The sequence below is a fragment of the Lutjanus erythropterus genome, chromosome 12 (assembly GCF_056507025.1).
Source record: "Lutjanus erythropterus isolate fLutEry1 chromosome 12, fLutEry1.hap2, whole genome shotgun sequence".
Taxonomy (NCBI): domain Eukaryota; kingdom Metazoa; phylum Chordata; class Actinopteri; order Lutjaniformes; family Lutjanidae; genus Lutjanus; species Lutjanus erythropterus.
Window position 1 is genome coordinate 15,499,062 of NC_139328.1, and position 71,368 is coordinate 15,570,429.

At 38.0% G+C, this 71,368-nt stretch overlaps 6 protein-coding genes across 9 annotated transcripts; 2 read left to right on the top strand and 4 right to left on the bottom strand.

The window, feature by feature from the left end:
• Window positions 1-7,046: 7,046 nt before the first annotated feature.
• On the bottom strand, window positions 7,047-15,016 carry snap47 (synaptosome associated protein 47). Of its 2 annotated transcripts, none has more exons than XM_084733109.1 (5): window positions 14,552-14,998; window positions 13,914-14,429; window positions 12,524-13,032; window positions 10,939-11,063; window positions 7,047-7,406 (listed from the first exon to the last, which is right to left on the bottom strand). In XM_084733109.1, exons 2-5 carry the CDS (start codon window positions 14,408-14,410, stop codon window positions 7,260-7,262), a joined length of 1,278 nt encoding a protein of 425 aa, XP_084589235.1. In that variant the 5' UTR covers window positions 14,411-14,429; window positions 14,552-14,998; the 3' UTR covers window positions 7,047-7,259. The 2 variants fall into 2 exon arrangements, with proteins under 2 accessions (XP_084589235.1, XP_084589236.1); XM_084733110.1 differs by lacking the exon at window positions 7,047-7,406 and adding an exon at window positions 7,857-8,363 and having other exon boundaries at window positions 14,552-15,016.
• Window positions 15,017-15,173: 157 nt separating this feature from the next.
• On the top strand, window positions 15,174-19,065 carry jmjd4 (jumonji domain containing 4). Its single transcript, XM_084733108.1, has 6 exons — window positions 15,174-15,815; window positions 16,833-16,998; window positions 17,094-17,219; window positions 17,347-17,614; window positions 17,698-17,844; window positions 18,521-19,065. The coding sequence occupies exons 1-6, from the start codon at window positions 15,563-15,565 to the stop codon at window positions 18,854-18,856; spliced, it is 1,296 nt and encodes a 431-aa protein (XP_084589234.1). The 5' UTR covers window positions 15,174-15,562; the 3' UTR covers window positions 18,857-19,065.
• A 4-nt stretch (window positions 19,066-19,069) lies between these two features.
• iba57 (iron-sulfur cluster assembly factor IBA57) lies at window positions 19,070-23,257 on the bottom strand. The gene is made up of 3 exons (XM_084733113.1): window positions 22,760-23,257; window positions 20,538-20,887; window positions 19,070-19,780 (listed from the first exon to the last, which is right to left on the bottom strand). The coding sequence occupies exons 1-3, from the start codon at window positions 23,128-23,130 to the stop codon at window positions 19,398-19,400; spliced, it is 1,104 nt and encodes a 367-aa protein (XP_084589239.1). The 5' UTR covers window positions 23,131-23,257; the 3' UTR covers window positions 19,070-19,397.
• A 2,977-nt stretch (window positions 23,258-26,234) lies between these two features.
• gjc2 (gap junction protein gamma 2) lies at window positions 26,235-43,100 on the bottom strand. 2 transcript variants are annotated; one of them, XM_084733111.1, is made up of 3 exons: window positions 42,131-43,099; window positions 31,266-31,395; window positions 26,235-28,562 (listed from the first exon to the last, which is right to left on the bottom strand). In XM_084733111.1, the coding sequence occupies exon 3, from the start codon at window positions 28,531-28,533 to the stop codon at window positions 27,277-27,279; it is 1,257 nt and encodes a 418-aa protein (XP_084589237.1). In that variant the 5' UTR covers window positions 28,534-28,562; window positions 31,266-31,395; window positions 42,131-43,099; the 3' UTR covers window positions 26,235-27,276. The 2 variants fall into 2 exon arrangements, with proteins under 2 accessions (XP_084589237.1, XP_084589238.1); XM_084733112.1 differs by lacking the exon at window positions 31,266-31,395 and having other exon boundaries at window positions 42,131-43,100.
• Window positions 43,101-55,276: 12,176 nt separating this feature from the next.
• On the bottom strand, window positions 55,277-57,446 carry LOC146317772 (5-beta-cholestane-3-alpha,7-alpha-diol 12-alpha-hydroxylase-like). The gene has a single exon (XM_084732954.1). It carries the CDS (start codon window positions 57,403-57,405, stop codon window positions 55,870-55,872), a length of 1,536 nt encoding a protein of 511 aa, XP_084589080.1. The 5' UTR covers window positions 57,406-57,446; the 3' UTR covers window positions 55,277-55,869.
• Window positions 57,447-66,637: 9,191 nt separating this feature from the next.
• higd1a (HIG1 hypoxia inducible domain family, member 1A) lies at window positions 66,638-69,835 on the top strand. 2 transcript variants are annotated; one of them, XM_084732935.1, is made up of 4 exons: window positions 66,638-66,787; window positions 67,310-67,384; window positions 68,273-68,407; window positions 68,670-69,835. In XM_084732935.1, the coding sequence occupies exons 2-4, from the start codon at window positions 67,315-67,317 to the stop codon at window positions 68,744-68,746; spliced, it is 282 nt and encodes a 93-aa protein (XP_084589061.1). In that variant the 5' UTR covers window positions 66,638-66,787; window positions 67,310-67,314; the 3' UTR covers window positions 68,747-69,835. The 2 variants fall into 2 exon arrangements, with proteins under 2 accessions (XP_084589061.1, XP_084589062.1); XM_084732936.1 differs by lacking the exon at window positions 66,638-66,787 and adding an exon at window positions 67,008-67,091.
• Window positions 69,836-71,368: the final 1,533 nt, after the last annotated feature.

Here is a 71,368-nt window from a genome sequence, read left to right on the forward strand (position 1 = left end):
ATGCATTTTAAGAAAAGGATTCCCAAAGAAAATAAACAAGACCTGGAAAGAAATTTCTGTTGTTGGTTACTGTTACTGTGCTCATGCACATGAAAAGATTAAAATGCAGAGCAGCTATTAGTTTTAAGCACCAGGATCAAATATGACCATTAAATGATTCAATGAAAGGGAGGAAATCAAGAAAAAATATTTCTGGAAAAATGTTTTGGATGTTAGCCTCTCCAAATATACATAGAGAACAGTTTTCACATGTGTACTTTATATCCAGTAGACAGTACAGTATCCCACCTGACCCCACCCACCCTAAATACAATAATACTGTCCTCACATGAAGTGCAAAGGTTATAATGCAATGAATTTTTGTAGCTGATGAATTACCTTCAACATCTCATTGCTGCCCTCTACTGAATCCAGTGAGCACACATAATAATTTTGTGAAAATGTACATTATTTATTAATTAATATTATTAATTTTATCAAAGCATGGCAAACGGGATGGTTGAGTTACACAAGTTAACCCTGTGTTTTGGTGGGTCGGGGTGATCAACGGTCTATTTGTAGTCCAGTTGAGAGAAGGAGAAAACAGTTTAAGCTCCACTTCCTATGTTACTTTATGATGTTTACAAGGCTCATTATTAGAAGTAGGTCAGCTCAATTTCTGTCAATTATTCACGTTAAAATACTGTTTGCTCCCAGCGGTCTTTCCAATGGTCAGACTGTTAAAACAAACTCCATCATTACAAATTACATCATTACAAAGGCCCATACAATACAATGTTAACACGATTAGAATATTTTTTTCTGCTGAGCCATTCCTTACACTTGCACATATCAAGTTATATAAATTAAATTATTGTTTATTATTTAGAAAAGTAACAATACTGAACAACATAGCAAGTAATACAGCATGTTCATGCTAGAAACCAAGCACTTCAGCAGAGTCCAGGTACGTTGTAATGTGGGATTTCACCTGGACTTGATTTGAGACTGATACTACTGTATAAAACCACAGCCAAGTTTGGTTTGGCCGCCTAGCTGTTAAGTCTGTCGCACAGAAATGAGAAAAGTTTGTGAAACACAAGCCAGAAAACCAAAGTGCGCCTCAAAGACCAAGGAAAACATAACAATAAGTGCAAGAGCACATGATATCATCATGCAGCTCAGCATCTGGGAAAGTACCATATTAACAGCCATGCAGAGCACATTTATGGTTTGACTAAACCAAAGAAGGATCCGAATCCAAACAATGTATGTGCGAAGAATGTCCATTTTACAAGAAATGGAGTCAAATCCACAGGTTATTTGTGTAGAATAATTTTCATCTGAAACAGAGGAGAACGCTTATAGCCAGACACGAGGAGATGATGTTGATGCTGAGTGTCATATCACTTTCTGCTGCAGACTACATATACACCCCCTGGTTGGACTCAAGCACCTTCCTTCCAGGAACGTTTTCTCCCAGTTCTAACATTAACCAACAGGCCTGATTTCCTGAAACCAGAAACTCCCTCAGCAAAAGGAAACCCAGCAACACCTGCACGAGCAAGAAGCCGGCCAGGACGTGAGTCAAAAATCAGGCCATTAGACCTAGACGTAGTCTAATAGTGCAGTGAAAGTGAAATCTCTCTAATATTTTGTTAATATATTCTACGTCTGCTGCTCAACATCAACAATTACTCATGGGTGTAGTTGATGACAGACACTGTGCATTGCTTAAATATATTAGCTAAATAAAAGCATGTGACTCGTAAAGGAGCAATATGTAAAAACTGTGCTTTCAAAAATGAGTACAACAGTCCAAACAGCAAGTTGGATCTGTAGACTGTATATTAAATAGTTTTTATTATGGAATTATATTTACTGTACGATCTATGGTTGAAGAAAGTTGTTTTCCCCAACCCCTGTTATCCTGAAAACAGAAGCCCACTGCTCTGAAAATACACAGTAGCTGCCATGAGTTCAGTGGCTGCCTGTCTTACTGCCTGCCAGACTCCATTAATATGTTGTATCAATTTAACCATCATAAACATTTACTCAGCCTACAAGACTATTAATGATTTCTTCAGACTCATAAACAGACACTAACTCCTTTGGTGAGCATTCTGCATTAATTTTAATGTGAAACCGGTAAACAAAAGCAGTAATTCCAGCCTGGTATGGAAATTTCAAGTTGTTGTCAGGAAAGTGAGTATTTCAACTTAGCATGTTTCCTTAATTTCTGATGACATGTCATGGTTGTTTCATAATTTATTGCACTAAATATACTGCAGAATTTTCCTTTAAAGAGAACTGCAGCATGATTTAAACATTGCCAAGTAAAGCAATGCTTTAATTCTACAAATATGTAACAAATAGACATTGAAAAGCAATTCCTGTGGATGATGACTCCAGTCTATTTGTACTGCAGTCACATGGCTCCATATTTTGGAGTGCAGTGCAGCCCACATGTGCCCTCGTAGCCCACAAGCTCGAGCTGCTTTTTCCCAGCCAGAGTTGATTGATTGGCCATCAATGGAGACACGCTCCTCGAATGAGAGAGCGCTCGCCGCAGAACTATCGAGTAAACAGACTTGGAAGTCAAGGCCAGCAAAATCCCTTGTGTCTCCATACCATCCGTTAGGAAGGCAAAGCCGGATCTCATGTATCTGTGGTCAGACAAGACCGCCACCACTTCCTCGTATTGCAGGGCTGCTTTCAAAACCACGCCAGTGTGTGCTCTATTTCCCTAACCTTTTTTAAGGGTTGGAATTCACATAACCATGTGGTGTGCTTCTGGAGTTTGGGACTTCCAAAATCTCACTGTTTATCACTCAAATCAACAAAAATAAACAGTCCACAGCGAAGACGTTCTCAACCATGCCGGAGGAATGTTTCATAATGTCATAACTAGGTATCCCTTCAGTGTTATCATGTGCTTGTGCTTTCAGTCTCATATTTTCATCGTGGGATTTGTTTAATAGAAGTGATAAGTTCATGCTAACTGGGAGCAGACTGTTGAGTGAGGCTGTCGGTCTCCTTTCAAACCCCTTTACGCACGGCGTCTTCCTGATTCATAATTGAGCGCTCAACCACTTGCCAAATGAAATCTGGTCCACTGTTGACATGAAGTAGTCCCCACTTTCTGTGAAAGCAGCCTGCCAACAGTCTTGGTGCCAACAGGATGTTATAATAGTAGAGCATATAAAGTGAGGCACTTCCACACAACAGCATGCACAGCGGCTGAAGCAGTAATTAACATCCGTTTCTAGTTTGTACGTGTTTTGATACTCTCTGTTGCAATTTGTCACATGGGAGACAGCTATGAGGGGCGTTGGCTGTTGACTTTTTGTTAAGAAATAAAGCCTGGTTAGAATTCAGGAGACTCTTTTCACTGCCTCTGAGTTCTTCCAAACTAACTAAACCTAATTTTCTTTCCAGTTAATAAATTACGTTGTTCCTTTAGCTTTAATGGTCATTTTATGCCAGGATACTATTCTGATTTCAGTCGATTGGTTGTTTAAAACCTCCAGCTTGCCTTTAAAAATATTTCCAAGGCATTCATCTCCAACTGGAGTTAAAAGGTGATGTTGTTTGCAAAAGCTAAAAATTCTCAACTCGTGAAATCCCCATGCTCCCTACATATAGTTGAGGATTATGGATGTATGCCTGATGACAGTTTATCTTACAAAACACAACGATTTATTGGGATTTATTGGCAGAATAATGCAGAAATGGAATATAATCTTCATAAGTATGTAATGGTGACTGCCTATTTGAAAACATAACAAGGTAACGGAGCACTTGGAGCAAACCTGAAGTTCCTTGTTACACAAGTAGAGTACTTTGTAATACATTACTCCAACACTACTGCTAGATACCACTAAATCCTACTCACTCGCCTTTAAGAAACTGAGGGTAAAAACAGCACTTATTTTACAATATCTTGTAGAGTAAAGGTTGTCGAGAGGTTGTTGTTTCTTTTAGATAATAATTATGGAATGACTTTATAAGTATGCTGCCAGTGCTTTACTCAGACTCAGACCTGCTGATGCTGTTTAGTCCACAGGTTCATATAAATATACAACAATTATGTACATTATAGAGGAAATAGTTACAAACACACATTTTTCAGATATTCTGCTGCATATCTGTCATTTTACATTGTTAATTTCAAGCTGCAATTCATTTGGAGTTCAAAGTTCTCTCTCCTTTTTAGCTCTGTTTTGGTCTCCACCGTCTCTTGAGGGAAACATCTGGCTCTTAAGCAGCTAATTGCTCAAGTATGTTCACCAGTGAACTGCCAATTTTGCCTGCTGTTTGGTGCTAAGCAGAGAGCGTCATCAGATTTTTTTTTTTTTTTACTAAAAACAGCTGCGGTTAGAGATGCTGATGAGAGCGCTGAGTGAACCCAGACAATGAGCTCAAAGACACTAAAATGACACATTTACACATGCAGATTTATCATTTTAAGCATTACTAATATGAATAAATATGTAATAATGTATCTGAATAAACAAACTACTGATCTTACTAATGATAATTTCAGACTTTTATTGCATTTTATATGCTATTACAGACTTTCAATGGTGATGACTTCAAAGCTGATAAAGAGGAATTCATTACAACACTTACAATGCCAGTTGTGTGACTTAATTTATTGATTTGTTTGCTATAAGAAAGATGCAGGTTTACTTTTCCCTTAATATTCAGAGCTAACCATTCAGTCGTACCCAGTGTCAGGATACATTTGGTACCATCAGCATAAAGGACCCTCTATACAACACTGAAATAAATATTTTAAAAACAGTTTTGAAGTTAAACCAACAGATAATTGTAAATTCACCGTGATAACAGATCACAATAAAATCACTTAATTACAATACATGTGTCCGTCATTTATAGATAACACAGGTTTAGAATATTATCGAAGATTAGCGAGACACATACAGTAGATGTGGACCTCAACATGTAGTATCTACTGTGAAATATTAAAAAAGAGAGGGTGTGTCTGTCTTGTTTTCAGGAGTCCCAGAACTTAATTGCACATTTATAGTCTACTGCTATATATTTTGATGAGACATTTTCACTTGATGCAATACAAAGCAGTAATATTGAGACATGCAACATTAAGCCACAGGGAAAACGTGTCCAGAGAGGATAAGTGACACCTGAGAGAGACAAGTCATCAGGACAGAAATGGTTATAAAAAGGAAGAATGGCAGTGCATCATCAGAAACTGAGATATAACTGTGATGATACTGGGAAACTTTATCTGTCAGTCTATATTACTGGCTAACCTTTACTCCACTTATATCAACAAGATCAAATCAATGTTGTCCTACCCTTACAAATTCTATTTAAAAACATGTCTTGGAAATTATAACAATGAAAGCAACATGCAGTTTGTTTCAAGTTTGTGCAGAGAGAATAGACTAGTTAGTTTCTTTTTTGAATTTTTCTTGGAACTGTTTTAATGTCCATTTTTCCCTTCTCTGTCATCGCTGACTCCCACTGTGTCCCACGTAAAAAGCTGCTCTGATACTCATGGAGTCATCAGCTGGCATTTTCATCTGACTGTTTCACTAGGAGGCCATTACATGCAATGAGGATTCATGCTGTTCCCCCAAATCTAAATCAGTAGGACTCACCAGCACACAGACAAGGATGTGATCCCTCACTGGCTTCCCGCCACGAACACCTATGGGGTGAGTTCTTTCTCATTCGTGGCAATCAGGGGCCTGTTTTGGCAAAATGCCAACAAGTCTTGGTCAATGTTACTTTCTTTCTTTCCACAGAATCTGAACCAAGTGGTGATCGAGTATATAGAGCGTATGCACGTGATGTCACATGTGGCACCCAGTGGCAGAAAGACTGAGTGGCAGTGTTAGTGTTCAGCTTGAATGCCACGAAAACACAAAGAAAAACCACATCTAAAATGAGAAAGAACTATTGGATGAATGACTGTACAAAGAACTTTAACAACTTAACAGAGAGATCTTTTTACAAAGTGCCAAAAGCTAAGAAAGAGAGATGACAATGGATCGCTGCAATTCACTGGAATCCAGGCACTGAAACGTGGATTTTTGGTTTCCATTATGTGTCAGGTATGTTGGATTTTTGGTAAAATCACACCTTATGTGATATACTGTTGACTAATGTTACTGACAGCTTAAATATTTTGCATCTTTCATTTATATTCCATGATGCAACTCCACATCACATCATTCATCCTAAGTGCTGCTGGACATGACTCTCTAATTATGTCATAAAATAATCCATAGAATAAAAATATCTCTACAGGGCTGTACACATACAACTAGAACATCCCTTGGTGTTCTTGTCAGTTAAATTTCCCCAACAAATCCCACCTTGAAATAACGTTACAATCAAGTCATCGCTTTTGCATGCCTTCTTTGCTTTGTGTATTTCCCCAGCATCAAAATCAGGTACATATAAATGTCAGGAAATCAAATTCCTGGCCACAAGTCAACATCCATGGACCACTGTGTCTTTGGTACGTTGTAAGGATCACTGTTGAGTCCAACTACCTTAGATTTATGCAGCTAATCCACTGTTTTACTCTCAGTTTGGCATTTTCTTGAACTAAACATAGCCATGTTTCAAGATGTTTTGCCACTCAGTCTGCCTGAGGGGACTTGTTCCGGTGGGACAGTGACATCAGTGCATATACCCTCTAATTTTTTTCTATATGGCAACTCCAAAAAGTAAGAACATTAAAAAAATTTGTTTTCAAAATGTCAGTTGTGCAGCTGATAGCTTCTAAGCCAAATGCAATGCTAATAATGCTAGCCACAGCTGCAGGATGCACATCTTGAGGGCTCAAATATCTTAATAACATGTCAGTCACACATTGTTTCAAATAAAATAATGACATAAAAAAAGACTAATTTACATTTGCACAAAAGAAATAACTTATGTCACGCCAAAAGACTGCGGAAATGTATGAGCCCAGACATGAGACAGATAATTTCTCTAAAAGAAAGAACCACCTTTTAGGACATATTCATAAACATCTTCTTATTTAAAGTCATAATTGTGGGAACTTTGATGCACTTTACAGAAATAACCGATGCTTGAACCCATTTGACTTCATGATTATTCCATCAAATGCAACAAAAATCCTATGAACCATTTTGACTATGCTCAATTCCCCAGTCCTGTACTCCAGTGTTCTTACACTGTTTCAATCCCATGATGACAATGAGGAAGCTTGCAGTGAATTTCTCAGGCAGGACCTGGTGTCTGCAGGACGGTCAGAGCTACAGCAGTCTCTTCATGCGGCAGGTGTGCTTCTCTATGTGCATGGTGGCTCGGTCAGTGGAGCTGGTCAGGACATCCAGAACTTCATCCTGTCGTTCCAGCTCCGTCTCTGCCTCCAGGGCAAGATTCTTCAGCTGCATCAGCATCTGCAAACACACACACACAATCCAATACTTACACACACTCATTTGTTTAAGCAATTACGCACCAGGCCCCAGTGAACAACGAAGGAGCAAGACACAAATAAAAGAAGATTAAATACCGAAACCTACAGAAAATTGAGGAGCAGTTGTGGGGTGGAACATGTGGACCATGTGTGGAGACGTTTAAAGACGGGGTCAGGGAGTTAGAAGGCGAGTGTGATCATGAAGGAGAGAGAGAGGAGGAGGGATGAGAGAGAAATTTTCATTTAATTCAGAGTAGGGCCCCACTGATGCTGGGTTTTTGTGGCTGATGCTGATATTAGGAGTAAAAAAAAACAATATCAGGGCACTGAAACAGTATTTTAATGCGATTTTTTATTACTTTTTATTGGGATTTTTATTAAGTAATTAAGAAACTGATTTAGGAATTGTAAAAAAAGAAAGAAAAAGAATCACAATACTTAACAGACTCATTTTTCTCAAACCCCTACATCATATATGTCAATACAGATACAGACCAATATAACCGTGATAGACCAATATCGGGCTGATGATATCAGTCGACTGATACATCGGTCAGGCTCTTGGAGTTTTTGCTTCTCCCTTTGGCAACAAAGATAATCTCCTGCTGCTTAATCTATGAATCTATGCAGACGAGAAAGAAACTTTACGACCATGATTCAGTAACAGCTACTCATGTGGTTGATATTATAATGCAGAATTTCATATTGTGCAGCATATGAAGTCTTGGCTTATCTCCTGGGATCATTCATATCATATAATACTGTTTTCTGCTCTCAGTGGGTTTAAGGAATACTGTGACTGCATCTCCATAGTCCAACAACTGTGTATGGTATGGTTGATGGAACAACTTAAATATACAATGATGTGCCAAGCAAAACCTAATAAACACTCCTCCAAACCCTACCACCATGGTTTCTAAACTAATATTATGTTATGCTACACATGCACACATACACACACACGGACGTTATGTCAGTTTTCACTGGCCGGTGCACGTGGACATTGCAACTGAGAACAGAAACAGTTCCAGACAGCAGTTTGAAAAACAGATAGTATGTCAGTACACACCGTGGAACAACTGTATTCACTCACTCAGGTCTGTGACTTTACAATTTCATCTGGGAGAACATGACTGAATCACACCTTGCAGTTAACATTTTAACATTGACAGGAGTTTTGGTGTGTCATAGAAAAACACAGAACATGAATATTTTTAGCTGCTGCTTATATGATGGTTAGAGGACTTAAGTCATGTAGAAAGCCTTAAAATTAAACATTTAGGCTGGAGCTAATAGAAAAATACATGAGCTAAAATGCCTAGTGTCTTGTGCCTGAGTAGGGTAATTTCAGGACTGTGAATTAATAGAGAAACACAGTGCATAAAATCTAAAAAATACTTTATCATTGTTATGAGTTTGTACAGTTAACAAGTAGGAATTTCCAGCCTCAAACATTACTCATATGAAAATGCTTTTACAAAGGGGAATATTTGCCAAAGCATTTAGGGCAGGACATGAAACTGCGTGACCCACTGTAGATTCTAATCTGGACATGAATTACATTAAGAGTAGGGTGTGTGCAGAAGCGTAGCATTAAGTCCAAATTGGCAGCCTTTGAAGTTTGAACCATTATCAGCTGCAGACAATACGCCATTTCTAAACACAATAGACGAGCCAAATTGTATCACCGGCCCAATGTTGTTACTGCTGTGATAAATGTGTTTGAAAAATGATTATATAGACAAAAAACAACAGTCAAACACTGTACATTGTTATTAGGTACAATAATTAACTAAATATTAGGCATAAAGTGTTAACAATGCCTCGTTTGAGATAGGATTTATCCAGTGTGTAGACAAAACAATGTATCGGGAAGAAGGACTTTGTAACTGTATTTTTCTGGCAAATATGATACTCATTTTTACATTTCTAGTTAATGTGCTTGTAATGTGGGAACAAATGTCCTGTGCTGCTTTCATAACTCGCATATCAAAGTGCTGATTGCCAATTATCTTTAATAGCTAGCAACTATCTCTTATGAGAGCCAGACTGATAAATTGGTTGGGCAAATATATCAGTTTGCTTATCACAAATATGTCAGTGTCTGTGAATATGTCGAGTGATAAGCAACAGGAAATCGCAGTAGCTAAAGAACCCTTTGAGATATATAAAGATGGACAACATGACAGTTCCCCAGAAGTAAAATCAAAACATCTCAATCGCCCCCTAGTGGTTGGTTGCAGTATAGGTTACAAACCCTGCCCCCCTCCATGTTGATACTTTAAAAAGTAGGTTTCATGTCATGATTGACAGCTGAGCCCTGCTTGTGATTGAGTTGGCTGACTGTGTGGGCAGGACCTTGACACCTCAGCTCCAGCCCAGATGACCACTGAGCAGACTCCAAATGACCTCACCAGTGCAACATGGCAGTGCTTGGGGCATTTTGGCCTCATTTTTGTACAGTGGGAGAAAGTGGAGATGCATTGTCCATCTTTATTTATGTGTGTGTCAGAAAGTTTTAAGTTGTCTGGAGCATTAGAATATTTTGTTAACATGACAGTACTTGAAAGTTCATTTTTTAACTGCAATTTGTCCTGCTCTGAACATTTTTACTGATATTCTCAAAACTAGTTTGGTGGGTCTTTATTCACAATGTTTGTTTATATTATGTGTTATATATTAGTGTTAATACTGCATGTAGGTGTACAAGCATTCTGCGTGCTTAATGGCTCAATAACGCTGGTGAGATTTACTCCTTAGATATCAAACGACAAGGAATTTTTAGGTACTTGATAGTGCTGAAGCAATTCAGTCGGTGCCATAAAAACATCAAAGTTCGGCCTAGTTATAACTGGCGTTCATTCTGGCGTGTTGTAGAAGTGATTGTAATGATGGGTTGTTATTACTTTGTTAGAGGTGTTTACATTATTTTGTCTTCCCTCCCTTTATCAAAAATCTAATCTTGGCAGGTAGTAGAGCCATGGTGTCGCGTCATGAAGTCTACTATTATACATTTGTATAAAATAATACCATACGTGATGTGTGTCTATATGATGTAACAAAAAAAAGTAATTTACTGAAAAGGTTTTATGTAAAATATCATGCTCTAAGCTACCTGGAATAGTGGGTCACACACAAAAAAAAAATCTCTGAATCATAGGTTTGGATTTGCGTCACTGTGTAGGTCTTGCCACCACAGACCATGTCTGTAACATTTCTCAGTGTAGCGAGGTTCTGAATGGAAAGACGTTGTAAAGCCTGACCAAATGACAGAACAGGTTTCTTTCCCTCTCTTAAAAACCAGGATGGACTTTGGTTTGTGGTCTCACTAAATAACATTTTAAACATACAGGATGAAAAATAAAAATCATTATGATGAATTATGGCTTGGAATGGAACCGTGAAAATACATGTTACTAAAACCAAGGAGTTATTTACTGTAATATATATAAACAAATATGAAAAATACAAATGCCACAATTGTGCACGTCATATATTCCCAGAGGTCTCACCTGTTTGAGCTCCTGGGCCTCAGCCTGGCTGACAGATGGCTGGAGGACATGCACCTGCAGCTGGGACAGGTCTCCTGCTGGGACCTCCAGTGGCAGTTCTGTCTCTTGGCACCTCTGCTGCAAACCTGACTCCATGGGTGGAGATCGTGAAAAAGTGCAGAGTGCATATGTTGTTTATGAGGAAACCAGACAGTAAACTCAAAGTACAGCAACTGAGGCAATCAGGATGAAGTGACTCATCAAAACACATTTCTGTCAAGGAGAGACACCAACAACCACATTCAGAAGTCATGCGGATGAAATGTTTTTAAATATACAGAGGTGGAAACATAGAGCTGTACTGCCACTTAGTGGACAATTTTATACTAGACATGGAATAAGTGAAATAAGGAAACCTATATTTATACACGCCCCAATTCCAAAAACAAATAAAAACATAATGCACTGATTTACAAATAAATTAATTAATCGAATACAGTACAAAGACAAGCTATTTAATGTTCAAACTGATTAACTGTACTGTTTTTTGCAAATATACACTCATTCTGAATTTAATTCCTGCAACATGTTGCCAAAAGTCTGAACAGGGGCACGTTTATCTCTATGTTACGTCAACTTTTCTTTTAACAACACTCAGTAATGTTTGGGAACAGAGAAAACAAATTATTGAAGTTTTGAAAGTGAAATTCTTTCTCATTCTTGCTCAACAGTCCAGGGTCTCTGTTGTTGTGTTTTGTGCTTCATAATACACCACACATTTTTAATGGGAAACAGGTCCAGACCTCAGGCAGGACAGTCTAGTTCCTGAAATCTTTTACTCTTTACTACAAAGTCACACTGTTGTAACATGTGCAGAATGTACCTTGGTATTGTGTTGCTGCAAGGACATCCCAGAAATTTTTTTTTTTGTCTGGGTGGCAGTATATGTCGTGCCGTAATCTGAATGTGTCTTTCAGCATTGATGGGACCTTTACAGATGTGAAGGTTAGCCATGTCATGGGCACTTACACCCCCCCATACCATCACAGATGCTGACTTTTGAAGTTTGCCCTGGTAACAATCTGGATGGTCCTTTTCCTCTAGTCTGGAGGACACAACATCCATGATTTCCAAAAACATGCTGAAATGTGGACGCCGCACACTTTTCACTTTAGGTCAGTCCATCTGAGACGAGCTTGGGCCAAGAAAAGTAGGTGGCATTTTTGGATAATGTTGATATATGGCTTTCGATTTGCATGGTAGAGTCTTAGCTTGGATTTGTAGATGTAGTGACAAACCGTTTGTGTCTGTGTGTGTGAAGGTGTGTGTGTGTGTGTGTGTGTTATGTGGGTTTTTTTGTTTTTCCTTTGCTTTTGTTGGCCCTGTCCGAACTTTTTAGGACTGTGTTGCAGACATCGAAATTCAGAATGAATGTCTATTTAGAAAAGAAAAAAATATCAGTTTAAAATGTAAATGTCTTGTCTTTGTACTGTATTCAATTGAATACAAGTTGAAAAGGATTTGTAAATCATTGCATTCTGTTTTTATCTACGTTTTACACAGCATCCCAACTTTTTTGGAATTGGGTTTGTAATCCATACTTTACCTTGATTCCAGCTTGGCCCCTCTGCGTCACATGGAGATGAAGCTGGCGTTACCCTGAAAGCATTGTATTCACTAGTGAACTCCACTTTCTTTTTGTATTGCATCTCTAACACGGACATCGCCTCTGGCATCTTGGCAGACAGGAGCCTGTAGCATATATCTGGCTTCCCAATGAACCGCTGTCGAATAGTGATCTCATAAGGACTGTGCACCCTGATTTCATCGACTTCATTTCGTTCAAAGCGGTGAAGGAGCTGGCAGTTTGTGTCTCGCACCTCGAGCGAGGACACCAGCACCAACAAGCATCCGGGTTTTAAGTCCGAGTCCCCGCCTTTGGTCACTACAGCTGGGATGCTTGCAATCACCTTATTTCTACTGGGGCCTTTGTTAGCTGCAGCGGCAGCAGCAGCTGCAGCCCTCGCAGCGTCCTCGGCCTTGGCTTCCTGCTGAGCCTTCCAGGGGAGTTTACCAAAAGGCCACCAAGAGGGAGACTCCAGCTCTGACAAAAGTCTGTAACAGAGCACAAAGAGAAAGAAAGAATTCATGAGTGTATGAGTTGTTTCATTGTCATATTAGATCTGTTTTGTATTGTAGCTACTTAGTTTTAACCACGGCTCAACATGAATGTCTTTCCTCAATGTCCCACAACTGAGCACAGAGCACCTTAAACAAACTGCAAAGTGCATAATATCAGGAAACATTATAGCAGAAATATGTAGAATTCATGCAAGCAAAAATGAGTACAGTGGGCCAAATAGTGAGTTGGAGTTACACATGGTATATTAGATAAATCCTATTCAATATATGGGCTATGGTTGAAGCAAGGTGTTTCCCCTTGCCCTCTACTCTCCAGATTTGGGGAAAGCTCTGCAGGCTGCAGGACCTCTGCAGGAATGCAGGACACACGTAACATCATTAATTGATAATAACAAGCGACGATGAGTCCTACACTGTAAGTTGATCAGCTATTTATAAGTGTCACTTTTCTGTAAATATAAAGTTAAGACATTTATCTAAAAAACAAAAGCCCACAGCTCCAAAACTACACACTCTAGACTTTAGGCTGCTTATCTTACACCCTGCCAGACTCTATTAATGTAATTTAATCATTATAAACATCTAGTCCTTCTAAAAGATTATTATTGATTTCTTATACAGACACTAACTCATTCAGTGAATATTCTGCATTAATTTGAACTCCAATTAACATGAAGCAGACTTTCTGGCCTGTAACAGAAATCTCACTGCGGCTGCAGCACTGATGTCAGAGAAGTGAGAGATCAACTTTGAGTGATCAAGTTTCCTTGATCTCTGATAGCATATTATTGATGATATGATGATATGATTTATTACAGTAAATATATTACATATTTCTCATTTAAGATAATTACTTATCAGCCACGCCCAGATCGGAGTCAATCTTTTCCAGTCCCTGCATCATACTGTCAAACTGTTCTCCTTGGTGGCTGAGGACTCTGCCCGTGTCCTCCAGTCTTCTCTGTGCCCCTGCCACCAGGTTGATCAGCTCCCTGCCTTTAGAAGGTTGACATTCGGCCCCCCGGGCCTCTGAGGTCGGGGACAGGAGGCGTTCTCTCCAGAAATGCTCTAACACGTTATAAACCACCACTCTGTTGGGCTTCAGGGAGCCAAACCAGTGTTTCACGTTGCCCTCCTCAAGCACTGTCAGAGTGCTGAAGATGAAACTGGATGACTCCATCTTGATCTCCATGATCCTGGAGAGGCGGAAACTGGCAAGGCTCTCCTTGCTCTGATTAGAGATGAAGCGCACCATGGTCCTGGTGAGGGACAGGGTGCCGTTTTCCCATCGCTTCTCACTGTTGATGTAATAGGAGCCAGGCCAGCTGTGGATAGGAACGTCCCGGCTCATTTTGGATAGAGATTTTTGCCTAGAAAGACAAATAAGCTTCATTATTACACATACTACAAGCATACACTATTGTTGTGTTGATCAACAATTATAAGGCAGGACACTGCATAAATTATCTATCTGTCCAGATAGTAAACATACACTTTCGTCAGGCTGTAATAAGAGATCCAAGCAGCAGATGGGCTCAGCTGAGGCGTTCACTGGCAGCCTCAGCTGTGGAAGAGCGACCTTTCTATCTGACTGACCGCATTACGTCTGACCGTGAGTCATAATAACGGCATAAACAGTTATAAACCCTCTTAGCAGGTGTCACTTCTCCGTGTTAAAAAATATATTCGTCCCACTTCACATTAAACGACAGCATTAGCATTCTGGGGATGAACATTACGTTACCCCATACTGTTCTCAGTGTCGGTGATGTTTATTACGGAAGTGACGTCACGCAAGAGCACGGCTGTATTTACTGTCCGACTGGAAAATCTGCTGTCAGAGAACGCTATCACCGGTCATGGCTTCAAGGGAACTCCAGATCCGCGAAAGATCTCGCGAGAGTGATCATTTTAACAAAAATCACTATCTTTCCTTAGCCATAATCAAGTTTTTTTCTGTCCCGACACCTACCCAGACTTTAACTACAGCGTTGTCACGTTATGATAAAAGATAATTGATATAGGGTGCACAAGGAAGAAACAATACGAAGATATCTCGCGAGAGTTTGTCAAATAAAGAGGTCCCTTCTAGACAAGACCTCTATCACGACAAGGTTTTGAAAAAATAACTGCTAACTCGGACTGCGGTTTTTAAATTAGCTAAAATAGCGAATGGCATTAACATTAAATATTGTACACGTTAAAATAGGCAGTAGCGGCAATAAATAAAAAGCAGCGGTTTTATAGTGTATGTGCGGGGCTCAGGAACCATAACCTGCAATATTCGGGATGGAGACATGCAGCGACCGTCAAAACAGAAACAAATAACGTCATGTTTTAGCACAATGCTAGTTTTCTAGCCTAAATTTGAGAGGAAAAGTGCAAAGATGTTCGCTTTATGATGTTGAACCAGTCTACCCACTCGCTTTTCTTTACCGTTTCTTGCTGTTTTCACGGTGACAGTTAACTCGCTAACAGGCTAGCTGAGGTCTTGTTTACCATCATGGACAGGGAGGCGTACCGTAACTGCTGCAGCCTGGTCAAAATACCGAGACAGTCCTACGAACAGTTTTGGTCTTCACATTTCGTAGATTACATCGACAAGGAGCTGAGCTATTCCAAGTTTTTCAAGAAATACTTGCTTCCCAATCACCCATGCATGTTTTCAAGACGGTTCACAGAGGACTGGAAGTGTAGAAAACAGTGGGTGTCTGAGGAGGGGAAGCCTAATTTCCAGAAACTGCTGCAAGAGTTTGGTAAATAAGCTTATTATTGTATTAATAATGCGTTAACTAACTACCATACACCATTTTGCAGCTGCTGCAATGACAGGTTTTATGGTTCGACAATACATCGATATTATGTGGATGTCGTGATATAAAACTAGATATCATATTAGATTTTGGATATCGTGACATGGCTTAAGTGTTGTCTTTCCCTAGCTTTAAAGCAGTGGTGCCCAACCCTGGTCCTCAGGGACCCCTGTCCTGCATGTTGTAGATGATTCCCTGCTCCAACACACCTGATTCAAATGATCAGGTTGTTGTAAGGCTTCTGCAGAGGCTTGATGATGAGCTGATCATTTGAATCAGGTGTGTTGGAGCAGGGAAACATCTAAAACATGCAGGACAGGGGTCCCTGAGGACCAGGGTTGGGCACCACTGCTGTTATTTGGCTCTACCCACTTTGACATTATATTCACCAGAAAATGTAACAATATATCGAATAGCACAAAAAAAATGTCTCACTGCCTTACCAGACTTTGTATGGCTAATTATTTTATTACTTTATCTTACAAAAGGACTGCTGCTGCCTGCTGTCATGGCTGGCTACTTTTAGGCAGAAGCCCTTTAAATTAAAAGGAAAAAAATGCTTCCCATGTCAAGTCGTCATTCTTTTTTCAATAATAATATTACAATAAATATCATATCATACTGGTTTGGTATTGTTACATCCCAAATAACCACATTACTGAGGATAATTCATCTAAAATCTCATTGTGTTAATATTATGGAATATTAACACCAATAGCCATCCTCACAATATTGTTGCTACAGTGATGTCAAGTCATTTAGTTTAAAATATTGTTTGTATATTTGATATCGTCCACATCGCCAAGCCCTAACGATATATTATTTTAGAGAAAATCTGTATATCAAGATACATATTGTGTATCATGGGAAAGCCTAAAAATAGTGAGATATCATTTATAAGCTGTATCATGCAACCCTAACTGGTGTTATGCGCTGCAATTTAATTGTTCTTTATCACAGATGAGACTCCCGTTCCAGTTGCAAACTGCAATGCAAAGGAGTACAATGCAAACCCTAAACAAGTTATGCCTTTTAAAGAATTTATACACTACTGGAAGGAATACATCCAGAATGGCCACTCATCGCCTAAAGGATGTCTCTATCTTAAAGACTGGCACATGTCAAGGTATTAATTAATACTGATGCAGCTATGCTTTTTTCATAGATCACTGTGCAAAATGTGTAACATCCCATGATATTTTTTTTGTTACTGTTCCACAGGGACTTTCCAGAACACAATGTTTACACCACTCCAGTCTTCTTTTCTTCTGACTGGCTTAATGAATACTGGGATACACTTGAAGTGGATGACTACCGGTTTGTCTACATGGGACCCAAAGGCTCATGGTGCGAAAAACTTAACATAATGTTGGCAAAACGCAGTATAAAGCTTATTTGTTTTCATTTCTTATTCATTTTGTCAGGTAAAAAAGTTGCCACAGTATTTTTATTATCTTAATTTTCTCGTCACCAGGACCCCGTTCCATGCCGATGTGTTCCGCTCCTATAGCTGGTCTGCAAACATCTGTGGCAGGAAGAAATGGCTCCTGTATCCTCCAGGTCAGGAGGAGTTTTTGCGAGACACTCACGGCAACCTGCCTTACGATGTGACGTCAACTGAACTTCGAGACAGAGGCCTTTTTCCACACTCTGAAGAAGCCTGTCAGCCTCTTGAAATTATTCAAGAGGCAGGTGAAATAATTTTCGTGCCCAGTGGCTGGCACCATCAAGTTTATAATCTGGTAAGAACTGTAAAGGTCAGTAAAATCATCTACTAAATGAGTTTTCTATCTAATTGTGTTTCTGTCTCATCTTTGTCTTACAGGAGGACACCATCTCTATTAATCATAACTGGTTGAACGGCTGCAACATAGACATCATGTGGCAGTTCCTTCAGAATGAGCTATCATCTGTTCAAAAAGAGATAAATGAGTGGAGAAACACAATGGACTCGTGGCATCAGCACTGCCAGGTACCTAAGAGATGAGAGAATGTTCAGCCTGTGTGCTTTTAAAGGTAGAATCAGTAGGATTTATCTGAGCTGTTTATAAATGCATGAGAAAGATACCAGGACGTCAAATACAGATGTTTTCGGTTTGTAAAACCACAAAATAATCATAAAATAAGGAAATACAGGCAGATTGCAGGATCCCTGCAGGTACACACACCACACACATTCAGTAGGTGATGACTGAAACGGATTATGTTTGTATGAGTCTATACATTATTTTTTCAGGAGAATATTGCATATTATTGTAGATGGCATTGTCTTGTCATTTTATCTCACAGAACCCGGGTGTTGCTGGCTCAGCGATGCCTTGATTAGTTCATTTGTTTGTGTTATTGTGTAACTTTGGTGTTTAAAAGGTTAGTTCAGATTCACCAAAGTCACATGTTCTTTGAAGTGAAAGTAAGAGTCGGGTTATGGGAGGGAGAGCAGTATTTGGCTTATATACCAGTGGTTTTACATCGGAAAAGGTTGTCTGACGATAAAGGTAAAGCAGTGACAACAATTAGGACTAACCGCTTTCCTGGGGTAATTAAAATGCCCTATTGGGCTACTCCAGACTATCCCTTAAAGAAAGATGCTACTACAGTGAATGTTTGCAATATCGTATGTAAATTCGTTGTTGTTTGTCACTCCTTAGGTCATCATGAAGGCCTGCTCTGGTATTGACTATGGGGAATTTGCCTCATTCCTGAAAATCATCGCTGGCAACCGAATGGCTTTCCTGAATGCTTGTTCCTCTGGTGATGCTTCTGATTACCCGCGCCATCTCTCAGAGACTCTCACCACACTTGGACCTTACCACGCTGCCTTTGACCTACAAAGAGTGGCTCACATAATCGAATGCCTTCTCTGCAATGAAGACTTTAAGCGGCTTGACCATTCAACTTTGACTCTGCAGCCAGAAACCATGTTGCAGCAAATTAGGGACACCATACAATCCACAAGGGGGCAGCATCTCCTTTATCAGGAGTAAGAGGTTCAGTCGTGTCCCAGCAATGTAATCATCACCTGGAGATAGCTTGAATGCAAAGTGCCAATTTGTACGGAACAAAAACGTTGTTAAAGGTGTTAGTATGCCTTTGGTTTGAGATGCAAAGCAATCTCAAATGTTGCTTGTGAATGTTTGGAATTTGTTTTTGCACTGAAAGATAAAATGGATAAATAAATGAGAAAAATACACAAGCTGTTAGAGTTTTTGTCGTGCTATTTTGCATATTTATTCAACAACCACCTGGACCATATCACAGTTGGTATATCCTGTTGTTTAGTGCTGCAATGGATCTGTTAAATAGCATAATTCTGTGGTAAATAATACTTTATATTTGGGAAAAATCACTCTAAAAATAGCTTGTACTGCAAACAAAAATACTCACAAATATGGATTAGTGCCACACAGCTGTTAAGCAATGACAGTGTAACATACTGTACTTCAGGGCTCAGTCAATGAGAAGTCTGTCAGATGTGATGTACATCACATTTGAGGGAACCATAAAACTTCCTCCTCTTCAGTTGATTTACACGTCTTTAGGCCACCAGTCTGGCACAGAGGCCTCAACTGTCACTGCAGAGTCGTCAGAAGATTTGAGCGTCAACACCTCTTTGGCATGAGCCATGCGGATTAGACTCAGACCCAGCTCTCCATGCCCCGCTCGGTGCTTCCCAGCCGGCTTGCCCGACTGTGTCTGCAGCGCGGCTCCCTCCTCGAGGTCTTGAACTGGAGCTGACAAGCGCACTGGCATCAGGCGTTTCCGAACCACCCCAGTGTGATGAGTCCTGGCTGTGAGCTCCTGGCCGATGTAGCAGCCTTTGCTGAAGCTGATACCCTGCATGTAGACGAGATTTGACTCCAGTGGTAGCGCCACGCCAGGGGGAAGGTCCTTCACTCCCTCAGGAAGTCCTAGAAAATGATGACAGCAGAGGAACAGAGGATAAAACTTATCAGACTATCAAGAGCACATGTGCATACATTACAGTCTTTATTTCTCATCCTGTTTCTCTTTTAAAGGGACAGTTCGGAGTATTTGATGTCGGGTTGTATGAGGTATTTATCATTGATTTATTACCTACAGTAGATGCCAGTTGGCACACCACCAGTTTGGGGAAGCAGAGAGGAGAATTTGCACAAAAACTAAGCAATGAAGTAGTGGACAGGTTGGGCAGTAAAATCTATTTTAGCCACCTAAAAACGTCAGTGTAAATATACACTATATTTTGAATATTTTTACAGATTTACCTCAGGCACTCTTTTCTAGAGGGAAACTGCTATTATACAAGCCAAATATTGTTCTCCAAGGAGGATGAATTGGGTAATGGTGGTCCCCAGCAATAATTTTGAGCAAAAAATGTAAATATTACCATTGTTGCCTGTCAGTGTCAGTGTTAGTGAGCTACAGCATTGTGACAAAATTATGCCTATTATGACTGGTTTGGTCCCCTAACCTACCTATAGCCACAGGCCTCTACTTATTGGCAAAATATTTAACATATGAATTAACCAACTAGTGACAAATATTGTGAGTCACTCGAACCAGTGAGAAATATACACATTATTTTGTAATTTATTCCCATGCATGCTGTAATCTCCGTCTCTCCTTGCACTTCAAATAATCCAAATGACCCCCTTTTAATACAAACTGCATGTATTCCTGTCTTACCTATTGCATAGCGATGTCTGTGATACTCCTCTGTGTCACCTTTCTGACAAGATGCTATGATATCTGAGGGGTTCACTTGATTGTCCAACACCAATCTCCAGCCCATTTCCTGAGTTCGAGGGTCAGTCTCCCAAACCAGAGCTTTGTCTGGGGAGGAGAGCTGCGGTTTACTGGCTTCTTCACCTGCGCTCTTCTGCTTGGGAAGCACCGCCCATACAGAGAGCTCTGGACAGGGGTTTATATTGACCTTTCTGCGGAGCTTGTACACCTTCAGATGTCTCAAGATTGAGTCCTTAATTGTGGAGTCGCACTCCAGGAAAACGCCATGTCCTGGAGCAGTTTCTTTCAGACTGAAAGGAAATACATGTAAGATTAGTGTCTCATACAAATAAAATCCCCATTAAGAGTATCCTGTTTGATAATTCCAGGGGTTATTTTTGATGGTGTTACAATATATCTCTGCTTTTTAATGCATCCTGAGCAGCAGTGAGCAGCAGGGAACAAATTGGGGTTCAGTATCTTCATTGGAAACCAAAATCTGTACAAGTGTCCTTGAAATGTTCATCATGCATTTTTTTTGACAGACTGGGTACTTCATGCTCTGTGCATTGCAACCTACCCATTAAAGTAGATGTTTCACTGAATTACATTCACTTATTGTTGCTTGCTCAAGTGCTCTCAAAAACCTCACATTACTACACTGGAAATGTCTAAATATGTGATTACTTGTTTTTAGGGCTGCACATTTAATCAAAATACTACCAAAATTGCAATATGGTAACGTGCAATAACCAAATGACAGAAACTGTAATTTTTTGATGAAGGAAAAATGTTTGACAAAACAGTACAGTACTGTAGTGCTGCAGAGATGCCCTGCCCCACAACTCTTGTTTTCCAGATGAAGAAAACATGTTTGTTTGGTACAGATCCCAACAAATGTCACATCATCATGAGTAGTGTGATTTTATTTTTACCATATTGTGGCACCATAGTGACAGCCGTTTTCTGTTGAAAAGTATGTTGAGACAGAACACAGGAAGGGTAAAAGTTCAAATGATCAAAAGAGGACTTGAGTAAATGATGTGTAGCTATTAGGAAAGGGGATTTCATTGCTTAAAAATCAGTGTGGTGTTAATGGTTTTTGAAGCAACTTAGAAACATGGGGTTGTAACCGAGTACGCACGTCTCCAGAGGATTAAAAACAACTAAAGACAAAACTGGAAAATCTGTCAGCATGTAAAATTAACTTTTTTGTCCAGTGGCCAAATGGGCTAATGGGATTTGGCTGAGCTGTTTGTAAACGCACCACAGAGACAGTTGATCGTTGGGTCATAGTCCTAGGATGTGAAATACCAACAGTACTTTGTGGTATTGGTGATACAAGTCTTTGTAGAATGTATGACATTTTCTGGCTTACAGTGAGTTGTGTGTAATATACAATTAGCCTTCTAGGATAAGTCTTGCAGGAAAATGCTTATGGCCCATAGATTAACAAATACATAGGAAATAAGCACCCTTATTCCATAGATCTGTTTCAAGGACCTGATGAGACTTGTTGCCATGGATACCAACACATCATTTGGCTGAACAGAGATGACTCACAGATATATCATCACTGCTTTTATAGTTGGAAGAAGTGTCAGTATTTTCATGATTCCATATAGTTATATTTAATTAATTAGCAAGGAGACCAAGGCAATAAAACAGAAATGACCAGCCAATTATTTATTTTCTATCTCCACATAATTCTTCTTTTGGCTAGGTTTCCTATTATAATGAATTAATTTCATTTCATATTTTTATTTTTACCTTCAGGATTTCTAAACACTCTGATATATCATAATACCTTGATACCACCCAAGTCTACATGCTATCTTTAAATTTTACATAGTGTGTGTGGTGTTTTTTTGTTTTGTTTTGTTTTTGGCTGATGAGTGAGGCAAACCTACCAACCACTTGCATACTACATCTGTATTAATACAAATTTTAAACATTAGCTTGCAAGTGAAAGTGTTTTTCAATTTCTTTAACATCGCAGGTCCTTTAATTTAGCCCATCTTAAAATTACTTAGACAAGAGTCTAAACCTAGGAGTCTGTTTTTTTTATAGTCTGAACCAGACTGAACTGCCAGCTGCATTACAAGATAAGAGGCCACACCCTTACGTCAACTGAACACATGCACTGTAGTGTTATAACGGTTCATAAAGAAGTTGTAATGTACCTGTACAACATGATGTCATATAGTGTCCTTCCCTGTACATTTAACATGTGTGAGTACATGGCAGTTTGTTCAGGCTCCTCCAGCAGTCCCATGTCGTTGGTTATAATCCCCTGCAGTAACGGGCTGGTGTCCTGTCCCTGGATCTTCAGTACGGTCCTGTGAGACAGCTGATAGCACACAAACTGTCCACCGCTACCTGTCTCCTGGCTGTACCTCCTCACATGAATCCCTGCTGGAGCCGAAGTACCGGGGAGAAACGTCAGGCACAAATACCGACCGGCAGTGTATTTCCTGCCGGACACACGAAGACAACCGGCGGCCGTGAACGCACCACGGGCGAGACACAAAACCCCCATATTGTATACTGTCATATGAGCGTGTTATGTGAGCAAATCAAGTGGTCACTCTGTTATCGACAGTGCACGGCTACATAACACAGGACATCACGGTTGACTCCGGCAGCATGGACTCCATCTTGAAATCCCACAATGCATTGCTCGATAATATTGGAGCACGTGTGACGCTGCTGCCTGTTTACAGCATAACCACCTCTGTTGTCATGATAATCACCAACAAACATAAACAGGTAAGCTAAGCTAATACCAAATAATGCATGTGATTTCTCTATAAGATTTCTTAAATATGTGGTTTTATCATTTTATGTTCCTTGTAAGTTTTCTCGGTATAACAACAGTTTATATACATATACGTATAGGGATGAAAAATATGGTTTAAAAATAACATCTTGATTTTTTTTTTAAAGCTGTGCCGCTCAATACAATCTATAGATCCACATAAACATTTTCTCCAAAATAACAAATCAGAAATTCTTAAATAGTGATGATCTTAAAGATTATGCATTACTGTAGATTAAACTACCCAACAGTACATAAAGTAAATCTGGGGGATTACGGACAAAATACATGTCCACAGTCTGATAAATTCCCAAATTTACATCACTTTATTGTAAAGGAGCCTCTAGAACAGTTATGTCATACCGCAGTATTACGATATAGCAAATCTAAGATATCTAGTCTCATATCACAATATCAATATAATATCTTTATATCACTCAGCCCTAATACAGTCTTTATTTATGTCTGCAGTTTTGACAAGAAACTTTTCTTCTTACATCCTCTCAGCATTTCTTTTTCATTATAACAAGATATGTTTAAGATATGTTGAAATGTTATCAGTTTTTGACCAGTATTGGTTTTTCAATGGCCAATGCTGAGAGAGCGCAGGGCAGCTGATGGCTGATGCTGATAGCAAAATAAGGCAAAACATCTCAGGTGCTATGAATGATACATATTAAGGTCCTGTTCCATTTAGTGTTGCAGAGCCTTTCTAGTGAGCCTGCATGCAAAACGAAATGGAACACATACATTACCAGGTAAAAGATTTAAAAGAGACGAGCCTTATTCTAACAAAACTGGTGGAAAACAGATAATAAAACGCTATTGAGTGATGTGAAAGTGCATCACTCTGCATCTTCTATGATCAGGCTGCTTGGCAAAAAAACTGTTAGATATAGAAATATGGAAGTTTCCTGTAACTTTTTGAATACAGTGAGTTATGGGTATAAAGATAATTTATTGATCATCTTTCAGATTGAGTTTGTGGATTAGTTATAAGTTATCCCAATGTATTGCAGGTTATTATGAGTGACAGTCGACACCCGTTCTTACTTATCCAATAATTACTGGATGGAAAATTGGATGTTTTTCCTCTATGTTCCATTCTTTTGACATATAAACTACACCCTAAGCCTTGTTTTAATAATAAAAGTCAGTTTTTAATAAGTTTTTATTTTTATTACTGCAGCTGGTTCTGGAAAACTGGTGCTTTACCCTTTTTATGGTATTTTCCCATATTTAAGACAATAAAATGCTATGTGACTTCTTAGGTTGTAAAAAGTATATACCCCTCTCACTCTTACAGATTTACTGTCTATATATTTCACATTTCTTCATTGAGAGCACAGACTTAAAGGGACAGTTCACGTCAAAATCAAATATACATATTTTTCTACTTACCTGTAGTGCTATTTATCCATTTATATGGTTTTGGTGTGACTTGCTGATTGGAGATATCAGCTGAAGAGATGTCTGCCTTCTCTCCAATGTAATGGAACTAGCTGGACGTCGGCTTGTGGTGCTCAAAGCACGAATACATTTGAAAAACTCAACAGCAATGCCTCTTTCCAGAAGTCATGTCCTGCTGACTCAAAATGATCCACACCTTGTTGTGAGGAATTTCATGTAGGAACTTTCTTTCTACCAACCAGTCAACCATTTCACGGCACTGAAGGAAGCATGCGTCTATTTTGGGAGAACTGTCATTTTAAGACAAATTTACTGTGACTAGTAGTCAAAGGGTCTCAATATATATAAGAAAGAATTAAAATTGAATCAGTTTGTGTGATTTAGTCATTTACAATTTGCCCACTGGTAAGAAACAACATACTTAAACTTTACCTCAAGCTCCTTACTTTGAATTAGACTTCAACCTTTTGATGACACTTTCTATGACACCTGTGTCTATAACGCATTATTTATAATGAGTTATACTGTGCTTATGGCAACGTATAATTATAGTTAATAACACTTGTAAATTCTTTATAAAATAATCATATCATGTTAGAAATCATTTTATAGTGACTTATAAAGTCTAGAATAATGATAATTAATAATTGCTGGTCACTGACGGTAATTTTGTTTGGCAAAGATCATAGAGTTCTTATAATCCTCATAGATAATGCATACATTACCATTTTATAATGCATTATAATCTCTGATATAATCCATTATGACGTGATTATACATAGTAAAATAATTACTGTATAATGCATTACAGCTGTGTTTTTTGGGGAAACATTACATTAGTGAAATGTAAATATCCATCATTCAGTTGTTCATCATAATTAAACATAACTATTTTACAATGCATGACAATCACTTCTATGATGCATTATGATGTGCTTATGAATTATTCTAAGTGGTAATTGAGTGCTTCAGGTAAAGTTAAAAATTATCATTAAATTGATGCAAGAACAACACATTGTAAAATAAAGTAATTTAATGCATGATATGGTGATCATTTTATAATGCATATACTTACATTATAATAATACATTATAAAACTATAATAATGTATTATAACTATGATTATTATAATACACTATGATTCCTGCCAAAAAATGTCCATAAGTTATCAGTAATTATGAATTGTTATGATACTTGACATTGACGTTATGTGCCATGGTTGTTGTTATAAAGCAGTGAGTCTTTCTGACTATAATTATACATCATTATGAGTACAGTATAACACATCATAGTTTTTTTTTTATAGTTATTCATTATAGACGTGGTGTCATAGAAAGTGTTGCCAACTTTCTGGTTTGCCGTTTCAGAGAGATCATTGTGATTAGTGTGATGAAACAGAGGCAGATGTCTTATTATAAAACAAGAAATCAGAGGTTTCAAATAAGTTTATTTCTTCATGAATAAAATACTAGAACAGTCTTTAAAAGTTTGAGGCACTTTGAAGTATGACAACAGTGAAGGCAGGATTAAATATTATTCTGAAATCAAATCTAGAAACATACTGCTTCAATGACAGGAAAACCTAACATGCCTAAACATAAGATAAATGTGGAACCAAGGACAGGGTTTCTACTGTAGTCTATGTGTATACTGTATGTTCCCAGTTGTAAAAGCATGCATCATCTGCTTCAGATTGCAGAAAATCAGTATTTAGTTTAGAAAATAATCAGATTTTCTATGCACTTACCACTTCCCCTTCGGATGTGACGCTGAAAGTCTTTGGAAAATATAGAATAGATAGATAAAGGCTTTGCACGCAATGACTGAAGATCATCACACTGAGCAGATGTTTACCAGAAGACCCTACAGTGACACAGCCCTGTTTCATTATCTTTATCAAAATATTTCACATTTAATCTGCTTCCAGCAACACTCAACCATACTACATCCAAAATACCTCCCCAAATACTAAACATGCATCTTTCCAACAACAATCTGCGTTCTTCACAAATGAGTCATTGTGCATTTGTACAGTGTTTTTCACTGCATGTAAAAAAAATTGGATTGAGGGTACAATCACACACTTACAGAGTTAAATTTCCTCAGATTAATCCAGTTCAGCGGCAGTCAAGGGTAGATCATATAAATAGCTCGAAGCAGTCTGTTTACTTTGACATTTTAGCTGGAATTAGAGATGTTTAACTAAGTAAGCACATGTTATTTGTGTCCAAAAGCTATGGCAAGCACAAAATGACACACTACAGTAACAAAGAAGATTCATGATACTGGATTTGATCATTTTGTCATGTGAGTTTTCTTTTTTTATTTCTCAAAAACTGTGTATTGTACTCCTTCAGCTGGTGCGATTGAAATTCCTATTGTCCAAAGTCATATCTCTCACTCCTCCAGCTTTGTCACAGTGCAATCCTGGAGTCCTGAAAGTTTTTATTGTTAATTTACTAAGTTAGATTTCTAGATCCAGACAGAAGTCTTTCCGTTTTTTACAATAGTTGCAGCCTTCTCTGTGGCTGATTTTGGCCTTGCTCCTTGTTTCTCCTGGACTGTATTGACTCGGTTTTGCTCTGCCATGGTGCCCCCCGACACAGGACTACTGGTTCTGGAGGTTTGCTGGTTGTTTTTGGTTTGATATGTTTGAAAGGCCATGTCGAGCTGTTCCTGGGCTACCCGTAGGTGCCGGTGCAGGCTCGCCAAATCGGACGGGATGTTCTCATCTGGGCTTATGCACTGCTGCTCCTGGGCCACGTTGGCCACGTTCTGCTCATGGGTGATGAGGCTGTTAGGGATCCTGCTGGGTTTGTCTGTCTTCATCACAAGGTTGTAACCTGGAGGAGAGGCTGGGATGTTGCGAGAAAAGCCGTAGGCGTAGGATGTCCGTCGGCCCCGGTTCCTCTTCATTCGAAGGGTGTCCCGAAATGTGCCGATTCCCAAGTGAAGCATCTCACACACGTTTAGGACGAGACAAAGACAGCTGACCACATACATGATCAGGAGGAAGATGGTTTTCTCTGTGGGTCTAGAGATGAAACAGTCCACTCTGTGTGGACAGGGGATCCTGTTGCAAACATATGAAGGATTAACTCGAAAACCGTAGAGGAGGTACTGTCCTGCAAGGAAAGCGATTTCAAAAATAGCTCGAGACATCAGCTGAAGAACGTAGATTCTCATCAGGCCTTCTTGCATAATTTTTCTGCGGCCATCTGATTTCGGCGGGTCTTTGCCAGAGCTGCTTACAGGTTCAGGCTTGGCCTCTTGCACCTCCAGTGTATCCTCATAGATCATAGGCTCAGCATCGTCATCCTCATCCTCCTCCAGGACATCCTCCAGATGGTGGCTCTCCCTCCACCTGGAGTGAGGAGGAGGCTTTCTGCGGAGCCTGTGGTGCTTCCTGCGCTCCTCGTCCGAACTCCGGGCGATCTTGTGGATGGCGTAGCCCATGTACATGATGGAGGGAGTGGAGATCATGATGATCTGGAAGACCCAGAAGCGGACGTGCGAGAGGGGGGCGAAGGCATCGTAGCATACGTTGTCACAACCCGGCTGCTTGGTGTTGCAGATGAACTTGGTCTGTTCGTCTGAGTAGATGGACTCACCGCCAACCGCTGTGAGCACGATGCGGAAGATGATGAGCACTGTCAGCCACACTTTCCCCACAAAGGTGGAGTGGTTGTGGATCTCTTCCAGGAGACGAGTGAGGAAGCTCCAGCTCATGTTGCTCCAACAAGCTTTTCAACTAGAATCTGTAAGGAGAGAATAACAAATTGATTAAGATCCAAGTAGAGATTCGTTGCACAGAAATCGAGAATGGACATATTTGTAAAATGTTTGATTTTTTTAAATGCTGTAGGGCTACTTTAACTCCTTAGCTTTGTTTTGTCTTGAGATAAGTAATTAATGAATCCCGTATCATGAGAAAATAATCTTGAGATAACAAAATAATTGACCCATTATAATGAGAAAACTAATTTTTTTTATTGCAATATAATGAAATAATTAACCCATTAATCTATTATGAGAAAACAATCTTTTTTTAATAACAAGATTTAAACAAGATTTTTTATCTGGAGATAATTAAAAAATCATTCAACTAACTGATTATTCTACTAAACATTTCAAGAAAACTTGTGGTGTTTGCAGGAAAGCTGCAACCATTAGTCAATTCATTGGTTTGTTGATCAAAATAAAATTTCTGACTACTTTGACAATATGGTTGGTTGGTTTCAGCCATTTTTTTAAGGAAAAATGTCAAATGTGTCCTGGTTCCAACTTCTTAATATCAGGATTTACTGCTTTTCTTTATCATTTATGTGAGTAAATGAAAAGTCTTTGGATAAAAGCAATTTGAAGATGGTCACTTTGGGCTCTGGGAAATTGTGATAAGAATTCTTCACATTGTTTTGACATTTTGTAGACTAAATGATTGAATTTTAATAGTGAAAATAAGCAGCAGATTAATCAAATGAAAATGATGGTTAGTTGCAAACCTAGTTTTCAGCTGTCTCAGATTTAATTAGTAATAAATCTTACTTTGCTAATGTCTCAAACATCAGCTATATCATCTGCATAGTAGGGCTTGTTGTAATGAAGATGTTCAGTTTCGAGTGAAAGCCAAACAATGGCTCTTGTTGATTCATGTAAGTGAGCAGGGTGATGTCATTCAGCCAGCCTACATAAACAAACAGCGTGCAGTGTTTCTGATGTTACACATTGAAATACTTCATGAAATGGCAAAATAGCAACGAGAAGATTAAAACAAAAAGAGAAAACAATTCGTTAGTCAAGCGCAAATCCACCAGCAATAACAATAATCAGTTTGATTAAAGCTTTGACGCTACAAGAGGCTGAAACTGACGGAGCTCTAAATGCATGAAAAGCCCATTCTGCTCCGGTCAGAGTGCCACTTCACAAACATACTGTACTTCTTCATGCCAAAGGGCCACACACACTGAAAGATGTCACAGATGACATGAAACCTCACAGTGTCATCCTCTTCTCTCAGTCAGAGTCACTACTGATGACTCTGTGAGGTGAATGAAGCTGCGATGAGGAGACAGCGTCTGTCTCTTCATTCATGGGACCGGGCTGCTGAGTTCACGTTGACCTCATGACTGCGGCACCGTGTTCCCTGGCGTGGGATGTGCCATCTCCCCTGCCATCTGAGCGAACAGGAGAGGCTTGTTGCTCTGCCACGAGGCCTCCCCTCCAGATCCAGCACTGCTGACGCTGGGGAGGGCTGCAGCCACATGGAGACAGATGGCACCTATGGTGGGGCAGCTCACACGTCTGCCCCAGGATGACATGGCAGGAGGGCCACTACACCAAGGATTTACACCCAAGTTTACATGAATCTGTGGTGTATCAACATTAACCTTTAATTCTGTTTTACTATAATGTATTCAGTAAACTATCTGCCAGCTGATGATGTGTGTTTTACAGCTTGTTATGTTGATTATTTGCTGCCTTGTCTGGCTTTAATTTTCAGCCATTTTAACCAGGTTTCCCCTGAAAAGACGTTTCTAATGCAAGTGGGAATTGTCTGTTAATAAATAAAGATTAGAAGACAAAGAGTGATACATTCACATTAAGAGCAGCAATGTAAATGAAACTAAAACTTGAGATCATGTTTAGGTTCACAAACTTTTGCTTCATATAGTATGTTTGTTGAGATATGCAAAACAATCTGCTCCAAGTTATAGATAATTTTCATTTATAATATCTTTAAAATATGGAAAAACAAATATTTTGTATACTTCATAGGATTGAAATGTTTTAGAGAAGTGGTTTGTCTTATAATGTTAGCCACATAGGAATTGCAGTTACAGAAAATATTCAAATCTAATGAATAAATTCACTCATGATTTTTAAACTCTCCAAAATGTAGCCACTTTTTAATTAAATATATTACAAATGGATATTCAGATTGTAAATTAGAGTAACAATATTTAGGTTTAATACAAGCATAGTTAAGAACCATGATGTATGGTTAATAAGACATGTTTTTCAGTTGTAGGACCCGTTTTTTCATCATAAATGCAGGCACAGGCCTTTTTACAGTATTAAACATGCATGTTTATTATTATTTTTATTTAAGAAGGGACGGTTCACATTAATTAACATGAGTAAATGTGCCAGATTTAGTCATGCAGGCTAATTTTCATCTGTACTCTCTGACAGGGTGATGGCATATAAAAAACATTAAAAGTAATATGTATCTTATTGTTGGATGAAAATTTACGATTTCTTTTTCAACATCGACTGATTTGCTTTTGTTTTATAGCAGAATAATATTATTTCAGACTACATGCAATGACATAAAATGATTTTTCTTCAGGGTTAATTCAGACACAGGACCTCTGTAACAAAATGTGAATTTACAATGATATGATCAGTTAGCTCTATTTTATAGTTTCTTTAGGGGAAAGTCAACAACTGAAACAACCCACCTGGAAAAGTTGCACATGCATTTCCCATCCTGAAGCTCTCCTCTGCCCTCTCTAGTTATCCCCTGCACAGTCTGATCCGTGGAATACCACTTCCATCCTAATGTCCTGGACTTTTCCGTCTGACCGACAGCTTCCAGAGTGTCAAAAACAAAAAAAAACAATGAGGGAATTTATTAGAATAGACTTCTTTCTATTTATCCTGTTTTCCCACTCTGTGAAGAAGTGAGGTCTCGCCGCTGTGAATGCCTCACATTCTGGCTTGTGTCTGGTTTCTATTACACCAGCCTTCTGCCCAAGAAGGAAGTATAAAAACAGAGAGGCAGAAAAAAAATCCTCCTCTGGCAAGTGACCCTCATCTGAGGGTTCAGACTTGAGGATATCGTAGTGCAGATTGAAATGAGCACCCAGCTGAGGGAGCGTGTTAATCGCAACGCAGTCGACCTCCCCCCAACGCTCATGTGCAACATTTGTAACACAGATGATGAGGGTCTCTCTCTCCTCTGTCTGTTTCTCTTACTTTCTCTCTCTCCCTCTCTACATCTCCATCTATCTACAGTATGTGTCTCAGCTTTTGCTGCAGGATAAAGTCTTCATGCCCTCCAACAATTTATGCAGCATGTAAAAAAGCAACAGCGTTATTTGTTTTAACTTAACTTCCTACACACAGAGAGAATGCAGAAAGTTAATTAAATGCAAAATTTGCACCAGAAAATGTGTTCTTTGTGCTTCCAGACAACATGAGTCTGACTATATTTTTAGATTTGCACATCATGAAAGGAGAAATACATAATATCAAGACTATTTTACTGTGGATTAATCCTTATACATTTTCCAATATGCAAATTCAGGATGCCCTGGTTAAAAAGTTAGTGTCTGGGTTACTGTAAAAATTTAAGTTGACTGTGTTTGAAAAGACAACTGGAGGTAGTTTTGTAATGGCACAAGATAAATAAACTTTTCTAGTCAAATAAGCTTGATATCAATTTGGTCATATTTGATAAAATCTATTTAATAAACTTAAGATATTACATTTAACCAACAACTCTTCAGTCACAACTTTTAAGTTGACTGAACCTGAGGAGACTGAGCTCTTTGCAGTACTTTCATTCAACTCCTCCTTTCAAGTTAAAAGACTTAGAGGAACTCATGTTTATAAGTTTTGAGGTGGTCTCCAGCTTCCACTGTTCTTATGGAGACACTCTGTGTCTCTGTCACTTAAAAACTATGCAACAACAGGCTGGGACATATTTATTGTCCCCACCAACCGTGGCATGAAATATCCCCCCTTGTTTGTGGACTACGTTCCAAACTTGCTCTTCAGTCGCTTCATGCCTCCTGTCCCTCCTGAACCTGATGTGTCTTCGTTGTCCCCAGACTAAGTGTCCTTGTTGGAATCTCTGCACATCACCTCGGTAATGTTGCTGTTTTCATTGGTCTCAGAGGCTGTGTCCCAGTCCAACAGGACAGCTAACTGAGGTAACTAGCAAATGGCAGCTATAACACAGTTAGAAGCAGTGCACCAGTGACAAGAGAAAAGGTCTGTGTTGCAATAGTTCCTGTGTTTGATGGCGAGATGCAGCTCCAGAATTGAGTGTAAGGTGTGTTTTTTTTTCTTTTTCTCTGCAGCTAATGAATAAATGAAAACATGGTCAACTACGACTCTTTTCACTGACTAACACTTTAGTCAGTGACAGCTCTAGACTTTTTACAGTGTAAGCAGCAGCTCACTCAGAGAAAAAGGGTGATGTACAGAGTTGTGACACGCTTCACACATTCGTAAAAATGCAAAAGGTCATTAAAAACACACCTTTTCCTCTTTCTCTGTCCCACTCATACACACACACACACGCAAACACACATGAACATCAACCTCAGTAAATGCAGATTAGCAACCTCTATATTATCTGTCAATTACATAACAGTTTACAGTGGGTGACAGTTATGAAAAAACAACTGTGGGGAGACAACGCCAGGGAGTTTGAGGACAGAAGTGTCACTGAGACATAAGCCACCTTGCCTCGGTGCAGATCCGCTAGAATGTAACCAGCAGGTACGCTCAGTCATATCAAGTGTCATAATATTTAGATCCCCCATCCAGGCAGATGGCCAGATAACAGAGCAGTGGACCGGCCGCACTCTGCACGTCTTTTCCGACCTGATGTTTATTCTTCAAGCTTTCACCTCGGCCTGCACAGCGCAGTAGCACATGATGTTACTTAAGGCACGTGACTGATTTTTTTTTCTTACTGTGTGTGGACAGAAGTTTCTCTCTCTCACACACACACACATTTGCATTAGATTTTTTTTTTCTGACACGACAAAGTACAGATGAAGAGGTGATTCATGCGGAATTAAAATCGGAAAGGAATTTGCCTGTTACTTTATTCTGTGTGCCAGAGCTTGCTGTCAAGTTTGGGAAGGGGTCTGAACTCAACGACTTTTAATAGAGGACAGACAAACGGGTTAGTGTCTGGCTCACATCAGTGAAATGTGTCTGGTCATTGTCACAGTGACCATATTATTATAATGTTAGTTTCATAAGGCCCTCAATAACCCTTAGTTATGACCTGTATACAGCTATAAAGCGAAGAATAACGTTCAACAACATCAGCGAAGCCCCATCAATCAGATCACACTTTTAACCCAGTTCCGTAAATGATGATGAAAAATTCTTCATTTCCTGCGTCTTAATATATCGTCAGAATATGAGGTTGTCTTTAGTTAGTCAGAGACCAAAGACAAGTGCAGCAAGACATGAGAGAATACAAACACATGAGCAGTCTTTTGCATTTAGATCTCAGTCTGTTGGAGCAGTTTGCGAACTAAAGAAAGCTGTGAGAGCACAGCCATCTGGGCCTGCAGGACCTGTCCTCCGCAGGCCTCGCCTTCAAGGCTCCCCTCTCCATCTGACGGAGGAGATGTGGCGTAGCGAGCACCCCTGGTGCAGCACTGAGGAGAAGGAGACGGGGGATGCTGCTGGAATGAGTGGAGCATTTGGGGCTTGGACATGTGCTATCCCTAAGGGACGGGTGAGCACGTGTTACCAAGTTGCAGCGCATTTCTCTCCATCCAAAATCTTCCCGTCATCCAAAAGACACAGATGGTCCAGTGGAGATGGTTGATAAGTGAACATTCAAACAAAAGTCACTTAGACTTTTGATGAATGTTCCTAGACAGTTGGTGGAATTTGCTGCCCATGGTTTGGATTTACAGTTAACACTCACTGAGTTTTCACTAGGCTCACAGATGAGCCATGTTTGATATTTGAGTTTAACGTTATACATGGTACTAAATGCACAATAGATTCAACAGTTTTTTATATTTTATAGATTTTTGTCATGTACATGGCCTGTGAATGGCCTTAAATAGCCCTTTTTAGGGCAGGCACAGTACAGGGTTTCATTAATTATGGAATTCTAAGGTCTGTCATTTTTGCGTTGCTGACCCGTTGCTATGAATAACAGTTGGGACCATGGAGCTTTTCAAAATGAATGAAATTATTTTGAAATCAATATTATGTGTCAAGTTGTTCATTTACATTCAGACTGTATATCAGTCTACTTCACTCATTGATTTCATCTCCTGAACCAGACTATCTGAACTAACTGACCTTTCTCTTTGATGCACAGATATCATCAGTACATTACTGTAGTTAATTTATGTTTTTTGTTTGAATTATGTTGCTTAACTTATGTTTGCATTTTCATCCTATGGTTGCTCGTGTTCTTGCTCATATGGATGACATGACACTAACCCTTTTGCACCGCAGTTATAGTGATATGAAATAGTGGGGAAAACACAGGTGTTGTCAAAGGTACTAAGTTCCCATTCCATTTAGTGTAGCCGAGCCTTTCCAGTGAGCCAACATGCAGAATAGCAACACCCTGGAATGATAAGGAAGCTTAATTAATGTCATTGGTAACACCTGTTTTTACACTACAAAATGGCTGCTCTGAAAAAAGATAAATTATATTTGCTTATAATGTTTATTAAGGTGAGGTTCCTTCTGGGTTTTTATAAATATCACCTGCACAATTTGCTTTCCTTGCTTTGTTTTATTGTGCAAATAAATTACTATGTGCCTTTCTCCAACAACCAGTCTTTAAAACAGCATTAAAATATTTGAATTGATCAAAACAAAGTGCACAAATGCACAGAGTCAAACCAATGACTATAGTTTTAAATGTGTTGTCCCTGTGTCCTCGAACAATTCAGGCTATTCTGGCTTTGGGAAACCGTGGTTCATGTTGATAAATATTGATTGGACTGCCCAGAGCCAGGAAAATGTTACAGTATTCCCCTGTAAGACACTGTTTGACATTGCTGTTGTCACAAGGACTGGCATCATGTGACAGCCAAATGAGAGTGTTTAATATTCATTAGGTTAAAGTTATATTTAGTGTTAAATGTAAAAGAGATTAGATTTTTTTTTTGGTTGTGGTAGCATCTGTGAGACACAAAGAACTTTGAGAAAATCTAACATGACAGCTGACAAACTCAACAACAAACTTTATTTACCATTAAGACAAAATTAATTTAGCTAAATTTCTGTGGCGCAGTGTTGTATAAACTCTTTCTAAAATGTACTGCAGTTTTTAGAAAATGTATAAAATAAATCAAGGAGATATTTTGGCAGAAAGATTTTTCATTCCCAGACAGTTTCACCTTTCAGAGGTCACTGCGAGTTGTGAGGGTTTGCAGCGTAGCCGAGCGCTGAAGTGATGCAACATGGAGGAGTGAACATCTCAACAACTCTCCTTGGCCGCCACCAATGTCACCACAAGAGTTTGAACCGCATGTATTTACTGAACAAAGTTGATGCGAGCAGACTGGGGGCTCTGGAGGTCTGTGTTTATGTAACAGATAAAGCTCCACCATGTGACTTGGATGTGCCCCCACCCTCAGAGAAAAGAGTGACACAAGACACCAGAGCAAAAAAACATGCAACTTGGTGCTCGGACTCTTCCTCTGCACCATCTCTCCCACTGCTATCATTACATGTCTCCTACCAGGCTGTGGGGGGGCTATCCCATAGGCAGCCTGAGAGTGGTGGCAGTCCCATCTCATTTGTTCATTTTTCTCCCAGTTTCTCAGCCGAGCCTATCCTACCCCCGGGGTGAGTGCGTCCCGTGCCAGTTTTACTAAGGCTGGACTCCACTGAAGCGACTGAGATGAAAAGCCTTGAGGTGGATGCCAACAACTTCCCTCAGCCAGGGCTCTGCGGCTCCCACATATAAGCACAGCAACTTGTGTTGAGTGTGCATTACACTGTTTTAACACAAGATAATGGAAACTTGTTCTCATTGTTAATTTACTTTATAGGGATGCACCTAAAACCAAATATGTTATTCTGGAAAGCACAAATAATGCAGTGAAAAAAAATGTAACACAGTAATTTTAAGTTTTTATTTTAATGGAAGTACTTTTTTATTCAAGTACTTAATTTAAATGCTATAATATTATTATAATATATTATAGTATTAATATATGTATAATATTATAGTACTGTGAACTGAAGTGAGATTAACAAATCAAGAAACAGGAACAATTTACAGTAACCACTGTGCACCATTGCAATTTAAGATTATTCCCTTAAACTGAAGAGTATTTTTATATTTTTGTTTAAGAAATGCAAAGAGCTCTTATTTCTGATGCAAACCAGAATCTTTAGATTTTTATAAAACACTTTTTCAGTTTCTTGTTGTTCATTGTTCACCAGTTAACAGGGAGGTGGTGAGGGGGTTCATAAATCTTAGTTTAGTTTAAAATAAAAGTAAAGGAGTAAAGGTTACATAAATAATTATATGTAAATATTAAATCAGCTTGATGCTTTGAAGACACAATTACATTGGCAATAAATATTATAAAATACAACAATTTAATGCGACTTCCTATATGAACCACACCCACTTACAGACTTTAAACTGAATACACATACAGAGACGGATAATGATATGTCTGTGCACCTCTGGTACTTTAGTTCAGTTGCTAAAAAAATTACCCATGTCACTACTGTACAAATAAATAACCACAACTCATGTTGTTAATGTCGTGGTTATGCCTGTGAGACACAGCTGAGATGCAAGCCTGCATGGAGCATGGAGCAGACAGTTGCATCGATTAAAATGGAAGTATATCTGTTGCATGAGCGTGCCAGTAAAAAAAAAAACGCTTCTGGCACACTTGTGGTCTAGACATGCACAGGATGGACGGGAATGACTGAAACATCTTTGCAGTATAGGGCTATTTGCAGAGATACAGTGATTCGCAGCTTAAAAAGAATGTGGCACAGGGCTGTAAGGGTGATGTGGGGGGTAATGTGTTAAGTTTTAGTCATGGAAAAGTGTGCAAACCCATGATTTTGTTCAACAGTTTACAGGGACCACTGTACATGACTGACTGTAGGCTGATGATTCAGTGGGGCCACATCATGTATGGCCCTTTTCAGAACTAACTTCACATACAGAGTGTCATTTTCTAATTTCATCTATCACTAGATTTTGTTTATCTTTCTGACAAGCTATAAGAAAATTGTAGCTTAACTAAAAAAAAGTTTAAAAAAAAAAAAAAAGTAAACAGTTCAGCTGAGGACACGGTTACAAACAAACATGACCCTCTATAATGTAAAACAAAGCCAGGGCCTTATAGTTGTAGTAAAGGATGTCTTCTGTGTTTTTCAAGGGATTTGGGGGTTTTAAGGAGTGAATTTATTTCTAAAATTAGTTTAAAAGAAAAAAAAAAACAACCTCACAATGAATAGTTGAAGTGATTTCCAGTAGACATATCATCTCACCTGAATTTTATCTGTCTGAGTTGACAAAAACTATATTATTAAAATATATGATGTTTGATTGGTATCATATTATCATCATAATAATATTAATAATAGTCATTAATAATGATCATTTTCATTTTAGAAACAATTATTATAAGTACTGTTCATTGTTTTTGGAAAATCTGGCGCACTTCAACTGGTTTGGTTCTTATCTTTCAGATGGGAACCTTTTAGTATAACAGTCAGTATAACACAATCATAAAAGCCAAGGAATTGTTTTAGTGAAAATTGATGAAAAAAGACAATTATTCCCAAATCCTCACTTGCTAATAATTAGATAATGGTTTTCAACATCCAAGTGACTTAACTTGCTTATGTAAAAACATAAGAGTAATGCAGATTGCATCATAGAATTTAATGTAATAATGATTGAGGAATTCATATATAAATGATCTTATGTATTGCTGTATATTTAATGTTGTTTCACTAAAGTAAATATTCATATTGAAATATTAGTAAGAGCATAAGTGTTATTCTTACAGTAACTTTTCCATAATTAACAAAGATTTCCCTGCCAAAAACCTGCAACTCACTATGTGAAGGATTTTGCATTCACAGGCCAGCTGCTGCCTGCTGTGCACAGCTAATCCACCAGAGGGCAAAAAACATCTCTTAGATTGCATATAAAAATGTACTGATCATATAGATGTAGTGGAGGACTCATAGACTCGTGCATCAGATATGATGCAAATGGTGTTACAGGGTTAAGACACATAAGAAATTAAGACACAATTATATGAATCAACAAAACAGTATTCAGTTAACATTATTTTTACACTCTCTGGCTGATTAAGTTTTTTTTCCCATCGGGGCAGTAAAATCCAACACACAACTACCCATCCAAATAAAACAAAATAACAGTACTTTGCTTGCAGAGCTGCGGGGCCTTAATCTTTGACATTATCTTGTCTTAACTGGCCATGTCATGGGCTCATCTGGGGCAGGCCCAAAGGAGCAGCAGACCTAGTCAGGGTCATTTGGACTAGCAGAGATATGTTTACTGCAGCTCCTTCCTTCTAGATGCCTTTGTGCCGCTGCCCTTCTTCAACTCAGTGAACTCCAGGCACTGGTAGCAACGCTGCAGGATCGCTGATAACAGCAATATAGCTGCTGTTTGAGGCGTACACTTATGCAACGAGAGCTCAGATCAAAACTGTACATATGCACATACTGTATGGTGCACTGGTTAACACATGTGACATTAAAAGCTTGGTGATTAAGACAGTGACATTGCTAAGCAAAGGCAGTCTGCTGAGCAAAATATTAACCATCAGTTTCATCATGATTATGTAATAATGTATGCAGGGAATATTTTCTGTATTAACTTAAGACAAAAAGAAACCATGCTAATAAATGCATATTAATCAGTATACTTGAATGTTGCTTTGAAAGCATACGTTAGTTCTCTCCTTTTGTCAGTGGATGTTTTCGTCCACTAGATGGCAGTCATGAATTCAGCTGACACAGGCTCCTGAACTCTCACAAACATTTTGGAGTCTCTGAGGTTAATGACCTGTCTGACCTAGCTGTTGTTGGCTGGGAGCAATGACCTAAATGATACTGGATAACATCAGATGACAAAAAAAAAAACAAAAAAAAAAAAAAACCTGTTCCAGATGATAATGTCCTCACAAACATCACTGAAATGTATCTGTGTACCACATTTAAACAACAAGGCAGTTCAAAGTGCCTTACATAAAATATAAAAGATATTATTAATTAATGTTTATTATTATTATTAATATATATTTAATATTAATTAATTAAGTCTTAGCAAATAGAAAAGTCTTCAGCCTTGATTTAAAAGAACTGAGAGCTGCAGCAGACCTGAATTTTTCTGTTTGTCCCAGATATGTGGTGCATAAAAAGTGAATGCTGCCTCTCCATATTTTGTTTTGACTGTGAAAGTAGACGTGTCCCAGATGACCTGAGAGGTCCGGATGATTCATAATGTAGCAGCAGATCTAAAGAGTATTTTGGCCCTAAACCATTCAGTGCTTTACTAACTAACGGCAGTATTTTAATATGAATTCTTTGGCAGAGAGGAAACCAGAGCAAAGACCCGAGAACTGAGAATCCGAGTAATATGATCACTTCTCTGATCTTAGTAAGAAGACGAGCAGCAGTGTTCTGAACCAGCTGCATCTGTATGATCAGTTTTTTGGAGAGACCTGTAAAGACACTGTTACAGTGGTCAAGTTTCTCCAAGTCCTGCTGAGACATAAGCCCTTTAATTCTTGATTTATTCTGCAGGTGGTGTAATTATCTTAATGTGACCCTTGAAATTCATGCTTGAGTCCATGACTGAAGCTGATTTCCGACTTTTAATCATTCTTCCTTGGCTCCAAAAACAATTACCTCAGTTCTGTCTTTGTTCTATTAAGGAAAATTCTGTCACATCCGATTTGTTCAGTGCAACCACTGAACACTTGCATTAGATTGTATTCCCCTGGTGACAAGGTTATATAAATTTGTGTATCGTCTGCAGTTATGGTAACATATGATGTTGTTTTCCATGATCTGAGCCAGTGGGAGCATATAGGTATTAAACAGAAGAGGCCTCAGAATGTAACCTTGCGACTATATGATTAAACATTGTCACCCTTGCTAGTCAGCACCAGAAATACTAGTCATTTAAACTATTTATCAATATTTCATTCATGCACAATACTAGTTAACTGTTGCCATCACGTTTTCCAGTTGATCTAGTAATATGTAGAGGCGCTTGCTTGTGCCAGCACGGGCTGTAACCAATCTAATCCATGACTAGTTGTACACTTCCGTCTGCACAGCAATATGATCGCTGGATGTTGTTCAGTAGAAAGAAAATAGTTTCCTTATGAAACTGCTCACAATAAAGTCTGTGAAGTATCTTGAGTAACCAGGTAATGATTTCCGTAAAGAGATGCTGCTGTTGAGTTTTTCAGATGGATTTTTTTTGACACTTTGAGCAACACAAACTGAGTGCAATCCAGTTCCATTATATTGCAAGAAGGTAGACATATTTATGGCCGATATCTCCAAAGCTCTGCAACTCATACCAAAACAATCTAAGTGGATAAACAGCACTACTGGTGAGAGGAAAAATATATGTGTGTATATATATATATATATATATATATATATGTTATATTATATTATATATATATATATTTTTTTAAATTTTTCATTGACTGGTTCCTTTAAGATGACACTGACCAAACTATTCACCCGTGCTTATATAATTTCTCGGAAGTAAATGTCCATTTAAATGAAACAACTGATAATAAAAGCATGTATACTGTGTAAGTCATCTCAATGGTCATTTGCCACATTGTACTGCGACATAGCACACAACCTTTACTACAACTACAACTAGAACTCCCGACAGTTCACATGCCGGCTACACCAAAACAGGAAGGGTTGAGCTAAAGCCCAGCTCTTCCCCTGCAATAACAAAATGCTGCAGTCTCATTGTTTCAGGCTTTGGAGACTGCTTTCCTGTCAAACTGCTCGCACTGAAATAGGTAATTTTTCTTTTTTGATTTAAATTATAATAATTGTAACTCCTACTTGTCTTTGCTTTATTTTTTCTTTACAGACAGCCCGTTTCAAATATAAGCTACAGGACGGAAACCATTAAGTCCTTTTAGTATTCGGCGTTCTGCTAGAACCTTATATACATTTAAGCCTCTACAAAATAACACAGTCTGTTGTACAAAACTACTGTATATTCACGTTGTTGAAGTGCTGTTAGAATAAATCATCCTTTGAATAACTCAAAAGACATAAACAGATCTTCGACCACTTGAACAGCAACAACAAATTACACACTTTGTGAGGGTCATACATGTCCCCGCTGTTACTTTGTTTTATTCTTTATCTAGACTAGTGGCAAAGGGAAAACAAATGGCTGGCACTTTATTCACTTTACATCATGGGGAACTGACCAGAGAAATAGAATGTATCAGGACTAAATGTCTACTTTTAAAATGAGACAGAGAAAATGCATATATTATGTTAAAGCAAAAATGTAACAGCCAATCCTTACTTTCTCTCACTTGACTCCAAGTTGAATGAGCTTCTACATATCCAGTAGAATTCAGTTGCTGGTAAAAAAGAAGAAAAAAAAAAAAAAAAAAATTAAAGCCCAATCCACAGCACCGCAGTGAAAAAAGGACAACGAAAGGCTGGGGCAGGGGCTAATCCTATTCTTTATGGTAGGTCATCCTGGGCAGGCATCCAGATGCATGGTTTCACTGCTCAGGCTCAGAAGCAGGATGAGAGAGACAATGGGTCATTTTTCTTCAAAACCCCTCACCACCAAGTACAGGCAGGACACTCAGGAGACCAGCATCCTGCCAAAGGCCCCATTGTTTCCACAACCCATCTGCCCACTTTGCCATGACCACTGATTGTTTATGTATTTAATTCAGGATGATTCCTACTACTACCCCATTCATTCACCCAGAAATGAACAGTGACGTAGCTCTGGACCTCCAAAACCCTCCATTTCCTGATTTAGCAGTGTGCCTGTTTGTGTGTGCGTGTGTCTGCATGACATCTAAGATTATTAATAAAGTTATCACCAGCTATTTTAGTCTGGTTGTTCTACATTTTGTTATCAACTTGAACCTTTCCACTGATGCATGCTTTGAAGAAGATTTGTGTGAGAATTAACATGTTTTTCTTGCCATTTTCAAAGGTTATTTTCAAGGCCAAGACTTTTCCTCAGCTGGATGCAGAGGGCTGTTTGTTGTTGTTTGTCAAGTGATGGAAATGCGGCATGACATCTCCTTTTCCTGACGTGCCATGACATGATAATCACAAAGGATCTGATATTCTTTTTTTTTTGGCGTTGTGTTCGACCTCTTGCCATCTTTTTATATCACAAATGAAACTGAAGTTGAACTTGCAGACAAAGTATCAGCTTTTACTGTATGATGATATTTGACTTAATGTATTCAAACAAGGGATGCACCCAAAACCACAACAGACAACAAAGACTGTTTCACACACAGTGTTGTAAATCTACTGGTCCCCAAGTGTGTTTCTATTTAACTACTACTACTTTTTAAAGATATAATAATATAATAATACAAAAATATGATTTTGATATGCATTTGAATGCATACTTGTCCCATTTATTACACTTCATTTGTTACATTTTTATGGGCAAGTTTTTGCGTAAGATGTCATAAATCAAACGTCTCACCAATAAATCTATTTTAAAAATACTCTTACCCATGTCAAGAAAAGACAATTGCTGTTAAAGTATTTGTATCATCACATTTCACACCCACACAGCTGCTACTTTCATTACATGTTGGGACATTCAGGCTGCAGTTGTTTAGTGTGTACAGGAAGCTGTTAAAGTCAGGAAGACTAGAAATACCTGAACAGCTAAGTACATTTACTGAACTTGCTACTTTAAAAATTAAGATTACTGTGCAAAAAGCAGACGTAAATATATGGTTTAAACTATTAGTCAGTTAATTTTTCACGAAAAGATATTTCATGGTACTAACTTTTCAAAATGTGAGGATGTGGTGCTTTTCCTTGTAATCATTTCAGTAGTTTAACTCAAATGAGGTTTGAACTGTTGTTTGGCCAAAACAAGCACTTTGAAGGTGGTATTTGTGATGACATTTCTAACTATTTTCTGAAATTTTAAAACCAAACAATTGATCGATAAGTGGTCAAAATAATCAGCAGATTAATGCATAATGAAAATGAGCATTAGTTGCAGTCACATACAAAATAGTTAAAAATGAGCTCCACCTTAACCAACTACAACAACAGTAAAATCCTGCTTTTAATGCACAAGGAATAGTAATGTAATAATGTAATACCATATTTCCTCTAACAAAAGCTCTCAGTTTAAGCTGAGACAAACAAATGGGTGGATAAAGGTCCCTGCTTATAAGCTTATATGCCAATAAGTATGCTGTGCTTTCCAACTACTTCAGTTTAATAAAGATAATAATAAATCATGTTACTTTCAACACTTTGGTGTCCTGGATTATCAGTTTGCAGTATTATCAGTGTATCAGTTTTTTATTCTTTACTCATTTGTCTTTTTTCTTTCACTGCTGATGTATGTGTGTTAATGTCTCAACCAAACTGTATTTCGTAACTCCAGATGCTACATAGACGTACACTTTCCTGCAAATATTTCACAATAAGCCTTGTAAAGAAATTATGGGATGCTGTCCACTGAAATGCTAGTAGGCTTTTAATTTAAAAAGAATACAGAAGTGTCAGATTTGTGTAAACAGCATAATACATTAACAGGAAATTAACAGGACACACGTGTGCGAACCAGAAAACAAGGAGGTTTGTAATAAAATATACAAATCAAATAGAGGGAAAATCAAAAGCATGGTCAGGCTAGGGGTGGTGGGATTGATGTGAATGGCTTCACGGAAATTGTTTCAGGATGTCAAGGGGCTACTTTTAACTACGTCTGTCAGTGCCTCTCAACAAGAGACGCTTCAGGTGTGTGAGTGACGTAAAAGTCACATAAATTTTGAGTTGACACTGAGGTCACATTCCAAAAAAAATCAGCATATGAACATATGAAAGTGGCCCTCATCTGATTTGAAAAGATCCGATTCGATGTGACTTGTGCTATTCTCGCTGTCATTACAAGAACAGATCTGGGTCACAAAGGAACAAATAAGATCAGATTCACATGTTGAGGTGGAGAGCTAGCCATTTACAGGAAATGTGTTCAGCTCTTCTCAGGAGGATAAGTGATTCCAGTCGGGATCACCATTTTTCTTTGGGAACTGACTCAGAACCGGCAAAATATGCAGAAGGGAAACACCTCCTCTCTTTAGCTGCAAATGACTGCTACTTTCACCATGACAAACATCCTAGATAACAGATTATGCCCGCTATAGCTTGTCAGTGTTAATTGTCTTTCTATTTCACAAGAAACCTGACACAGCAGTTGTGACCATGTTTGCATGATAATTCAGTTTCAGTTACATCTGGTCAATTTTCAAACGGATCAATATTTGCATTTGTTCAGATCTACTGAAATTCTGAATTAATGTGTAACTGGACAAAGTGCAGTGCCAGCTTATCTGCAGTAAAGGATAAAGTTTCACAGAGTAATGTCTGACTTACCTGGCAGAGAACCAGACTGATCAAACAGTGTGATTCACTATTAGTTTACTGCCATAAGATAAAAAATTAAGCGTTTGTACCAACGAGATGAGGAAATGTTACCAAAAACTGACTTAATAAAGTTGATGGGAAATCTTTAGAAGTATCATCACATCTCTGACAAATGATAAGAAAACAGTTAAGACTGACAATATGTTTCATGAATAAATCTAAAAATTTGTTTTCTGAAATAAAACAAAACAAAACAAAACAAAACAAAACTTTAGGGCTATGTAATTTAACATTTTGGCTTTGGGCAGTGAGTGAAAAAGAAAGACAAAGAGAAAGATGGACCCATGGAAAGGTGAGGTATATGTAAGAGCATTTTAGAGTTTAGGGAAACCTGTAATAAAATGAAGATAAGTGGGGCCTTTACCCATATACTTATCTTATCAGCATGGCACCAGCACGGGCTCTGATCATGGCAGCTGACTGACAGCTTATCAATAAACCCACATGATGAACTGTGTGTTACAGTAAGTCTACTCATCATCATGGCATGCCTGTAGGTAGGTCAAAGAACTGGTTGCACTTTATTTTACAGTATATTAAACCGCTGAGGACTATGTAATAGTCGACTTGTGGAGTTCGACTGGTGGACTGTTCACAAGAAAAGACAATACCATCCTGTCACCATCCTCTGGCCCTGGTGGCTCAAACATGTCTGGGTGTGGGAAAACTGCTAATTTTTTCAAGACCTAAGCTTTTATACTTTCAAATCATTCAATTTTAACTGTGTGGTTACACTTATTTACAATTGCTTAAGCACAATTTTGAAAACAGGGCTCATTTTGTCAAAACACTACACACAGTTCACACAGCCACTCATACAAGTAGTGTGTCAATCAATGTGTCAGTCAATTCATCCATGCATTTCCAAAGTTTGCATTTTGTACTGAAAACCAAAACAGCACGTTCTAAATTCACATTCTAAACACAGCAACAGACAAAATAGAAGGTCAGAATTACACCCAGGCTCTGACCTACGTTGTGCTGATTTTAGAGTAAAGGTGTTTTTTCACCTGTGCTCATGTCAAAATATTCAAATTATTGTTGCAACAGCGTATCTGCTGAGGTTGGGCTTCTCTGGCAAACCTTTCTCAGTTTCAGCCTAAGGTTTACAACATGATCAACCAGTGGTACACGTCTGATAAATTTGGTACAGGTAAACTCACCTGTTGACTGGAGAGTTCACAGTTAAGTAGCTAAGCGTCTGTACACCTGACAGCTTTGTTTTTTACTGAACTGTAAATTCTCCAGGCAACAGGTGAGTTTACCTGTACCAAATTTATCAAATGTGCACCACTGATTGACCATGTTGTAAATATTAGGCTGACACTGACAGAGACTGGACAGAGTTCAGCCCAACCTCAGCAAACCCGCTGTTGCAACGGGACATTTCGACATGAGCACAGATGAAAAAAAAACTTTTCTCTAAAATCAGTGCAATGTAGGTCAGATCCTGAGTGTAATTCACAATATCTTTTTTGTCTCCACAAATGTTGTTGCTGTGTTTATGTGCTATTTAGAATGTTCTGTTCTGATTTTCAGTACAAAGTGCATCCTTCTAAACTTTTTTCACTAAAATTAATCTTTGGTATCTTTTTTAGCAGTTCTGACCCCAGTTATTGTTAATGATTGATAAAAATTGAGAGGTGGGGGGCACAAACTTTTTTGGTTTCTGAAAGGGGGGCATGCCATCTCTAAAAAAACCCTAAGACTTTTCAAAAAAATAGAAAAGTCAAATGTGTTCTTGATTGAGCACAGCAGTGTGTAACTGGTTCAAACAAAGTCAGCAGGCATGTGTGTGCCATATGGTGACAAAGTTGGGTTTTTACTCATTTGCGTAATGTTCTGCTTCCTGTGTGAGTGGTTGTGTGAATTCTGTGTAGCGTTTTAACAAAATGAGCCCTGTTTTCAATATTGTGCTTAAGCAATTGTAAAAAACTGTACGTACACCTGACGACTTTGTATGATCCGCTGTTTGAATTGTGTTGTATTTTGATAGGCAGTGCTTTGAAAGGACAAAGAAGTGACATGATTTTAGATTTCTGTGCCTAATGCAGAGAAGTACGTTTAGTGATTTGAAAAACACCGTGTTTAGTGTTTTTGCAAAACTGTGTGGCTGAAAATGTGCATATGGTCGTGCAGATCTGGGCTGAGGTTTTGCTCCTGAGGTGTCAGGTTTCACTGTGTGTTACTTTTAATTTTAGTGTGTAAGCAATCGTAAAAAAGTGTAATGCACATTTCTGTAGTGTGACAAACTCTGAACAAACATGTATTGTTGCTTTACAGTCACATAACAACATTAAAGCTACTACAAGAAATTTTTAAGTGGTTATGACAATGCCCCAATTTATTATTTATTACTGATGCCTCTATGTGACTTTACATTTTGTGGCTTTGTCCAGAGGGGTGTCCTTTGTTACCAGGTTTACACAAATATTACACTGGAGAACTGATTATCAGCTCCCAAACTGCTGACCCATGCTGTCTTGTTTGTTATAGTGTTGTATAATTTACCGTTTTTCCCAATTGTTAACATTCCCAATGAATTAACATTCATTTTCTGAATCTGTGGCTAATTTTTCTGAAAACCAACAAACAAATTACAAAAAACAAAGTCAAAACAAAATGCAAAACCAAAAACCAAACCAAAACCAAAAACACAAATCTCTAGCAAAAGCAAAATGTTTTTTGTTTTGTTTTTTTGCATCAAACTGATGTACGCATGCCATCATATGAACTGATCTTTCAGCCAGCCAACAACACATGCAACACTGATGCACGCAACAGAAAAACTACTATGTACATCTTCTCAGTAGATTTATTCCCTTCTTTAATTCCCTTCATGTTGGAATCAGTCAGGCAGCCCTATCTTGCCTACAGCTGGTTCAAACAGACTCCTCATTATTACCATGAAGAGTGACCATATCTCGCTTGTACTGGCTACTAGTGAAGAACACAACTTATTTTAAAATTATTTTATTTGTTTTTAAAGAACTGCATGATTTGGCCCAAGGTTACAACTCATCCTCCCCACAGATCTGCCAACCAATCACTGCTATTCCCTGCACTCAGTAAAAATCCAGGGGTGTTTGAGTGTTTTCAGTTTTTGGCCCTGCTATGATTGGAGTGTTTTTGCCAACTGAGTTTTAACAAGTGAAGCAACAAATTAGTTATAGAGTGTGGTATTTTTACGGCCTTTGGAAAAAGTGTACAAAATGATATAATTTTGCAAAAATGGAACTGTGCTTAGCGTTAAGCACTCTTGTAGTCTTGTTGTTGAATCAAGAGCTTTGGGTTTCTAGACTTGTGTGTATAGTTCCAGTCTTTGTGTGTATACATTTAAGAAAATCTGTCATTTGAACTATAATTAATGTGAAACAGGCAAACTTAAACAGTTATTCTGGCCCCGAATAGAAATTTCAAAGGGGGACACAACTGCTGTAATGTTGTTATCAGAGAAGCAAGTGTTTTCAGCTGGTATGTTTCCTAATCTTTGATGACATATATTATGATTATGATTTATTAGACTAAATATATTACAGCTCTCTCCTTTGCAAATAGTGTTCACATCTATGAGGAGCGGGTGTTTCCCATCATTAAATAAAGCCTGGCATTGTGATTTGTGTTGCTTTCCAAAAGGGCACAAGAGATTTTAATTTTGAATAATGTACCTAATGTAGGAACTGGAACAAGTTGCCTTTAATTTTTTTTTTTTTTTTTTTTTTCAATTTTCACATGCCCCCAGAATTCCAAAAATTGCCTAGAAATATTGCAACATGCATCACTTTTTTTTTTTTTTTTTTTTTTTTTTTTGAAAAGTTGCTGTGAAATCAGCCATTTTAGCTGCAACATTTTTTTTTACAAAAAGACTGCAAAATCCTGGAGGGGCTAACTAAGTGCCTGAGTCATGTCTGCCTCGGTTTCATGCTGGTGTAATTACAAAAAAATCTTAGATTAATTACAGCCATATTTGTGACAACAAGTAGCCTGCTGGTAGGCAGAGTAGGGCAGGTCTCTACAGAACATACCATCGCCTACATTCAAGCAACTGATTTCAGGAAAACAGTGCCATTTCTCCCGAATGCATTTTGACTATCTTGACTGTCTTGAACTTGAATGTATTTTGCTTTAAAGTTAAAGGTCAGCAGATTTTTTTTTTATCACCAATTATTCCAGACCTCCAACCTTGAATAAAAATCAGATGCTGACCTTCAAGTAATAAGTTCAAGAACCCTGCGATACAAAGCGACTTTGTGTTTATGCCGACAAACTGAGTGAGTGAGAGAGAGAGAGTGTGTGTGCATGTTTCTGTGTGTGTGTGTGTGTGTGTGTGTGTGTGTGTGTGTGTGTGTGTGTGTATGCAAACATGTGCACTAATTACTTTTCTCTTTCATGTTCTTCACCGAAAGCCAAGGCCATGAAGTTTCACGCTGAAAAAACATATTCTTGTTTCATTTTTCTTTTAGTAAAAATTTAAAACATGACATGAGCATTATATGGTCTGGCATCATCTTTATTTTCATCTCCAGTTAATTATATACGTGGGGTGCCTGGTTAGCTCAGTTGGTAGCACATGCACCCCACGTATGGAGGCTGTGAATCCTCTGCAGTGGCCGTTTGTTTAATTCCTGCCTGCAGCCTCCTGCTGCGTGCCATTTCCCCACTCTCTCTCCCCAATTCCTGTCATATCTTCAGCTGTCCTATCAATTAAAGGCATAAAAAGCCTAAAAATTATTTTAAAAAAAATCATATACCTGAGGTATGTGTGTGAGGCCACTGAGGAGGACAAGAGATGTTAAACAGCGATTTAAAAACAGCAATCTCTGAAAACAACCCGACAGAGACAACCCTAGATTAATTAAGATGGTATAAATTTAAAATAAAAGAGGTTTTAAATAAGAAGACTCAATTTCTGCCAGACAAGAACATTTCCACCATAGCATTAAATCGGGCAAAATTTGGCAAATCAAACACAATAAAGAAAAAACAACAGTCTCTGTAATTAAGGACACAGCAGGGAAGCTCACAAATTCACCAGATGAAATGAACAAAATCTTCAGAAATTTTTATGTCAATTTATATTCAGAAAAAAATCCAAATCAAGAGGACATTAAATCATTTCTCAACAGAATTGCCTTACCACAGCTTAGTAAAGAACAAATCAAAATACTTGACAACAACTGATCTACTGCTCTCAATCATATGTCCAATAACAAAGCACCAGGTAAATAAACACTTCTGGCTCATCCTAGCTCCACCTTTCAGCAGAATGATTACTGAAATAAAACAAATTTCAAAATTCCCGTCAAACATGAACGCAGCGACAGTTTCACTCCTCCTCAAACCCAACAAAGATCCAACCCTACCATCAGGTTACCATCCCATCTCTTTTCATTACACTAAATTAACATTAAAATCATCACCAAGGCATTAGCTTCCAGATTAGAACAAATAATCCCATCTATAATCCACCCAGATCAAACTGGCTTTACCAAAGGTAAACATTCATCCTGTAATACATGCAGACTGTTTAAAATTAAGGCAGGGACAACCAAATATTCCTTTAAAAACAGAGAGGAGAGAACCATGCAAGAAGGAAGAAAAAAAGGAAGAAGGAAGGAAAATGGAAGCTGGGAAAGAAAGAAAAAAAAAACTTGGTTAACCCTGACTAACCAGTCCTGTTGACCTGTTTCTGGGGCTCGGATTGTGCTTCACAGCCACTGAACAGGGCGGCACTTACCCAGATTCTTTTCATAAAAAAGACTGGTACACCTTTTGTCCACTATTATTATCACTATTGTTCTTTCTCTATAATAATTTCATTATTTAATTATTTTTACAATAGTAGTAGTATTTATTTATTGCTGTTGTTTATTTTAAAAAATAATTTATTTACTTGTTTTTTTGTTTTGTTTTTTTCACCTCTCCTCTGCTCTACCATTTCACACACACCCTGCACCATACATACTCAAAATCAACATCTAACCTGCTGCAATATGTAACAAAACTGACCCGTACTTGTGTTATTCATGTAATTCTGTCGCACTGTTCTGTTTTGTAACCTGCTCTGTGTTCTGTCCCATACCTGTATTGTTTTGTCCCTTGTCTTAAAAACAAACAGCAATTTAGAAAAGTTTCAGTAAAACCAATGAAAAAAAACAAGAATGTTTTTCTCTCCAGTAGAATGTGATATTTTAGCTTCAGGAGAAACCAAAAACCATTTGGGGGCTGTTAAGTTTGATTCCTGTTCCAGCTGTGATTGAATGACTTCCTTTTAATTCCGCCCAATTGCATCAGACCTGGGAGGCCATACCAAAAAGTTATTTCTGAGGAACGATCTGCTATTTTTTCCAGCCATTTCTTTACATTAACTTGACATCTGCTGAATCATGCAGTTGAAAATTCTACCTCATGTTAAACTTGTCTAAAAAAAAAGTACACACACACAAAACGTGACAAGGGTGTATGCATGCTGAAAGGTGTTTCTAATATTTTGTCCCACTGTTGTTGCAAATGGAAATGGAAAGAGATAATACACACGTTTAATTAATGTAATACAATACAACTTCACAAACATAGTCCTCAAAATATGACAGTTGGTTTGATAAAAACACTTCTCTAACAAAGTCTTGACAAAAAATTGATTATAAGTCTGGCAAAGGTAATACTTATTGCAGGATTATCAAAGGTAGTATTTACTGTAGGATTATCCCAAGATTTCTGGTAATCCTAACAATTTATTGTATGTTTTATGATTTAAAGAAATCGCTCAGAATCTTGGTGTTGGCATTTAGACTAACACTGCATAACTGCTGAATAGGAAAGTGCAGAACAGAACAACCTGTGTGATTGTTGTGCTAAACGGTCCTCCACATTTTTTCTGATACATCTGAGTAAATAGAAATCCAGAGACTTGGCACTTATTAGTCCCAGATGTATGTGTTACAACAGACTCTATCCACACACTTCAAAGCAGCAGTTTCAGTAAACAGTGTGGAGACTATCTTCGTCAGAGATTTAATGACCCGTGGTAAACTTTTTCGGAGCTGGGATGTGCACATTCCATGCCAGTTTGTTATGTGAGGTTCCTTTCTATTGCTCCTTTGTAGAAGTTAGCTTCCCACCCTAGCTTACCTTACCATCCCAGATGTGTGATGTGCATGACAGATTCTCTGTGATGTCGATTCCTAAGAAGCTAAAACTGTTCACCTGCTCCACCTCAGCTCCACTGAGGTAGACTGGGGTGTGTGTCTTTGCCTCTTTTTGCTGAAAATCAACAATCACCTCTTTGGTTTTGCTGGCATTAAGCAGCAGGTCGTCTTCTGTACACCACTCTGCAAGACTCCACACTACTATACTACTATTACTTGTATACCTGCAGTTCAGTGCAACAGAAACAAAAGAACTGGTAATTAATACTTCCAGCACACACAGAACATTCAACAACTCCACCCCCTGAAAAAACTGAAAAATATCTCAGACTCACATTAGACAGTAAACTTAACTTTAGACCACACATCTCTGACATCCACAAACAATGGCAACAAAAACTCTTCACATTGTTAATGATCTCCAACAGGAACAAACTTGAACAGATCACACACACAACGCCTCCAAAATTATTGGCTCCCTCATCCCCAACCTCCCAGACCTTAACAGCAAAGCCGTTACACAAACAGCACGCACGATAGCACATGACCCCAGGCAACCCCTTTACCCATTCTTCACACTGCTTCCGTCTGGCTGTAGATACAGATCCCTGACCTGGACCTGATCGTCCAACTGACCGACCTACCTACCATTGTTGTTGTTCAATTACTGGACTAAAATAACACATATTGGGTAATTTTCTACCCATACTCTGTATAATTAACCCAGTATTGCATTACTGCTAGACCACACTGGTCAATTCTTACCCAGGGTTGTTTCCTAGTATAACAGCAGCAAGATGTTATTAGAATTTGTGAAATTTGGAAGTGAGAGAATGATCTCAGCATGTGTCTATTTTTGCTGTCAAATGTACCGTAATTGTGTGCTATGTAATGACAGATAAGGTCATTGAATACATGAAAAGTGATCCTCATTTTAGTCCACACTAACTGCTGTTGTGTGTGGACTGGATCAAGACTTTTGATCACCACAACACCACAAAGTCCTCAAAAAGTCACAATATTGTTTAAAAAAAACCTCTCTCTCACAAAAAATTCGGGTATAGTAAAGGCAGTGTAGTTATTTATTATATTTGAAGAGGTTTTGTGTTTGGACAGTTGCTTAATAAGACAGCACAGAAAATCCATTAGATTGTTGCTCATGAAGTGTACATCATGTTTTGTCTTTGATAGTGGAAATATAGGGGCTTATCAGCAGATGTTTTAACAGTGTCATGTAGGATGCATTAGTAACGACAGATTTCCTGTGTGTGTGTGTGTGTGTGTGTGTGTGTGTGTGTGTGTGTGTGTGTGTGTGTGTGTGTGTGTGTGTGTGTGTGTGTGTGTGTGTGTGTGTGTGTGCATGATATAGCAGTGAATGCTTTCACTCACGTCACAGCAGCTGTCTTGGCCAAAAATCACAGAGTGTCTATGGGGCAAAAATGTCCCTAAATAACATCTGCTTTTTATACGGTTGTTTTAAAGTATATACTTTATTAAAAAAATCTTCTTAGCTGATAGTGTAACATGTAGTGTACTCATTTTTTCATATAATGTGTTGTTTAGTTTCATATAATAACAGAATATATTGTTTAGTAAATGTGAGAACATGAGAGTGTGACAGAAAATCAAAAAAGTTGCATCCAATTTTGCTTCCCAGTATGTTTTAGGCCTTCATGTTCCTAGACAGTTTTTTGGATTGCAAAAAATAATTTCTCTTTAAAATGACACAGAGGAAACTTAATACAATGCTCAACTCTTCTGAGAGGAAAAATACCTGTTCCCAAACTTACTCAGTATGCATGACTACATTTTTATTCAATTTGTGCTGTTACATGATTGCTGGGATGTGGCAATTACCACAATAACCCACTTCATCTGCCACTAACTTGTAGAAGCAGAGCAAAATTTTAAGAATATTGATACACTCATGATGTACAGTATTTAAAAATTATAGGCAGAGCTAGATTCTAATCAGGAAGATTAATGTAAGCCTTGAAAACCCTGGTAACACAAAAAATGTGAGTTACTAAGAAGCAAATAAGGAATGAATCAGGACAATCCTGATCATTAATGAAGGGATAAGAAATTCCTCGTTAACTGTGATTTAAGGACAATATAGAAGGAATATATGATATAATATAGAAATAATAATGAATTATTAGAGAGCACAATGGAAAATACTATATGTAATCACAAAGAAAATGCACACTGAAGTGAGGTACCATGAGTTTATTAGTAGAGAATATCGTGTTTCACCTGTGGCGTCTTCAGCAGAATCACACCCACAGGAGTGATAAAAACACACATTTTTCTCTTTCAACATTTTTTCTTTAACATTCTTCAAGATACTTTTCAAAAAATAATTTTCAATTCATCCAAAGAGTATAATAATTTGCACAAAATTACACTGATCGGAAAACATAGCAAGATTCATGCTGACTGAGGTGACAGGAAAAAATGACAGACTGCAGGTCCTACTTCTGTCCCTCTAGACTGTTAGGTGGAAAGGAGGAGTGACAGGGTAGTGACTAGTGGATGTATGTATAAATATATATGTAGTATATAGTATAATTAGTAGAGTTTAATTATCTTGAAATCAAGACTAACTGCACAGTGAGCTCAGTGGAATGATAGTGAGTACGAGCAACAAGTGATTATATTGTTTAAATGTGACAATAGATAATTTATTGTAGCTGCTAAGTAAACTTTCAGTTGTTAAAACAATCATAGGTCATTGAGCAATTACATTGTAAAGCAATAAAGTTTAGAGACAAAATGTCACAGATTTATCCAGTCAAGGAAAATGAACTTTGTGTCTGCTCCCATCTCATTAAATCAACAAGTCCTGGCATCATAAAATATAATCTGGTCAAATTAAGTCTTTTTACAGGTTGAAATAATCAAGCACAATCATATGCTATAATTATAGGCTACTGTGTTTACAGGTACAGCTTCTGGAAAGATGAAAACTTAACCCTGAACCTGAAACTAGTCCAACGACATTTCATAAATGCATGTGGGCATATTTTGTTGTTGGGATCAACAGATGATACAGACGTGAGACAGAAACAATCAAAGATTATTCCTGATCATTCTGACATTTAAAGTTAAAGATACCAAACTACCGTGATGACCATCCACAGAAATACATGTAAAATATTATCAAATCAATGGCATCTTTGAGTAAAACATTTTATTAATAAAATAACACTTAATTAACTTGACAAAAGAAGATTCAATCAGTGTAAATCATTATGAACAAACTGCAAATTATTAGTAGTACTGAATCCACTTCTGTTCTGCTTTTCATTTTGTTATAGCAAGTAGGGGTGTCAAGACATTGGGAAGAAAATCAGAAGTCAAATCAAATTGTGCATTTAGAGGATTGTGACACCCCTGAAAACATGTCATGTCATGTACTCTAAAACTGAAACACAATTGTCAGTGACTGACTGGTTTAATATCTGAGTCTGTATCGAAACTGAACATCTCTGTCGGGCTGCATTGATCCAAAGCCCCATCGCTTGAAGTCAATTTCTGGGATCTTTTCATCAGGATTCTTAAGCTCAAAATCAAAGTAGAGCAGCATGAGGAAAGCAAACTGTTTCAGCTCATTGGTGGCGAAGAAACGCCCGGGACACATGGAGACCCCGGCGCCCCAGGGCATGTTGTAATACTTCACCTTCTTCCCTGCTTTGTAGAAATCAGTTTTCTTGCTCCCATCTGGATTCAGGAAGCGGTCATATTTGAACGTATGTGGTTCAGGGTGGATCTCAGGGTCGATGTGAACAGCACTGTAAGGAAAGAGTGCCAGTCTATCACCCTGGCGGATAGAGTACTCACGCCCGTCAGCCATCTTGAGGGTTATATCCTGGAGCACTGCTCTGGTGAGGAGGGGTGCTGCAGTGAGTCGCAGGGTCTCTTCGACAGCACTGTCAAGGATTGGCGTTTTCAGCAGCATCTCGCGGGTCAAATTAATTAAAGGGCCACCATGTCGGACTTCCTGCCCAGATTCCCTCACAACCTTATCAACCTCCTCCTTCACTGCTGTCATGGCCTCTGGATGTTTCATGAGGAAGAGGAGCAGCCAGAATGAAGAAGGCCCTGTGTTGCCCTGAGAGGCCCAAAGAAGCACAAACATGTACTTGTTTATCATTGACTCGTCCATGCCCCTCTCCTCTTTGGCCTGCTCGATGTCCCAGACCCAGCGACTGACATTGTCTTTGGTCTTCATCTTCTGCACTGACAGAGCCTCCCAGAAGTATCTCATCAGCCTCTCTGCTTCTAGCCTTTTCCTCGGTGGAAGGACCCCGTAAGCCAGGTTGGGGAAGAGTTGGTCATATTTCCGAAACTCGTAAAATAAGACCTCTGATTCAGCTCTGTCCTTCTCTTTGGCATCCTCCTCACTTTCTTTTGACTTGTATGGCTTGTTGCCATACAAGGACAAGTAACCAGCTCTAAAAACAATATTGTAGCTGTATATGAACAGTCCATCTTCCATCCAGGTGCTTTGTTCTGCAGCTGATCCAATGTTGTGCAGCATCAGGTTCTGCAAATTAGTCATCATGGCTTGTGTCATTAGCTCCAGGCCATCTCCTTTCAGGTGCTTGTTGCTGGCTAACTGGAGTTGGTGGTGGTCGCCCTCAATGGCCACATAACCAAAGACTCTGCGCACCAGTTGCACTGCAAACTTGTTGAAGTCCAGTTTTTCACGACTCTCCTTAACAATTGCCCCGAACGACAGAGGGTCCTGAATAAAAGTAACATAATATCCTCCCAGCTGAATTGTGAACACATCACCATGCTTTCGCTTCATCCTCTCTAAGAACTTCAACGTGTTCCGGCGAAACTCTAAGACATGACCCAGCCAAGGGATGAGCCCCTTATCCAGAGGAGGTTCTCCTGGTCGCCGTTGTCTGAACACCCCAAGTACATACAGCCCTCCAATCAGAGCGGCAAGAAAGCCAAGAAGGATTGGCAGCAGCAGCCCCATGACTGATCCCTCTGACAGCTACACACAGATTTGGAGCTAAGGTCCACATGCAGCACAATAAACAGACTTTTGCTCCTCCTTTTGCTGTGGGTTTGGTTTCTGCATTCTTGGAAGTCTGCATTAGTAATTTTCCACATAAGACAGTGATTCTGTGAAACCTGTTGCATTTTTGTGAATAGAGAAAGGATGATGGGTCTCTTTGAATACTGTATTTATAAAATGTATTATGACAAAGTTGATTATGTTCCAGTGGCATACAAATCTATCACTTATTGTGTATATAGAGGAGTCACAGTCACTCTCTCCTGACTTGCAAACACTCAGCTCACTCACTCAGGAATACACTGCTAAAATGCAAAAGGATTGTTCAGGAATCCATATTTACAATACCATATTTATCTTACTAACTAATTTCCATCTGCTGTCCCTGGGCAGGTAAATGGCATAAGTATTTTTGAGTAAAAATCTGTAAAATGTGTAAAATATAAAAATCTTTAATCTATTTTAAATACTGCTGGTATTGCTGTTTGTCTGGTTCTACTTTTATTAATTTGTTTGATATTTCCATATGTTTGTCTTTCTAAATAACAATACAGATCTTTCTGTTTCCAATTTAAAAAAAAATGCCCACAAACAAGCCAAATTATAATATAGTTTATTTTACCTAACTTGTAACAGTAGCTGTTCACATGATGAAAAGGATACAGTCTGCTACAGTGGATAAATCTTGCTTCTCATTCATGAACCAAACAGAGTTCAGCTCAGTCACAATCTAGACAAAGCGGCTGAGTAATGCTGTTTGTGCCTGGAGGTAAACATCATGTGGAAGTGTCTAACATGGAAAAAAAAATGTGACTTTCCACCAGATCTGGCTAACAAAAGGTAATTTCCTGCACATTTTTCACAGTTTGTGCTCAGAGCTAGAAACTGCTGTTTTGTATTGTGTTCACTTATTTATACTTTTAGAAACCTAATTTTCCAATATTGGCTTTGAGAAGAAACACAATTTTCCACAAGATTTTCAGTCTGTTTTTATATTTAAATGTTTTAATTGTTGCAAACGCCTATTGCATGTTACAGATGTCAGAGTTTTGGATTTGCCTACGATCAGTGAAAGGGGCAGATGTAACACAAAGAAAACTACAGGTTTCAAATGCCACATGGAAACATGAGGTTGGCTTTTCATATGTATTTGTTTGGTTATTTCAGGTTAAAGATATACAATTTAATGAATAACATATATTTGGATATAATGATATCAAATTGATTGCACCTTTAACCCTTATGTAAAAAAATGTCTGTTCAGTGGATTGATTGTGAACTGCTGATCAAATGTGGCAATAGCTTAGATGATTCAGATATCTGACTGGGAAACCTGACCTTGACTTTCTTGTCAAACTTGCCCAGTGAGCTTCCTTTTTATGTGTGTCTCTTAAAAGTTCTGCCATCTCATCATTGGCAGATAACATATTTATGTGCAATTGTGAAACAAAAGATACTAAAGATAACACCCGCCCTGTGTGATATAGGTTCAAATATACAGAGGGAGATGCATTTTCCATCATCTTGATAAACTTGTTACAGACAGAATTAAAAAGGCAAACAGGTTTGATTTTTCTCTGCTGTTCTCCACATTGTTAACCTTTTATATACTTTTTATTATATAAGAGATTTGTATGACAATTTAGAAGGTAATATACGCCAAATAAATATATCTATATTTGGTTTTAATAAGGAACAAAGAACATAATATAAAGTGCAATTAGAGCGACACCAACAGTCCTGAATTCACCACAATCTCTTTAACATTGCATCCAGTGTGTGCAGAGCGGAGAGAAATCTGTTTGCTCTGTGTTGCTCCTACATTTGGACATGCAGCACCATCTGCTGGAATGTATACCTTATTAGGGAAAAAAAAAAACAATGGCAAAGTATTTCTTTACTGTAAAAGGACAAAATCTATGTGTGAAACCCGAAACCTGTTTGTAAGCTTTATTTATACAAGTTACACAACTTCAATTGAGTTAAACAGCTCTCTTTTAGTTATGCTAAAAATGTAGCTTTCAAGATTGTGATTTGTAAGCAGAAACAAGTAGAAGTTGTACTAAAACTAAACATTTCAACATGTGGAATACAGACAGTTCTTCATTTTTGTTGGTTACGCTGTGTGGACAAACTACTCAGATGAGAAATAAAATATTTCTTGGTCTACCAAATTTTATAGTGGCACCCATTATTTACTTATTTAAAAGTATGATTCTAATACTTATCTGTGGATCAATTAGATAAACTTTGTTCCTGTTGCACTGTAGAGCAATAAAGTGAAAGCCAATGTACATGAAACTTTAAGACATTTGTTTTATAGCTTATAGCTATATCATGTGATTGTTGTCCATCCTCTGTCACACAACCCAACAGGCAGTTTGTGATGTGCATTTTTATGCATTTACTAAATTAAAATTAATTAAAAGTTACTGTTTTGAAGCCTCATCTAGTATGTACTTATTGTGATATCGTTATTTTCATAAAGGTGGAGAAAAAAGACTAGAAATAGCCCTAACAGCAAAGATCAAGTGAGATGATGAAACTGGATATTTGGTGCTTGAAACCATCAGATCCAATCAGTAGTGGGCTCAGGGTGTCTGAGAAACAGGCGCAAAAATGGCAGCTGCACGTGGTGGGACACCCTTTTCTCCATTTTAAGGGTGCCTAATAGTGCACTGTATCACATTCACTCTACTGGAAGGGCACCCTAGATTGGACTTCACCACCAAGGGCTCAGAATTCCTTACAACTTAGGGGGACAGTAATGTACTCCGAACCTGTGAATGGCTGTCTCTGTTTTAGCCCCACTTCCTACATTGATTCATGGTGTTTTCATTATTTGAAGGCAGGTCAGCTCAATGTCTGTAAATGATTAATGCTAAAATAACATCTGCTCCTGGTAGGCTTTCGAGTGGACAAACTCCATTCTACAAGCATGTCTTTTATGATAGAGGCATATTCACTGTAAAAAATTTGTCACTGAGATTCATTTCTGATTTGCTTCAATTAACAGGCACAATCAGCACATGGGTTATTTACTCAGTAACATCATTAACTGACCTGTGATGAAGTGTTTTCCGCAGACGTACACATATTGATTGGCTGGTTCCCCCGGTAACCATTCACCTTCTCTGCAGATGGCCTGAAGCTGCAGATCTCTTCTTTTACTGTTGTCAGGGACCAAGCAGTGAGGTAAAGAGGAAAACAGGAATTTGTTGAAAAAGAGGGTTTTTATTTACCCAAAAAAATACAAAACAATATAAACCAAGAACTTAATAACTAGGCCTATAAAAGAGGTCAACAGAATATAACTAGACTCAAAATGACAACAACAAAACAAGGTGTTAACTGAACAACCTGACCTAACAAAATGAAACATGAGGGAACATATATACTGGCTTGGCCAAACCAACTAACACAAACGGGAAAAACAAAATGGGTATCCACTAAAACTAATACACAGGAAAAACTAACTAAACCCAAAACCCCCCCTCTGACATGGCTGGAGATGGTACGGCCTGATGAGCTGGCCACAGGATTTAACAGGTTCCACCCCTGTGCCACACCTTTTGCCTGTCCAGGAGGAAACCACCCCCACAAGCATGGTAACTCAAAAGAAGACAAAGAAAAATGATTAATACAACAGAAAATTACTAAATTTAACCTTACACTGTGAAAATGTGTGCACTCCATTTAAACAGTGTAAAGCTAAAGGGAAATAAAGAAATTTTAACTCAAATAAACTGTAATGTGGACCTGAATTGTTTGGGGTGTGGTTGACTGCAAATTAAATTAACCTGTGCATTGAACAAAGGAGTGAGGTGAGTGTGTGCATGGCTTTACCCTCAACTGTCCATTTGTGTGGCCTTGGCCATCACAACTGTCCTTCGCTCTTTGGGGAAGAAAAGAAAAATTGGAAAGAATATTATACTTTTTACTCCACTACATTGTGAAAACCATGTATTTTAAAATTTGGTGATTTTGAATTTTACTTATGGGCTGAGGAAAAGCTCCTACTTCTTAAAGAGACAGTTCACCCCAAAATCAAAATACATCTTTTCTCTGGCCTGTAATGCTATTTGTCCATCTATACTGTTTTGGTATGAGTTACCTAGTTTTGGAGATATCGTAGAAACTTCTGCCTCCTATTAAATATAATGGCACAAAGTCTGTGCTGCTCCAAGCACCAAAAAAAAAAACAAAAACAAAAAAAACCTGAAAAAGTCTAAACCAGTGTTTCTTTACCAAAATTATGACCTGGGTGCTCAAAATAACCCAAAGACTTTGTTCTGAGCAGTTTCATGTAAGAACTACTTCCTTTCTGCAGTAGAATCTACTGGAACTACTTTCTTTCTCTCTAATAGAAAGAAAAACTACTTTCTTCTTTCTAATAGAAAGAAAGTAATTGCGACACGTAACTGCTCACAACAAGGTGAATTGTCGTCTGTAACTGGGTCATGATCTTGTCCTTGATAATAGCTTAATAAACTATTTAAAACCTTGTTGAATTAGCATTTGTCACAAAGCTGAAACAGGGCTGTTTTTCTGAGCTCATGAAAAATTGATTTCTGGGAGATACATGGTTCTCATTAGGACTGTGACTCTACAAACACATGATGATCTCAACAATATGACATAGTTACCAAAATGACCAAAACCTTAAGTACAATACAACCCTCAGTGGTGTATCAGTAATATACATAATATAATCTAATAAGTCCCTGAGTGTGTTTTCAGACAACACACACCTGATAACTTCAGGGGAGTTTAAGAGCTCACAAGATAAATAACAATCACTTTCATTTGGGCATGAAAGTTTTTTTTTTTTTTTAAACTGTTATATTGCTTTCAAAAGACCTCATTATTGGTGTTGTTACAGAATTACCTGCAATTGATATTTGCAACACTAACATATTAATGCAACTCTATGAATGAAAAGCTTGAACAAAGTATGGACTTGATTGAACACCTTTAATTATTCTATATATTGTAATTTTTATTGGTGGTACTTGTAGGTCCCTTAGGATGATCAGAGACTTAATGTTGCTGCATACAGGTCCCCTAGCAGGGATTAATTGATTAATCTGCTGTAGCTCTGAGACTGACACCAAATACATCAGTCTCTAATAAATATCAGGCTTCATGAACATAAATTTCGAAGCACACACACACACACACACACACACACACACACACACACACACACACACACACACACACACACACACACAATTATTAACATGTGTGACAAAACTGATATTACTGTAAAGTTAACTGAATGACTGATTTTGGTATCCACTTTTATTTTGTGGTCTATTTTGGCTCCTTTAGCATATTTACAGTAAATTGCAAACTGCAACAGTTACCATCTCAATTCACTATTGATTCATAAACTCACCACTGGGTGGTGATGTTGTCTTTCTTGACAACATGACATCATCAACCTCACTCAGCAGTATGAGGCAGCTCTTCCTTATCTACACACAAGCCAAAGTAAAATGCTGCAAAAGTAAAGTTGGACTTCAGATATTAGTTAATGATTTTCATTATTACTTCCCCAGGCCAGTTAAGACATATGGCAAATACAGGTTGTTTCAGTAGAAGGTTTAGTCTTAGGTCTGACAGCACCTAACAATATACAAAAAAAGGAAATGATTATAAAATGTGTGTACTGAATTATGTTCTCAGAGTCTGTCTGGAAAAAAAATTATCTTTGTTCGCAGCACTCCTTCCTTTGTCTCTCATCTTTAATCTATGATCTACATCTGGATCTAGGACCTGGTCCATGATCAGTGGGAACTGATGGTCCATAATTACATAAAGGAAATAACACAGGCTCATTAGGGTGTCAAAGCTGTGCTTTGATTTCCTCCCTAAAGAAGGCTGAACACAATGCAGAAGCCCTTACAAAAATGTGGCAAATTGCTTTTCTTAAGGTACTAAAATTAATTCTGCTGGTTTGGTTGTTTGAGGTACAATTTTATACTTCATGGATAATATAAACAAGAACAAAATCTTAAAATTAACTTTAAGCAGCCATATTGGTTTCAGCTGGCCTTGTCATGTCAGACTGAGATACAAATATTTGAAAGAAGAAATACAACTAATAATCAAGCACAATACATGAACTTGCCTAGTAAATATATCTATGTCAACAAAACTTTCTTAAGGCAGTCTTAGAAATTGATAATTTTTTTTTTATGAAAGACAAGTTTAATTAGTAAAATAACATAAATGAGGAAGATTCTTCAAGTTCTGTGTCTGTACTGTTATTTCATTGATTTCTGTAGGTTTCAACAAGTTAAGTTTAAGACACATACCATAGTCACAAAAATGTACAAAGGATAAAAAAACACAGGAGAATGAAGTTAATGCAACTTTAGTAATGTAGAAGTAAGGTAAGTAAGTAGGTAAGTAGTCATGTAAAGAAAATAATGTTATCTTCATAATCCAATCGAGTGTAATGTTGGACAACAGTTCAACAGCCACATAGAAAATGAGCCTTCTACAACTTAAAAACATAGCAAGAATTTCAGGCCTTCTATCAGGACAAGATACTAAAAATTCATGTATTCATTTTCAGCAGGCTTGACTTCTGCAATGCTCTCTTCAGAGATCTCAATCAGTCAGCTGCAGCTCGCTGCTGCCAGAGACGTCGCTGACACCAAGAGAGTGGAGCACATTACACTGGTGCTTAAATCACTGCACTAGCTTCCTGTTTGTCAAAGATAGATGTTAAAATCCTATTACTTGAATCTATAAAGCTCTAAATGGTCTTGTGCCTCAAGACATGTGTGATTTACTTGTATGTTAGAGCCCAGACCCCTCAGGTCATCTGGAAAAGGTTTCAGTGTTCTTAGGAAAGCAAGGTGAAGCAGCTTTTAGTTTCTGTGCTCCACAACTGTGGAACAAGGTTCCTGAATACCTAAAGTCTGCTGAAACTGTCAGCTCATTTAAATCAGGGTGTAAAACACTGTTGTTTACTGGAGCTTCCCAATTCTTGTTAAAGAAATCTGTAATTATTAATTACAGGACTGAGCAAAAGCAAAACAAGAGCAAAAAAAAAGAAGTAACAGAATTAAAAGTTGAGCTGCAATCATTAAATTGATTATTAAATTATTTGCCACCTATATATAATCAATTAATCAGTTTTTAAGGTGTAAAAAAAAGTCAAAATTCTCAGATTTTGACTTCTTAAATGCAAATATTTTTTCATTTCTTTACTCTTCTATGACAGCAAACTGAATGTCTTTGGGTTGTGAGTTAAACAAGACATTTGATGATGTCATCTCAGGCTATAGGGAATCACTGACATTTCTCAACATTTTCTGCGATTTTAAAACAATTATTAACTGATTAATCAAGAAAATAATTGACTGATTAATCAACTATGAAAATAATTGTAAGTTGCAGCCCTATTTAAAAGTAGCAATAACTTAACTGCTCATATTTGTGATGTACAACTATAAAGGCTCTTGAAAAGTAAGAAAATAATAGGAACCAAATTTCTTAAATAAATAAATAAATAAATAAATAAATAAAGCCCCTAGTTTGTTTTGTTTTTTGTTTGTCAGGTTAGATTCTCTAGTCGTAAGAATTGTGAAATCTGGTCTGGTTAAAAGTTTGAGGGGATTCATTTTTCCTTCCTTTCTTTGCAACATTTGTTATGATCATTACTAATCTGAAAAAAGTGATTGTCTTTTAATTGCAATTTCTTTTATCTCTAGCTATTTATCTGTTTGCTTTTGCTTTTTGTTGTACTTGCTTTTTAAATGCACTTTTAATGTTTTCTATTGTCTTAATTTTAATATATTTCTACACCTCTGTAAAGCAGTTACTACTGGAATTAAAATTCAAATGTATTTAATCAAAGTCACTTAAAAGTGGGTCACAAACCTAAAAATGTGCCGATCAACCAGAATTATTATTAGAAATAGTGTGACACTTCTTTACATTGCTCTGAGACGGATGCAGCACGTTGCAGAAACGTGCCGACCTAAGCCATCATGATATGACCCCCGTTACATCATCCCAGAGATGAAGAAATGAAACAAGAGGATTCCCTCCCACCTACCAGCACTTTCGTTTAAATACCAGTAAGTCAAATTGTACCAGTGTACCGTATAACATGTTAACACATTAGGGCGGGAATACCGTAGGTAGAGATCATAAAGACGCGCCAACCAACGTGGTATCACTTCGAAATGTGGAAAATAGTTTCCCAGTGCCTCATGAGAAGGATCATTAAAGCGGCGTTAGTTTCCCTTGTTGCTCCCACAAATGTATTACCGTCTTTAGGCTACATCTAAATTGCAACATGAAGACATAACATCAGTGTGAAATTATTTTATTTATTTTTTTTGTGGTTGTTTCATTAAGAAACAGACCACACGCCTATTACCGTAGACTAGGAGTAACATCTGTCATCTGTTTCACAATCTTTGATTTTGCAAGGGAATTGTACAACTAATGCTGCGTTGACGACACCTCGGATTTACCAAAACCTCAACCTGTTACGTTGTCAGCATAATTTGACCCTGACAGAATCAGGTTTATTGAGTCCTGATTTTTGTTGCTTTCAGGGTTTCAGGTGGTTCAAAGAATAATTCTCAGGAAGACAGAAACAGACACAGCTAAAGAAAAGCAACTCAAAGCTTGTCTGAGAAAAGATGAGTGAAATGGATGCTTTCATGTTTCAGGGTTACTGGAACAATATAACTCATGTACCATCACTATAGTGTTATGTGCAATTGCGACCTGTGAAAAACATCTATTACTGCAATGGTAGTCACAATAAATCTGTGATATGCTGTCTAGACCAACATCCTTATATTATGTCATATGTATTCAACTTGACTAATGTATAACCCTTAAACTAACTGCAACAAAATTTGCCTATTTAGTGTTCAAGGACATATCCCTGTTTAAGGGTGATTCATTTTTCATTTGCAAATATATGGACCTTCTTTATGTTGTCTTTTAGCCAAATTTGAATACCGACAAACTCATGTGATCTATCTTTAAAATGACCACGTTGAATGTCAGTCAATATAGAGATTTTCATTAGAACTCGGACTGAGCTGGACGCTTACAACCTACACGCATTTCCAAGGTGCAATCTGTTTTTACTATTTTCTCGTACTGCCTTGAACACCACACGCTCGTGACCTCCTGCTAACGTCAGACCTGCGTGCGTTGGGGAGTTACATCACGTAGCCGGCTCCTCACTTCCTTTTCACACAGTACCTGCGTGCGATCTGGATGTATTAAGACTCATAAAACATCTCCGGATAATTTTATTGTGGGCGATTCAGACAACCAAACACTCCTTAAACAGGTAAGAATTCTGCCCAACCTACTGTGTCGTAATGTAGGTTTTATTCGCTGTTTAAACTGTAACCCTCGCCCTCGATTGTTTTATTTTATCTGCGTGTTTGTATTATTTGGCCTTTGATCAAAATGTAAGCCAATTCAAAAGATTGTAACCTAACATTGCACAATGGTTGATTTGTTTTACAATATACAGGATATGTATTCGGGTCTATAAAAAGATGTGTTCTCCTGCTGCTGCCCTTCATGCGTAACCTCTGAGCAGTTCATGTGGTATTAGCTCTGAACAGCGAGATACAAACCAGCTTTAGGTACGAATTTGAACAGTATGTACAGGTAGCCTGTTTAGTATTTAAGTGTTCATCAGTATTTAGTACCTAAAGTTTATCTACAATTGTCATGTAGGTTTTCAGTGAGGATTTAAAATGGAAAGTGGATGCCACCTAGCTTCTCTAAACGAGCTAGCATGCTATGTTTTGGGACTAACATCGAATTTGCTCTCATAACTTTTCTTTACTTTTCTTTTTAGCCAAGATGTCTGCCTATGATGAGAATGAGTCCAAGTTTATGCGAAAAGCAAAGGAGAATCCGTTTGTCCCAGTGGGTGAGTACATCTCGTCCCCTCATGGTTACATAATGAACAAGCAGAAAATTAAATTGCATTTAACACTTAAAGTTGTAGCAGAATTGTATTATTTGAAAGTATTGTGGAGTTAAATTAGTTAAATTAGTTAAGTAGTTAAGTTAGTTAAGTAGTCCATAAAGTACTATGGAGTTAAATTAGTTAAAGTAGTAGTTAGTTAGTTAGTAGTAGTTAAGTAGTTAAACTTTTTCTGGCATGCACCCCTTCAGAAGTTGGAAAAAGTTAACGTTCCCCACGCCACATTTTTTTAAAAATCAGTCCTTAACAATAGCAGAGGAAGAAAACTAGAGCTGCAATTATTAAGCAAAGCTGATTTATTTAATTAGCCGATCGAAAGAACGTTAGTTGCCAACTGTTTTGATAATTGATTAATTGTTTCAGTCATTTTTCAAGCTAAATTGTCAAATATTTGATAGTTCAAGCTTTTCAAATGTCAGGATGTTCAGCTTTTCTTTGAGTCTTTGGTTTTTGGACTAATGGTTGGTCAAAAGAAGCACATTCAGGATGTCAGTTTGGGCTGTGAGAAATTGTAATGAGCATTTTTCACTTTTATTTTGACCTTTCACACAACAATTAATGAATTGTGAAAATAATCATCAGATTAATTCATAAACAAAATAATTGTAAGTTGCAACTGTAGGAGCGACTAAAGAAACAATAATCCAAGTTAAATTTTAGGTCAGTGTGATAGCATCAGAGAGCTCTTGCTTGATTATCTTGAAAATTATACTCAGTCAACTTAGTTTCACTCCAAATGTTTTCCCTGGTTATCCTATGATCCACAGTACCCTGCTGACTTTGTTTTAGTTAGTTATCCATGTAAAATGATGTCTTTTTGCTCCTTTGTAGGAATGGCTGGATTCTTTGCCATTGTTGGATACCGTCTGCTGAAAATGAAACATCGGGGAGATACGAAAATGTCGGTCCACCTGATCCACATGCGTGTAGCTGCTCAAGGCTTTGTGGTTGGAGCCATGACTGTTGGTATGTAACTTTTACTGTCACATTTCTGATTAGATCTTACTTGGACTGTTTGATTTTTTTCCCCAATTTCTTTGCTATTTTTTTTTAAATCCTGGTTGTACAGTTGGTTTGGACCAGACCTGGTCTTATTAAAATATATAGTCAAGGTCTGGGTGGTTACATTTATTTAGACATTTTTTGCTTGTCTGTGATAAAGTCTGTTCTTATCTTTCTTTTAAGGCTGTCATGTAACTTCTTCCTCTGTTTGTTTATTTGTTTTCAGGGGTCCTGTATACGATGTACAGAGATTACATCTTAAAACCCAGAGAACAGGAACAGAAGGCGGTGCAACATAAGTGAACACGGATTCTTGCACTGACATTTTATGTCCCTTAATATTACCTCATATTAAGGTGTGTGGAACGTTTATTTTTTAGAGATGTGTCATAATTTTTTAATGCACGCATCCCTTCAGCAGCTCACCTCCTGTACCTATAAATGGTTATAACTTATTGATTACACTTCCTATCTTCTATATAGAATACCGGAGGGTCAAGCTATTGAGAAAGAGGTGTATTGATCTCAGCAGTTTTACCACTGGTTACACTCGGTGTGTTTGCAGCTGTAAATCCAGCTGGTTTCATATCTGTGTGGACAGGTAGCATTACTGATAGCTTACCTACCTCTAATTTGAATGATGTGTGAGTGAATATCAGTATCAGAAGTTAGAAAGTCTAGCAAATCAGTGAAAAATAGGTATGAATAGGCTCAGTCTCAATTGAAATATAAATGCCAGTGGCAGGTAGCTTGACTCTTTTTATTCATAGTTTTATTGTCTCATACAAGCTGTATTCTTATATGTACTAATGCACATTTGCCAATTTGAAAATTCTTGCACCTTAGCCCACTTTTTTCTTTTTAAAAATGGGCATCCCAGTGCATTAGGAGCATATTATGGAGGGCTTGGACAACATGTGGTCTTCAGGCAAGGCCTGTGCTACATTACTTAAACAACAAAGGCAAATGTTTTTTGAGTCAACAGTATTAGATTATTCAAAAAAATTATAAATCATTTGCCTGGAAATTGGAAATAGAACAAAAACCATAAATGTCTCTAACAGAACTGGGCAATTTCATTCAAAATCCTCCATACAAATTGATTGTAAAGGCCATCTTTTTTCATACTTTTTCCATTATGTTGTGGTACACAGGGGTCCAATGTTTTCATTACGGCAACGTTTTCAGGAGACACACAGACTAAACGAGGGTACAACTACAGACACTGTGCAGTAAACTGTAAAATATCATATAGACGATCATCTGATATTCTTAAATAGATGCCTTGTTAAGTTATTCACAAAGTTGTGTGCACATACAAAATGTTTTTTTTTCTTTGAAAGTTTTTCTTCTTTTTTTTCCCTCTGGAAATAAAATCTGCCAGTCTTGTAATTCTTGAAATTCTGTTGTGTTTTGAAACCTCTCCAAGTTGCACTGAAATTGTGTTTTGACTGTTGTAACTTATTTGTAACAAATGCTAACATGCAACATATACTAGTTGCTGGTTTATCATGTACACCTAACTAAAACTAATACAGTCTAATCTGTATGTATTAATAGTCAACAGTTTTAGTCTGTGTTTGACACACTTATAAAATGATGCAATTTCACAGCAACACAAACTACAGTCTCCAAAGTGACTTTTCTTTTACCTGTCTCTAAAACTGTTGCAACAAAAGGTGAACACTAAAACATTCATGCTGGTGAGATTCATTAAAGGCTGCATTTGTTTTAGGCAGACGCACCAAATGTACCAGGGCTAAAGTGCACAGTTTATTACAAATACATTTTTTTTCAAAGCAGATTGATAGGATATGAAACAGTAGTGTAAACACACATGGTACCAATGAAAGTAATTAGGGTCCTGTTTCATTTAATGTAGCAGAGCCTTTTCAGTGACCAAACATGCACAATAGCCTGGAGCCTGTTTGACCCAAATGGACTGAACCTTAATTAGTGTAAGATTAGTGACACACGTTTACCCAGCTATTTCATGTCAAAGTGGCTGCTGTGAAAAGGGCCGTATTTTCTCGCATAATAGATAAAGCTTTCTTACTTGTAACTCTTGGTAGTTGCAACATGTTTAGTGCTCATTTCCCTGTGCACCAGTTGGTGTGCAAATATTCCAACCAATAAAACCATTAACACATTTTTAAAACATTACCCTACCACTCCCATCATATAAACCTGCTCTGTTTTCCCTCACTGTGTGCTGTCCCACCCTAAGATGCAATCTAACCAGGAAATGTACCTGGATTACATCAATGCTGTGTCACTGTGACTTTGGAAAGCCTGTGATGGTCACTGTTACTCACAAGAAAAAACACAATGAGTCTACCTGATATCCAGTAAGTATTGTGCAACGGTATTAGATTACACTGTGCACCACACAAAAATGTGGAGAGCAGGGATGTCATGTTACCCTACTTGTTAAGTTCATCACAATAGACCTTTATTACAGTAACCATATTAATATGAAATAGTAGGGTAAACACAGGTGTTACCAAAGATACTAATTGAGGTGACATTACATGTAGGTGTAGTAGGGCCTTTACAGTAATCTAACATGCACAATAGCAGCACCCTGACTGTTTGACTGGAACAGAGGTGTTATTAGTATGATTTGTAACACCTGTGTTTGACCTACAATTTTATGTCTGCTGATAAAAACGTCTACACGGAGGATGTGCTTGTGCTCAGAGAGCTAAAAGTTGCCCCTTTCCTCCAAACCTGGGTCAGTTTTGAAACTCTTGTGGGATTCACTGTAAGATAAATGTTATTTAACTTTTCTGTTTCTTAACTTAAAGTACTCATAACTTAGAACATATGTGTTTTAATGTGTCTTCCTATCTGACTAAACAAAATGAATTGTGATTACATATTTTGCATAACTATGACAGAGAGTCCCCATGACTTTTGACAAAG

Coding starts and splice junctions, on each gene's coding strand:
- higd1a (XM_084732935.1), top strand. CDS start 67,315: ATGTCTGCCTATGATGAGAATGAGTCCAAGTTTATGCGAAAAGCAAAG. Junction 67,385..68,272: donor GAATCCGTTTGTCCCAGTGG/GTGAGTACATCT, acceptor GCTCCTTTGTAG/GAATGGCTGGATTCTTTGCC. Junction 68,408..68,669: donor GGTTGGAGCCATGACTGTTG/GTATGTAACTTT, acceptor ATTTGTTTTCAG/GGGTCCTGTATACGATGTAC.
- iba57 (XM_084733113.1), bottom strand. CDS start 23,130: ATGACAGTATACAATATGGGGGTTTTGTGTCTCGCCCGTGGTGCGTTC. Junction 20,888..22,759: donor TATGACATCATGTTGTACAG/GTACATTACAAC, acceptor ATTTCCTTTCAG/TCTGAAAGAAACTGCTCCAG. Junction 19,781..20,537: donor CAGACATCGCTATGCAATAG/GTAAGACAGGAA, acceptor ATCATTTTCTAG/GACTTCCTGAGGGAGTGAAG.
- LOC146317772 (XM_084732954.1), bottom strand. CDS start 57,405: ATGGGGCTGCTGCTGCCAATCCTTCTTGGCTTTCTTGCCGCTCTGATT.
- gjc2 (XM_084733112.1), bottom strand. CDS start 28,533: ATGAGCTGGAGCTTCCTCACTCGTCTCCTGGAAGAGATCCACAACCAC.
- snap47 (XM_084733109.1), bottom strand. CDS start 14,410: ATGAGCCGGGACGTTCCTATCCACAGCTGGCCTGGCTCCTATTACATC. Junction 13,033..13,913: donor GATCTGGGCGTGGCTGATAA/GTAATTATCTTA, acceptor GCTCTGTTACAG/ACTTTTGTCAGAGCTGGAGT. Junction 7,407..10,938: donor AGGCCCAGGAGCTCAAACAG/GTGAGACCTCTG, acceptor GTGTGTTTGCAG/ATGCTGATGCAGCTGAAGAA.
- jmjd4 (XM_084733108.1), top strand. CDS start 15,563: ATGGACAGGGAGGCGTACCGTAACTGCTGCAGCCTGGTCAAAATACCG. Junction 17,220..17,346: donor ATGGGACCCAAAGGCTCATG/GTGCGAAAAACT, acceptor TCTCGTCACCAG/GACCCCGTTCCATGCCGATG. Junction 17,845..18,520: donor CGTGGCATCAGCACTGCCAG/GTACCTAAGAGA, acceptor GTCACTCCTTAG/GTCATCATGAAGGCCTGCTC.